Raw genomic sequence first — 51032 nt, 5'->3', positions numbered from 1 at the left:
AAAACTCTCCCTTGAATTCTAGATGGCCAATTTATCAGGACATTGGTCAAGGCCTGGTTAACTGGAGTTCACCACAAAGCAACAATTTCTTTTGGCAGAACTGGTGGTGGTGCTCCGTGAACTGAAGCTCCTGTCTCCCACACATTCTGAGCCAAGCATTCACATCTCTGATCTCTTTGACCGTACGCCAACCACATTGGCTTATGTAACAATCCAGAGATTGTTAGCTGTGATGTTCCCTGTTTTAATTACAGCTCAAACTCTCTCACCCGAGCTTTATTCCTATTTCTATTTATTTATTTATTGATCACTGCAAAAATAATGACACCTGGATTCGCTCCTTTCCTTGTAATTTATGAGAAGAAGTCATTAACCCTGGCACAGGAAGCAACCCAATATCAACGTTTATTTCAGCAGACACATGAACAGGCAGGGAATAGAGGGATACAGACCGTGTGCAGGCAGATGTGCAGTTTAATTTGTTACCATGTTTGGCACAATGTGGCCAGAACGGCCTGTTTCTGTGCTGTCCTGTTCTATGTACCAACACAGACTCTGGTAACCTTGATGGAACAAATCCATCCCTTGCCTGCAATGTACCCGGCCACCAATGAGTTCCTCTTCACCAGCCTGAACTGAGTGGCTTCCCATGTTGCAGCACTGCGATTGAATTGTCCCCTTCTGCAGTTCTTGTCTGTGCCCTAACAAGCAGAAACATGGAATCGCAACTAATCGAGCTGCTATCCCACGGCTCCAGAGACTGGGTTCGCTCATGACCTCCCATGCTGTCTGCGTGGAATTTTGACTGTTCTTCCTGTGTCCATATTCTGCACTCTGTTTCCTTTGTCCTTTGCACAATATGATGTACTCATATATGGGAAGATTTGACTGGATAGTTCACAATACAGTTTTTCACTGTAACATGGTGCACATGACACTAACAAGATCATGCAGATAACAATATGATGCAGCAGAAGTGCCAGCCTGAATGCATGGATGGATTAGAATTTCAACAGGGTGGTTGTAGATGTATCAGCAAAGAGTTTGCCCCTCGGACAGATACCAAACAGGGTGGAAAATTGGGATGTTGGTGGAGACTGATACAAATACCTCAGCATAAATGATTACATGATGCTGGGAAGAGCATCTCTGAGGAGATGGCAAAGTGAAGGAGATGGCTGTGAATATGCTAGGATGTATGAAGTAGATCAATCTCTGGGGCTGATCACATATATCCAAGGACACCGGCAATCTAGAAGATAAATTGCAATCTCTGGGGCTGATCACATATATCCAAGGACACTGGGAATCTCGAAGATAAATTGCAGGAGTCCTGGCTGGTGCTGGAAGATTGGAGAGTAGCTAATGTTGTGCCTCTATTCTAGAACGGCTATAAAGAAAATCCTACAGACTATAGATCAGTAAGCCTGTGGTAGGAAAGTTACTCGTTTCTGTAGGATAATATATATATATGCATTTAGATAGACAGGGATTGATTACGGATAGTCAGCATGGTTTTGTTCATGACTCACAAATTTGGTGGAGTTTTTTGAAGAAGTAACCAATAAGGTTGACAAGGGCAGGGCTATATTGACTATATGGACTTCACCAAGACATTTGATAAGGTTCCGCATGGTTGGCTGCTCTGGCAGGTTAGATCACATGGGATCCAGGGAGAGCTAGCTGACAGGATACAGAACGGTCTTCATAATAGGAAACAGAGGGAAGTGGTAAAAAGCTCTCAGCGTGACTGGTCTGTGACTAGTGGGATGATTCAGGAGTTGGTGTTGGGTCCATTGCTGTTTGTTATTTATATCAACAATTTGGATGGGTATATCCAAGGCATGAACAGTGAGTTTGCAAAGGACATGAAGTAGGTAGGACAGTGCAGAAGGATATCAAGAATTACAGGAGGATCTTGATCAGCTGGGCAAATGGGCCATTGGAGTTTAATGCAGATAAGTGTGAGTTGTTGATTTTGGGAAGTCAAATCAGGACAGGACCCTCACAGTGTATGGATGGTGTGTAGCACTGGATAGTGTTGTAGAGCAGAGGGATCAAAGAGTACAGGTACATTGTTCCTTGAGAGTAACGTCAAAGGTAGATAGGTTGGTGAAGAAGACTTTTGGCAAGCTTTAGACAAATCTCCAGGGCCTGATCAGATACATCCAAGGACATTGTGGGAAACTAGAAAGGAAATTGCGGGAGCCCTGATTGAAATTTATGAGTTGTCTTTAAATACAGGAGAGGTGCCAGAAGACTGGAGGGTGGCAAATGTTGTGCATCTATTGAAGAAGGGCTGCAGGGAAAATGCTGGGAACTATAGGCCAGTGAGTTTAACATCTGTAGTTAGAAAGTTTCTAGAGAGTATTCTGGGGGGATACATGCATTTAGATGGACAAGGGCTGATTAGGGATAGTCAGCATGGGAGGTCATATCTCACAAATTTGATTGAGTTTTTAAATGATGTGACCGAGAAGATTGATGAGGGCAGAATTGTAGATGTATAAATGGACTTCAGCAAAGCATTCAACAAGGTTTCACATGGTTACTCTGCTCTGGAAGGTTAGATCGCATGGGATTCAAGGAGACGTAGCTGAATGGATAGAAAATTGGCTTCATGGAAAGAAGCAGAGGATGGAAGATTGCTTCTTGGATTGGAGGCCTGTGACTAATGGTGTGCCTCAGGGTTCGGTGCTGGGCCCGTTACCGTTTGTCATCTATAACAATGATTTGGATGAGAACATACATGGCCCCATTAGCACATTTGCTGATGATACAAAAGTAGGTGGTTTTGCAGATAGTGAAGATGGTTGTGCAAAATTGCAGCAGGATCCGGAAGTGGCAGCGCTGCCCTTGCAGCTGCGGCTCGCCGGCAGTCTGTTTGTCTTTCTTCTTCTTTGTCTATTTGTTAGCGTTAGATGTACGTAATAGCCTATTTTTAGCTGTGTATATGTGGGTGGTGGGGGAAACCTTTTTAAAAATCTCTTCCTCAACAGAAATGCGACCCTCTTCCGTGTCGTATCTCCGTTCGCGCTACGGCCTAACACCGTGGAGTTGGCGGCCTCAGCTGGATCGACCTTGAAGGCTCCGGTTGCAGGGCCTGGACTTACCATCTCCGAGCTGGCCGACTTTCGGAGGCTGTGGTGGCGCTGTGCTTGTGGCTGCGACTGTACCTTTGGAGGTTTCGGCCGCGAGCTCTGTGGACCACAACATCGGAAGCTCGCAGGTCCTGGCTGGCGACAGTCTTTTGGGAGCTCCAGCCATAGCAGCTTCGACCGCCCCGAATCGCAAGGCTCGATCGACCTGTTCGCAGGACCTTCATCGCCCTGCGTGGCTCGGCCGCGGGACCTTCCATCGCCCGGTGGGGGCTTCAAAAATTGGGAGCCTCGATCGCCTCGAAGCAGCAGTTTGACTGCCTGACCGCAGGAGAAGAACAAAGGAGGAGATAAGACTGTTTTTGCCTTCCATCAGTGAGGGGTGCCTGGAGGAGTCACTGTGATGGTTGTCTATGTTAAACGTATCAAATTGTGTGTCTTGTGCTCTTTATTGTCATGACTGTACGGCAACGACATTTCATTCAAATTTCTTTTTGAAAGACAATAAATGCAATTTGTATTTATATCTTGTTCAATTGGGCTGAGGAATGGCTGATGGAATTTAATAAAGAGAAATGTGAGGTATTGCATTTTGGGAAGTATAACATGGGCAGGACCTACACGGTGAATGGTTAGTGGTCTGCGAGTGTTGTAGATCAGAGTGATCTAGGAGTGCAGGTGCATGGTTCCTTGAAGGTGGAGTCGCAGGTAGACAGGGTGGTCAAAAAAGCTTTTGGTACATTGGCCTTCATCAGTCAGAGTATTGAGTATAGAAATTAAGAGGTCAAGTTGTAGTTGTATAAGATGTTGGTGAGGCCGCATTTGTGTTTAGTTTTGGGCACCATGTTATAGGAAAGATGTTGTCAAGCTCTACGAGGATGTTGCCAGTACTAGAGGGTGTGAGCTATAGGGAGATATTGAGTCGGCTGGGACTCTATTCCTTGGAGCGCAGGAGGATGAGGGGTGATCGTATAGAGGTGTATAAAATCATGAGAGGAATAGATCGGATAGATACACAGAGTCTCTTGCCCAGAGTAGGTGAATCGAGGACCGAGGACATAGGTTAAAGGATAAGGGGAAAAGATTTAATAGAAATCTGAGAGGTAGCTTTTTCACACAGTGGTAGGTGTATGCAAGAAGTTGCCAGAGGAGGTAGTTGAGGCAGGTACTATTCTAATGTTTAAAAAACAGTTAGACAGGTACATGGATAGGACAGGTTTGGAGGGATATGGGCCAAACGCAGGCAGGAGGGAATAGTGTGGCTGGGACATGTTGGCCGGTGTGGGTAAGTTAGGCCGAAGGACCTGTTTCCACACTGTATCACTCTATGACTCTATCTTAGCCTTCAGGCTGGAAACTAAGTATAGTAGTTGAGACATCATGTTACAGTTGTACAAGATGTTGATACCATTGCACTTGGAATATTCAGTTCCGTTTTGGTCACCCTGCTATAGGAAGCATATCATTACGCTGGAAAGGATGCAGAGATTTAGGCAATCAGAGGATGTTGGCAATTTGAGTGTGTCAGCTATAGGGAAAGGCTGGCCAGGCTAAGTCTTCATTCCTTGCAGAGCTAGGATGTTATTTCTTGCATCTTGTAGAGGCATATAAAAATCTTGAGGGGAATAGAGAGGGTGAATGCACAGTCTTTTTCCCACAGAGGGCAGTATCAATAATTGGAGGGCCTATGTTTAAGGTGAGAGAAACCAGAGTAGCCAAGCAGGTGCTCAATTCACAAGATCAGCAAGAAATCAGAATCAGGTGTAATACCAGGCCTCGAATGAGAAATAGTTATTGGAAATGAAACACATCATTCTCAGGTTAGCAGGTTCTAACTGGTAATGGGCACTTGGGTACCAACTATTCCTAATCTCTCTCAATATTTTGGCTGACGGAAACCAAATGTTAGAAAATAACTGCAGATGTTGGTACAAATCGAAGGTATTTATTCACAAAATGCTGGAGTAACTCAGCAGGTCAGGCAGCATCTCAGGAGAGAAGGAATGGGTGACTTTTCGGGTCGAGACCCTTCTTCAGACTGAAGAAGGATCTCGACCCGAAACGTCACCCATTCCTTCTCTCCTGAGATGCTGCCTGACCTGCTGAGTTACTCCAGCATTTTGTGAAACCAAATGTTATATAAGTTTGCTGAGGATACTACACTAAGTGAGATTGTGAGTGTGGAGGAGCAGGGTGTGGAGGCTTCCAGTGGATCGGACAAGTGGAGGGGCTGGGTGTGAAATGGTGTAATGTAAGGTCATCAGGTTGGTGTACAATAGCAGGAACAGGCTCCTATGTTAAATGGTGCAAGATTGGGTCATGTTGATGTTCAAAGGCAAAGGGGTGAACTTGCACACAAATCGCTGACCATCAACAATGCAGGCAAACAGCGAGTTGCCTTTATGAGCAGAGGATTTGAATCCAGTAAGGAAATCAAAGTGCACTTGAAATGGCGAGGCTGTGTCTGTACTGTGCACGTTTGGTCTCCTTACTTGAGAAAGAAAACATTTATTACAAGTGGAGCCAAGTGAAGATTTTCTCGACAGATGCCAGGGATGAGTTTGGGGTGTGAGTAAAGACTGGGGCCATATTTTTCAGAGTTTAAAAAAAGGAGAAATTTTGTGGAAAATAAAATTCTTAAAGCGTTTGAAAGACTCGATTCAGGGACGGTGTTTCCGCTGAAGGAGTCTAGAAGGTGGGGGAGTGGTGTCGGGACAAGGGGTGAAGGTGAGAAGCCATTTCTTCAGTCAGAGGGCGGGTGAACCGTTAGAATTCTCCACCCACCCCGGTGGATTGGTAGGCTCAGCTGTCCCTTCATTCAGGACAGATGAATGGTTTCTGGGCAAGAAAGGAATCCAGAGATTGGGGATGGTGCTGAGGCTAAAGATGAGCTGTGACCTGTTAACTGACAGAGATTGAGGGCTTGAGCTGTCAACTCTTGCTTCTATAGTTACGTCTTCTGAATCTCTCCTTATCTAGTCGGAGGTCAAATGTTCCTGTTTAATAACACTCCTGCAACAACCATTGAGACATTTTTACTGCATTCAAAGGTCCATGTGTTGCAGCTGACTTTGTTATTGTGGAAGACAGAAGCTGAGTAAACAGTTAAACACAAAATGCTGGAGTAACTCAGCGGGCCAGTCAGCATACCTGGATAGAAGGAATGGCACACTGAGTAAACAGTTGTCTATTTTGGGAGACAAAATAGTTTGTGCCTGTCAGTATCCATTTTCTATCGATCTCCATTTCTTTGCCTCTTTTCTTAGTTTTCCCCTCCATCTGCTTTTTAACTTATTTATTTTCTATTTGTTTATCTCTCGGTATTTTCCCTCTCCTGTCCTCGCCCCCCCCACCCCAGTGCCTCTTTCTCTTTGCCTCTATTCCTCCTCCTGTTTATTTATTTCTGTTAGTCCGATCTCAGACTGCTGCAGTTACTCAGTGGGTCGAGCAGCATATGGCGAGTTAAGGAACTGCCATGTTTTGAGGGCAAAGGGACTGTTGAGGTTTTGGGGATCTTGCATGAAGTCCCTGATGCAGGGTCTTGGCCTGTTGCTCTAACCATCTCTTTGCCTCCCAAGGTGCTGCCCGACCCACTGAGTTCCTGCAGCTGTTTGTTTTTTTGTTCCAGATTCCAGCATCTGCAGTCTCTTGTATCTTCATGTCCCGATCTCAGTTGGTCTCTTTATGTCCCTTTGATTCCAATGTAGCTTTTACAATAGTAGAGCAATTAAGATGCTAACAAAGCCCATCATTGTCATTTCTTAAAGAAGCTATTTTATATGCAAAGCTGACATACAGTGATAGTTTTGTTCTGTGGTGAGTAGCAGGGATGGCTCCTGTAAGGAGAATGTTTGTTCTACTTTCTGATACTTGAGAGAAACAGACCAAAACAAGGAGGTGCTGGAGAGCTGAGGACAAGTGTTCAATGGTGGTTTGGTTGCCGCCAACAAATAAGTGCTTCTTAACAGGCTTTACCCTGTTCTTTCATTGTGAGCCATTGCCAGTTTAGCGGTTCGTCGATCGGCAGAAACTGCTCATCCTCGGATAGCTAACAGGTCTGGTTTTAGGGATTCCATCAGCCAATTTTGTCCATAAGTCAGAAAATCCACAAAAATCACTCAATTAGGGTAACCATATCCCCACAGCATTACAATGACTGGCAAAAAACACACGACACTGATAAGAAAGAACAGAGAGCGAGAGAGAGAGAGAGAGGAAACTAGTTCTGCTGTTTGTCGGAGTAGATATATTTATGTCCAGCCGACTTTTGAATTTACTTTTGAATTTATTAATATAATCAGAGCTCCTCTCTCTCTCTCTCTCTCTCTCTCTCTCTCTCTCTCTCTCTCTCTCTCTCTCTCTCTCTCTCTCTCTCTCTCTCTCTCTCTCTCTCTCTCTCTCTCTCTCTCTCTCTCTCTCTCTCTCTCTCTCTCTCTCTCTCTCTCTCTCTCTCTCTCTCTCTCTCTCCCTCTCCCCCTCTCCCCCTCTCCTCCTCTCCCCCTCTCCCCCTCTCCCCCTCCCCTTCTTCCCCTCTCCCCCCTTTCCCCCTCCCCTCTCTCCCCTCCCCCATCTCCCCTCCCCCATCTCCCCCTCCCTCACCCTGTGTCATCAGGAATTTTGATGTAGGTGAGGTGTCCCCTAATTGTTTTGTCATCAGAGGTGCAGAGGATGGGGATAGGAAGTCACTCAGCCTCCATGGGCAGCTTCTAATTAATTACATTTCAGCTCCATTTCTTCACCTGACAACCTTCCTCACAAAAATCCAGATCACTGGCTGGGGAGCCTGGGGGAACTGAAGAGGAATCTTTTTATCCAGAGAATGGTTGCAATCTGGATCGCACTGTATGATAAGCTCAGTGGGTGTACAGGAACTCACACAACATTTAACAAGGGCGGCACGATGCTGCCTGTACGCTGTTTGTACGTTTTCCCCTGGGCCAAATATGCTTTCTCTCCGGTAGCTCCAGTTTGCTCCCACAGTGCAAAGATGTACAGGTTTGTAGACTAATTGGCTTGGTAAAATTGAAAAAATTGTCCCTAGTGCGTGTAGGATAGTGTTAGTGTGCGGGGATCGCTGGTTGGTGCGATCTCGCTGGGGCGAAGGGCCTGTTTCCATGCTATATCTCTAAACTAAACTGAAAGTATTTGGATGAGCAGCTGAAACACAAGCACAAACTAAGGGCTGGTAAATATGATGTGTTGGTATTGCCTGAGGGCCTGTTGTGGATACTGTATGACTATGACTGATTTGACAAGACATCGTCAAGTCACATGGTCTGAAGAAGGGTTCCAACCTGAAATGTTGTCTATCCACTTCGTTCCACAGATGCTGCCTGACCCTCTGAGAGTCTCCAACACTTCGTTATTACTTAAGATGTTAGCATCTGCAATCTCTTCTGTCTGCAAGTCAAGTTGAGTTTATCAGCATATGCACAAGTGCAGTGAGGTACAGATACAAAGAAAATCTGCAGCCTCGTATCTTCCTGTGCATCGGAATTGCTACATCAAACCATGATGTAACCAGTCAAGATACTTCCTACACTGCATCTGTCGAAATTTGACTATTTGTTGACTTGCCGAATCTCTCTAAACTTCTTAGAAAGGCAGAGGTGTTGGTGCACCTTCTTCATGATTACATCAACATGCTGGCCCAGGACAGATCACGGATTTGACAACGCCCTATATGTGGCGACTCTTTGCATACCTTGTGTATGCAGTACAAAGAATCTCACTGTGATGTGTCACATGTGATAATAAAGTATCATTCATTCAAGTGTTCACGCACAGGAATTTGAAGCGGCTAATCTCCCCACTACTAACCCACCAGCAAACTGGTGTGTGGTTAGGGTTGCCAACTATCTCACTCCCAAATACGGGACAAGGTGACGTCACCGCCCCACCCCCCACATGACCTCACACAGCCAGCGGCCACATGCTCCTGCTCCACCAAGGGCAGCTGCCCGGGCCGGGAGGCGGGTTGCTACGCAACCTCCATTAGGCGAACACACTTGGCCGGCGGGCCGCTGTAGGCCGGGACAGTGTAAGCTAACGGAGTGTGTTGGAGGAGCAGGACCGAATGCTGGGCAACCTCCGTTAGGCGAACACACTCGGCCCCGCTCCCCAAACGCACTCCGTTAGCCTACACTGTCCAGTCCAACAACGGCCCGCGGGCCAAATACGGGACAAGGGCTATCCCGTACGGGACAAATCAATTTAGCCCAAAATACGGTATGTCCCGGCTAATAAGGGACAGTTGACAGTTGCATTTTTCGAAGTAGTTGCCTGGTTTTGTCGAGGGTGGGTGAGAGGTTCTTGTTGTGACACCACTCAACTAGGTGCTTCATCCCTCTCCTGTAGGTTGACTCGCCACCCGGGGGTCGGCAACAGCAGTGATGTCAGATGCAAATTTATAGATGGCAGTGGAGCAGTGCTTAGTCACATGAAGATCACGTTTTATGTAGAAAGTAGATCGACTACTTTTTTAGAGAGCACATTTCAAATTGGACCTATCTACTGTGTGGAATACTGATCCTAGAGCACGTTTACAGTGGTCAATCACCTATCACCCCACCTCATTGGGATGTTTGAGGAAACCACAGACAGAACATGCAAAATCCACACCGACTAAGCCCACAATTCAGGATTGAACTCGGGTCCCTCAATCTGAGTGGTGGTGCTAACTGCTGTGCCACTGCTCACCTAAATAGGACTCTTTATTTTGTCATGTCCCGGCCAGATCCCTTAAGTGGTATCACTCCTGGCTCTGCTATCAAGATTACCCCCTCCATTGTTCATGGCTCCCGACCAGAGAAAGCTGCTTCCCTGCTTCACATTTCTCATTTTAAATACCTTGGTCAGATCACCACCTCAAGCTCCCTTTGCTCTGGAGAACACAAGATAGTTCCTTGCAACTTGTTCTACTTTAATCCTCTAAGCCCCAATACCTTCTTGGATGACCTTGCTGATCCCCACTCCAGAGCAGCAGATGCAACCCGGCCATTACACAGTGAAGCATCCCCATACAGGTGAACACAATGGTGCAGCAGGTGCCACTGCTGCTTCAGAGCACCAAGGACCTACATTCAATCCTGGCCTTGAGAACATGCAAACTCCACAAAGGCAGGAGTCTGTGTGGAGATTTTACACATTCTCCACGTGGCCATGTTTCCTCTGGGTGCTCCGGTTTCCTCCCACATCCCAAAGACATGTGAGTTGGTAGAATAATTGGCCACTATACATTGCTCCTAGTGTGCAGAATCTTGGGCGGTTGATGAGAATGTGGGGGGAATAGGTTACAGGAAAATTGGCAGAGAAATGAGATTACTCAGAGAGCCGATATTGATTCAATTGGTCGAAAGGCCTCCTTCTACATTGTAAAGACATATAAAATATTTGTCTTCTTACTGATTGGTTTACATTTCTGCTGAGCTCTCAACTATTCTGCACCATGTCCCCTCCCACAAGCTCAGCATTCCAGCCTGACTCCATCATCTACCACGCATTCTCTGGCCACGCATTCTTTATCCAAACATTCTTCTCATTAATTCCATTCTTTTGCTTACTTTTTGGATTGAGACGCTCCTTTCTTCAGTGGAGCGGCAAGCAGTGTAGGAAAATAACTGCAGATGCTGGTACAAATCAAAGGTATCACAAAATGCTGGAGTAACTCAGCAGGTCAGGCAGCATCTAGGAGAGAGGGAATGGGTGACGTTTCGGGTCGAGACCCTTCTTCAGACATCTCGACCCGAAACGTCACCCATTCCCCCTCTCCTAGATGCTGCCTGACCTGCTGAGTTACTCCAGCATTTTGTGATACCTCCTTTCTTCACTGTCAGTCACCCCCAGCCGCAATTCTTGAAGGCACTTACCCCCTTTGTCGCAAGCCGTTTTGCATCTTGCCATGCACTTCCTCCTCCTCTCATCTCTGAACAGAGATTTCCATTTGGAAATCTCCAAGTGATTGGACACACTGGGGGACTCAGTCCATCGTTCCTGGTGATTAATAAGGTTACGCAATCAGTCCACAATATTTAACCATGGAATAGAAACCTGACACATGCACTCATTACATCGAAGAACAAAATTAAACCATGGAATTTAGCCATGGAATAGAAACCTGACACATGCACATCTCTCTACACTTTGCCTTTTTTGTTGAAAGAAGGGCTTGCATGTTTGAATTTTTAATCTTCTTTCAGCACCACTTATCTTTGGCTGTGACAACAATAAGTAGTGCTGTGTTGCTTATTAAAGACAACACTTCTCACAAGAGATGCATCAAACCTCAGTTTCAAAATCCAGATTGGCTATTGTGCCAAAATAATTTCATTGACAAAATCTTCTCTTCCTGCCATATCATCACCAACATCTTTTGCCTATTTTTGAAACCTCGTCACCCCTGCAGCATCACTGCCAGGGCCTCTCACAAATAGCAACACTTGGCACCATTCTCAGTGCAAATTCCACAGGGCTTGCCTTTATCGCTGGCATGGATCTTTAGCATTGAAATTTAGTGAAAGCATTATTTTAGGTCGCCGTTATATTGTGAGCAAATGTCCAAGCCCTGCTTAGAAAGTTCTGGTGGTGATTGGGAAGATCTCTAAGCAGTTGAACTTTGATGGCATTTCCTGGCTTCTGCCCACTGTTCCCAGGGTAGGGAGGTCAGGCACCCCACACCCCAGGCCCAAGCCCCTCCCCACCAACTCTATCAGCATCACATGTGTGAAGGGATGCTACAGGAGTGACGTTTGTGCTATGTATGTAGAATGTACCAACTTTATAATGCCATGAATGTGTATTAAATCATGAGAGGAATAGATCAGGTGGATGCACAGTTTCTTGCCCAGAGTAGGTGAATTGAGGACCAGAGGACATGGTTTTAAGGTGACAGGAAAAATATTTAATAGGAATCTGAGGGGTAACTTTTTCACACAAAGGGTGGTGGGTGTATGGAACAAGCTGCCAGAGGAGGTAGCTGAGGCTGGGACATTGTTTAAGAAACAGACAGGTACATGGATAGGACAGGTTTGGAGGGATTTGGACCAAACGCGAGCATGTGGGACTAGTGTAGCTGGGACATGTTGGCCGGTATGGGCAAGTTGGGCCGAAGGGCCTATTTCCACACTGTATCACTCTATGACTCTATGAATGTGTAGACTTGACAGCACCATGAATGTAAGGACAATACAATGAATGCAAAGACTGGACAACCCAGTGAATGTACAGGGTGAACAATGCCATGAATATACAGTCTGGGGAACACTGGAAATGTACAGACTGGATGTTATGAATATAGAGGCTGATGACTATATATGCATAGATTGGGTGACACCATGAACGTATAGACTTGGTGTTATCAATGTATAGGGTGGAAGACGTTAACAATGTATTGACGGCGTTATGAATGTCTAGGTTGGGTAACAGATAACTGAATGTTTCGACTCGATTCCATCATTGCATACAATGCACAAGACTGAACGCTTTCACTGGGCGGCACTATGAAATATGAATAGTCTGGTCAACATTGAATGTATAGACTGGGAGACAATGAAATTATAGGCTGGGGAACACTGCGAATGTATAGACTGGATGACACTCTGGATGTACAGAGTGAACAATAATTAATGTAGGGTCTCGACCGGAAACGTCACCCATTCCCTCTCTCCAGAGATGCTGCCTGCCCCGCTGAGTTACTTCAGCTTTTTGTGTCTATCTTCGGTATAAACCAGCATCTGCAGTTCCTTCCTACACAATGAATGTATGGTTTGAACTACGCCATGAATGTAAAGAATGTGTAGGAAGGAACTGCAGATGCTGGTTTAAACCGAAGATAGACACAAAATGCTGGAGTAACTCAGCGGGACAGGCATCATCTCTGGAGAGATGGGATGGGTTGCGTTTCGGGTCGAGACCCTTCTTCAGACACGTTTAGTGTGTTTAGTAGAAACCCATTTTGTGTTTTGTACTTTTGTGGTTTGGACATCTTTTTGATAAATAAAGTTTATTTTTGACATAGGAGGTGCTGGGTGGACCCGGGACGACCCCCTACCCCGGGGCCCCGCTGGGACTAGGGCTGGGACTGGGGCACTGGGGCTCTGGGACTGGGGCTCTGGTTCTGGGGCTCTGGGACTGGGGCACTGGGGCTCTGGGTCTGGGGACTGGGGCTCTTGGGCACTGGGGCTCTGGGGCTGGGGCTCTGGGTCTGGGGACTGGGGCTCTGGGGCTGGGGCACTGGGGGTCTGGGGCTCTGGGGCAGGGGCTCTGGGACTGGGGCTGGGGGGTCTGGGGCTGGGGCTCTGGGGCTGGGGGTCTGGGGCTCTGGGACTGGGGCTGGGGCTGGGGCTCTGGGGCACTGGGGCTGGGGCTCTGGGGCTGGGGCACTGGGGCAGGGGCTCTGGGGCTGGGGCTGGGGGTTGGGGCTCTGGGGCTGGGGCTCTGGGGCACTGGGACTGGGGGTCTGGGGCTGGGGCTCTGGGGCTGGGGCTCTGGGGCTGGGGCTCTGGGGCACTGGGGCTGGGGGTCTGGGGCTCTGGGACTGGGGCTCTGGGGCTGGGGCTCTGGGGCTGGGGCACTGGGGCTGGGGGTCTGGGGCTCTGGGACTGGGGCTCTGGGGCTGGGGCTCTGGGGCTGGGGCTCTGGGGCTCTGGGACTGGGGCTCTGGGGCTGGGACTCTGGGGCTGGGTCTGGGGGGCCGGGGACGCTCCGGCGCTGGGATCCGCCCTCAGGGGGCCGGGGTTGGGACTGGGGCCAGGGACGCTCCGGCGCTGGGATCCGCCCTCAGGGGCCGGGCTTCCTCTCCTTTGTCACTCGCCTCGCATTCCGCCCAGTCAGTTTCGCAGCGGCCCCGAGGCAAGAGCAGCGTGTGAGCGGACAGCAGTGCGGGTGAGAGCCGCGGGGCCGGGCCGGGAAGGGAAGGGAAGGGAAGGGAAGGGAAGGGAAGGGAAGGGAAGGGAAGGGAAGGTCCACCAAGTCCGCAGCCGGGGATCCCAACTTTCATCGGCCGACGAGAAAGTCCGAGCTTCCATTTGTTGCTGGGCGGTGGAGACCCTGTTGTGGGCTCGCAGAAACTAGGTGTAGGATCCTGCTGTGTACTGGCGGGAGTGGTGTGTGTGGGACCCTGCTGTGTACTGGCGGGAGTGGTGTGTGTGGGACCCTGCTGTGTACTGGCGGGAGTGGTGTGTGTGGGATCCTGCTGTGTACTGGCGGGAGTGGTGTGTGTGGGATCCTGCTGTGTACTGGCAGTTTTGGGGCTTGGCGATGGGATCGTGAGTGCACTGATGAAGCGAGTCAGTGTTTCGGTGTGTGGAGTTTTGCTCAGGAGAAACTGCCATTTGTAGTCCCTGAACAGCAGTTATGTTGTGTTGGGCTGTGGTTGTGTTGTGTTGTGCAGTGGTTGTGTTGGGCTGTGGTTGTGTTGTGCTGTGTGACCCCGACATTCTGGAAGTTCATTGGAGTCTCAGAGCCCCTAACTCCAAGCCGCAGGCTCTGTGAGGTGGTGCTGAGACCAAGGAGTGTGTTGGTCTTCCCCAGCAGGATTAAATACCTGCACACCTGGTCACAGGGCGCAGATGATGGTCAGTCGGTGGCCACTAATCCCACAACCTAACCATGCTGTTGGGATCACAGGCTCATTCTCACACAACCACAGTGCTGGGGGAGGCCATTTAACACGGACTAACCGGCTCCTCCCACTCCCCAGAGACTTGCTTTCTCTTTTGGTACTTGTCCAGCTCCTTGTTTTGTTAAGGATCTGATGGGACCTTGACCTGTTTTGTCTTCAATCCTTGTTTACAGTGTGTTTCAGCCCATAGAAACAGAGGATCACATTTGGGATGATAGGTGGTGTGTTTTGGAGGATGCAGTCTGGAGATGCTGGCCCAGAGGAGAGGCTGTGCGTGTCCACATCACTGTGGTGCTAACTGGTTTGTTTGTTCTGGGACTGCTTTATCCTCTGTGTAACCGCGGAAAGTAGTTTGGCTACTTGTAGTTTGGCGAGAAAGTAGTTTGGCGAGATGAGAAAACACCAGAGAGTGGTGAGTCTGTGGAATTCTCTGCCACAGAAGGTAGTTGAGGCCAGTTCATTGGCTATATTTAAGAGGGAGTTAGATGTGGCCCTTAAGGCTAAAGGGATCAGGGGTTATGGAGAGAAGGCAGGTACAGGTTACTGAGCTGGATGATCAGCCATGATCATATTGAATGGTGGTGCAGGCTCGAAGGGCTGAATGGCCTACTCCTGCACATATTTTCTATGTTTGTCCTGTTGTCCCTGCCTTTGTTTAGATGCCCCTCATCAGATGGTGTTATGTGGCACAGAGCAACCATCTCAGGTAGACAAATATTGATGCTAATGGGCAGGCTTGTCTGAGGGTTTAGTGCTGTTAAATATAAAGTATTTTCCCAGAAATAATTTGTGTTCCCTTCCGTACCCGCTCATTCACTTCCCCTACCACTCTGCTTATGTTGCACATGAAGGCTAGGGTGTTGCAGGTGTGGAGTTGGTGGTGCGTCTCCGCTGGTGTGTATCTGGGGCACTAGTGTTACCAAGGTCCAGGCCTCTCACAGGGTTCAGCTTTCAGTTTTTAGCAAAGAACTCCAATGTGTGATTTGGGGTGTTATGAAATGTTGAGTTTGATTAATCTCTGACCACTCCCTGTGTGATATGACCTCATGATTTATCAAAAAGTAATTGGGAACACTGTACTGATGTACAACAGTGCATTCCAAACATGATGCATATTTGTTTGCTGAGCTGGGACTAATACACAAGCTTGCATTTAGGAACAGGTAGAGTCCACTTGGTTCCTCAAGGATGCTCCAACTGCCAACTATTACTTTATTATTTTCACACGTATCAAGATACAGTGTCTTGCTTGCTGTCCAGGCAAATCATACCATAAATTAGTGCAATCAAACCATGCACAACAGGTATTGCAAAACGAGAAAGGAAACCGTGCGTAGAATATGGTGTTCCAGCTACAGAGAAAGTGCAGGCAATTTAAAAAAAGTGTAAGGGCAGCATCACGGTAGATTCGTAGGTTGGGAGTACATCTTTATTTTATGAAAGGTCCAGTCAAGAGTCTGATAAGTGGGGAAGAAGCTGTTCTTGAATCTGGTGGTATGTACTTACAGGCTTTTGTATCATTTGCCTGGTGGAAGAGGTGAAAAGAGAGAATGAGGGGTGTGATGGGTCCTTGATTATGTTGGCTGCTTTCCCAAAATAGAGTGATACACATGAAGTTGGGTGGGGGTGCATGGATGATTTGGACCGAAGGGACTGTTTCTGTGCTGTATGACTCTATAACTATTATTCAGAATAGAGAATATATACAAAAGGTCTTGGACAGAGCAGTTGCCAAATCCAGCTGTGATGCATCTTGATAAGATCCTTTCTATGGTGCATCAGCAGAAAATGGTAAGGGTCATTGGAGAAATGCAGAATTTCCTTAGCCTTCTGAAGTCTTAATCCAAGACTGACCTAATTGTAAACCTCAAATCTGAATTCCCAACCACCCTGGGCAACCCTTTACCCCTTTGCTTATCAAGAATCTACATGCATCCACCTTTAAAAAAAATCTAAGTCTTTATTTTCACCATCCTTGGAAGGGGAAAAAACCCCTCACCTCTGTCTTATTTGCAAACAGTGATTCCTAGTTTTCAGTTAGTCATTAGGTATACAGCAGAGAAACAGGCCGTTTGGCCATTTATATCCATATCAAACATCCAGTGCCTAGCTATACTAATCCAATTTACTGGCTTGATCTATAGCTACCGATGCCTTATTGATTCCAGTGCTCAGATGGATATTTGTTCCATGATGTGAGAGTACCATGCTCCACCACACTCACACAGTGCGTTCCAGGTTCCAACCACCCTCTCTGTTCAAGAATAATCTTTCCTCAGATCTGCCTTAAAGCCCTTACTCCTTAAACCTCTGCCCTCTGATTTTAGCTGTCTCTTTGCACGGAAAAATTCTCTGCATCAACCCCATCAAGACTCTTCAAGATCTTTCATGTTTCAATCAAGTCCCCTCTCTCTCTCTCTCTCTCTCTCTCTCTCTCTCTCTCTCTCTCTCTCTCTCTCTTTCTCTCTCAAACTCCCTCAAACTCCGGCAGATGCAAACCCAGCCTGTTCAACCTTCCCCTGACAGACAACGTGCCCATCCCAGGCTTGTGCTTTGATAAAGACACTGTTTACTCATTCCCTGTGGATTGATGTTGATAATTAACCTGCTGATGCCTTGTCTGACTCGGTGCCTTTAACCACCACACTGTGTCTGGGTGTCTGATACAACTGCTGAGCAAGTGATCACCTGTGTGTAGAGGTGAAACTGAAAATTCACATACTCATTCAGGAGTGGGGAGTCAGCTGGCAACTATTTCAGTTACATTTTTGTTGCCAGGTCCTCTTGCAGCCAAGTCCCGCTGAACATCAATGTAATTGGATAAAAATATGTGAAAGCAAGGCTGGTTTAGTATATCGCGGTAAATCTGCGCTCAGTGACTCCGCTGGCACATTTTCCAACCCCTCCCCTGCTCTCCCTCACAACAGACTGTTGACAACAAGCTTCCAAATGGAGACACAAGAAACTCAAGATGCTGTCAGCAGGTCAGGTGGTACATGTGGAGGGAATGGGCAAATGACATCTCAGGGCAAGAGCTTTCTTCAGACTAATTGTATTGGGGGGGGGGGAGAGGAAGCTGGAAAGGAGAGGTGGAGGCAGGACTAAGCCTGGCAAGTGATTTAGTTTTAGTTTAGTTTAGAGATACAGTGTGGAAATAGGCGCTTTGGCCCACAGAGTCCATGCTGGTCAGCGGTCCCCACACATTAACACTATCTTACACACACCAGGGACAATTTTACATTTTTACCAAGTCAATTTACCTACAAACCTGCACGTCTTTGGAGTGTGGGAGGAAACCGAAGAACTCAGAGAAAACCCACGCAGGTCACGGGGAGAACGTACAAACTCCGTACAGACAGCAACCATAGTCGGGATCGAACCCGGGTCTCCAGCGCTGTAAGGGAGCAACTCTACCGCTGCGCCACCCATCGGTAGATAAGTGGATACTGATGAGGGAGCATGATTGGCAGATGGATGGCGTAAGGACAAAGGCTAGAGGTGAGAAGGGGACAAAGGGGCGTCAGATTAGGAGAGGAGTGAAATGTAAAGCCTGGGGGAGGGATATTAGTGGAAGGGACATGAGGGAGGAGAAAGAGGGGGGCTAAAAGAGAAATCAGGGACTTGGGGACAGGAGATGAAAGGAGCAGGGTGACTAGGGAGCTGGGAATGGTGGGAGAAACCTGTGCATACTAATGGGTGGTGGGGGAGAGAGAGGACTACGTACTTGAAATTGGAGAATTCAGTATTCATACTGTGGGGTTTAAACTATGCAAGAGGTGCTGTTCTTTCAGTTTGCACCTGGCCTCACTCTGGTAATGGAGGAGGCCCCGGACAGAAAAGTCAGTCTGGAAGTGAGAAGAAAGGTTAATGCAGGAGATCCAGCAGGCCTTGGCTGTCAGAGAGTAACTGTTTCGCAAAATGGTCGCCTCATCTACTCTTGGTGTCGCCAAAGTATACATCGTCACATTGGGAGCAGCAAATGCAGTGGATGAGATTAGAGGAGGAGCACGTGAACCTCTGTTTCACCTGGAAGGGCCGGCCTCTGGGGTACTGGGGTTGAAACTGGGAGAAGAGATGTACATCTCTTGTGGTGCAGGGCAAAGTCGCTGGGGAGGGAGCGGGTTAGCTGGGATGGAGCAAACCCAGTGGTCCCAATGGAAAGCAAAAAGGAGTGAGATGGGAAGATGTGACTGGTGGTGAATTCCACTTTGAAGTTGTGGAGTTTTCTGAGAATGATGTGTTGGATGCGGAGACCGGTGGGTTGAAGGTGAGGATGAGGGAACTCTATCCTTGTTCCATCTAGGAGGGAGGAGGAGGGAACAAGAACTGAACTGCTGGAGACACTGGTGAGGGCTCCATCTACATCTAAGTGCAATGCTGGCACACAGGTACTCCAGGCACTGTCTCTTTGAATGCGAGCCACCTTCACCCTTAACAGTTGAACCACTGCGTGGGAAATCACACCCAGTCCAAGTATGGGGAATGGAGAAACCAGAACCCTGAGTTGTAGCAAGGACGGCTGTGAACAAGCACCCTCGCCCTTGTGACTTCACAGGCTTGTTACAGAACCCATTACAAGACCCAGTCCCTGACTGTAATAATGGCAGCTGACTCCCCGCGGGATATTCCGCCATCAAGGTATAGGAAGGATGTAATAGCTCGGGAGAGGAGAATCACTGGGATGCTGCCTGGGGTGGAGTAGTTTGATTATGAGGAGAGGGCAGGGGGTGGGGAAGACTGGAAATAAATATCCACTCTCTTTATTGTGGTCCCCCCCCCCCACTGCAGCACACACCCATTTCACCCCCAATCTCCCACCACCCCAGCCACCCTGCCCCTTTCCCCTCCTTTGTACACTCATCTCCTCCATTTCTCTTTTATCCCCCTCTCTTTCCCTTCCCCTGCCTCCTTCCAAGCATATTCTCTCCGGCTTTACATTTCACTCCTCCTCCTCTCTCCATATCTGACACCCTTTTGTCTCCCTTTCACTGGCCTTTTGTCACTTTCTCCATCCACCTACCAATCAGCCCCATTGCTTGCATGTCATGCTATTGTGCTGTCTGGCGAGAAACGGCAGCGCTGGTCCTAACCTGTATCTGCAAGCTGGCCATCACCTGCAACACAGCCAGTGACAATGGTGCAGGTCCATGCCTGTAACGAACACTGTCAGTGTCCCCATCACGGGCTCATGCCTGTAACACTGTCAGTGACACCATCACGGGTCCATGCCTCTCACACGCCATTATAGGTCCTTGCCAGTAACCACTGTTGATGACAGTGCAGTGGCCTCAGGCTATGATAGGACCGATCTTGTCCATAATAACATCAGTGACAGAATGATGGGCCTACCTGTAACAGCAGATTACCAGTAACACACCGGGATGGAGCCTGTGCCTGTCGTTCACTACCACAGCAAGAAGCTGCCTGGCCTGTCACAGTATGTGGAATGGTGTGTGGTAATGTAGGTGTGTCATGCGCAGGACTCTTTTACTTGCAATTAATCTCAGCCATCCTGTTATCCATTAATGTGAACCTAGTGAGGTGGGGCGGCGCAGTGGTGCAGGTGGTAGTGCTGCCACCTCACAGTTCCACTGACCCAGGTTCCATCCTGACCAAAGGTCTACAGAAATAAGGAGGGATAATGGAACTGATGGGACACAAAATGCAAGAGTAACTCAGCGAGACAGGCAACATCTCTGTAGAGAAGGAATGGGTAATGTTTTGGATCGAGGCCTTTCTTCAGACCCGAAACATCACCCATTCCTTCTCTCCAGAGATACTACCTGTCCCACTGAGTTACTCCAGCATTTTGTGTCTATTTTTGGTTTAAACCAGCATCTGCAGTTCCTTCCTACACAAAGGGACTGTCTCTCCTTGGGGCTGGTATGGATCTGATTGGCCAAATGGCCTCCCAGTGAGTGGTGGTGAGCATAAGGTATTAGATGACCGAGCTGTGGTTTCAGAGTGGGAGGAAGTGTGTATTGTGTTATATTCAGAGGTGTTAACGTGTCAGAGCCAGTTAACTGGAACGATATCTGCAAGGGGCAGGTTGTGTGCAGGGGACAGGGTGGACGGACTGGCTGGACGTAAAGAGTCAGTGGGCTGAGGAAACAAAAGAACCCGTGAATCCTGGTGGTGTGGATGTGGAGAGGAAGTTTCCCCTAGTGGGAGAATCGAGAACTAGTGGTCATTGTTTAAATAAAGAACTAGTGGTCACTGTTTAAATAAAAGTCACCCAGCAACATAGATATGGCGATATCTTTTCTGGAGAAACAAAAAAACAAAGTGGTGGAGGAACTCTGTTGAGCAACAGGAACTCTGGTGAGTTTCACCAGCACTTTGTTTTATGCTCAAGGTTCTTGCAGTCTCTTGTGTCTCCGATGTCTTTCTGGGTTGTGAGTCTTTTTAACTCTCTTCCACAAAGGATACTGGAAGCAGAGCCTTTAAATATCTTTGTATGCTTATGATAACAGGGAGTGAATGGGTGGTGGGGTTAGTGTGAATGGGTGGTGGGGTTAGTGTGAATGCAGTCACATGCTGATCAGACATGATCTTACTGAATAGCAGAGCAGGCTCAAGGAGCAGAATGGCCTCCTCCTGTTCCTGTCCGATCGGGAGGAGGAAAGGAATGGCCAGTGGAGGTGGGATCAGTGACATCTTCAACAGAGGGGATGCTGTGCTCCGTGATGGAAGCAGTGGAACAATAATGCCCGGCCTTCTCCAGTGACAAGCAGTCTCCAGTCACAGTGCGGCCCCGCAGTGGTGTGCTGTGTGTGGGACTGTAAGTGAGCGAGAGGTGAGTGTGAGTGTGCAAGGGTGTGTGTCTGTGAGTGCAAGGGTGTGTGTCTGAGTGTGCATGTCTGAGTGCAAGTGCGTGTGTGTGAGTGTGCAAGGGGCATGTGTCTGAGTGCAAGCGGTTGTGTGTCCGTGAGTATGCAAGGGGTGTGTGTCTGTGAGTGTGCAAGGGTGTGTCTGAGTGTGCAAGGGGTGTGTATCCGTGAGTATGCAAGGTGTGTATGTCTGGGAGTGTGCAAGGGTGTGTGGCTGAGTGCAAGGGTTTGTGTGTCTGTGACTGCAAGAGTTTGTGTGTCTGATTGCAAGAGTTTGTGTGTCTGATTGCAAGGGTGCCTGTGTCTGTGATTGTGCAAGAGTTTGTGTGTCTGATTGTGCAAGGGTGCGTCCCCGTGACTGTGCAAGGATGTGTGCGTCCGTGACTGCAAGGGTGTGTGTGTCCATGACTGTGCAAGGGTGTGTGCAGGAGGGTATATGGTTGTGTGTGTGGTAGACAGATTGTAGTGGTTAGGCTACAGGTAAGTGGTGGTGTAGGCATGCCCCCTCTTGCCGACACACACCCTTACCCTTTCTCAAAGTGGGTGCTGGTAAACTAATTCAGATGAAGTTGTGAAGTGTGCGCATTTACTCACCACAGTCAAAACCCCAACACCTCTGTCTGGTTCCATTAAAATGCTTTTCAAAAAGCCACAAATAATCGAAAGCAATTCACTGAAAATTTGAAATGCAACTATAAATGCTCATCGGGTCAGGTGGCATCTGTGGAGCGAGGAGTTGATGTCTTGGGTTGGAGAGCTTTCATCAAAGTGAGGAGAGGTCAGGGGGAAGAATCATGGGGACTGTTGGACTGTGGGGAAGGTGGTGATGGCTGGTGTTAATGACGAGGATTGACTGGGACCTGTAAATAGCAGCGAGATAAGACACCTGGAATGAGCGAGAGAGGACGAAACGACCAGTAGTCGTTCAATGTTTCAGCAGTTTGGCAAGCACTGCCCTTCCAAACTGGGGCAAGGGAAAATCAAAATAACTCCAGGTGCTGGAAATCTAAACCAAAAGCAGCAGGCATTGGAAACATCCATCAGGTCAGGCTGCATCTGTGGGAAGAGAAACAGAGTTCATGTTTCAGGTCAAAGACCCGTTGTCAGAACTGGGAAGGAGAGCAAGGAAGCTTGTTAGACTGCAGGAAGGGGCATGTCACTGGCAGGGTAACACGCGGGTATAAGTGTTCGACAAACTTTATCTCTGCTTCTCTTCCCACAGATGCTGCCTGACTTGCTGAGTGTTTTCTGTTTTTGTTTTGGGCATTGGGATAATCCAGAGAGGAATGAGGGCCCAGGGAGTTGGGAATGCCATGGGATTTGCACCGTGCAGGGAGCAGTGGTGGTCTCTCTCTGTGCTGAGGTGATGTCCGCTGTTGCGGTCATCTGTGCTGAGGCTGTGGTCTCTGCTGAAGCTGGCTATTGTCTCCTTCAGGCTGTGAAGGCTCCTTTGTGCTCCCCGGTGACTGGCACTGATGTGCACACACTGCCCCCAGCTGCACACAAGCCAAGCTCCCTTTGTGGAGGGAGCTCAGCACAGTAGCTGTTAGCCGGCTCTACAACCGTGCCAGGCATCACAAGCACAGCCGCTCAGAATTCTGTGCTCCCTGAGCTACGGGAGGGGGGTGCCTCACATCATCTGGTGCGAGGATGGACCGTCGGGGATTGGATAGTGATCGTGGCCGCTTGTGTCCGAGTGTGGGTGAGGAAGGGACATCGAGACCCTGTCTCACGCTGGGTCTTTTACAGCTGGGTCGATGAGTATAGGAGTCAGGAGGTCATGGTGCAGCTTTAGAGGACTTTGCTTAGGCCATATTGAAGTATTGTATGGAGTTCTGGCCACCCCATGAAGAACGTGGAGGCTTTGGAGAGGGTGCAGAAGATGTTTAGCAGAATGATGTCTGGAATTAGACGTAAGAAGAGGCTGGACAAACGTGGACTCTTCTCTCTGGAAATCAGAGACCTGTTGGAAGTTTATAAAATTATAAAAGGCACAGAAAGGGTAGACAGTCAGAACGTTATTCCCAGGATGGAAATGAGGACATAATTTAAAAATGAGAGGGGCTAAGTTTAAAGGAGGTTTAGGGGCAGGGCATTTTTGATGTAGAGAGAGGTGGATGAGTGGAATGCATTGCCAGGAGTGGCGATGGAAGGAGCATGATAACGGGGTTGAATAGGCCATGGATAAGCAGGGAATTGAGGGATATCGTTCACATGCAGGCAGAGTTGAACTTGGCATCAGTACCATTCAGCTCGTGTGGGCCGAAGGGCCTGTTCCGATGCTGCACTGTGTTTTATGTGAGCTGGACTAGTGAGCTCTGCCTCTCCAGTGCTGCCAAGTGAATATCCTGGGAAGCAGAAGCAGTCGGCCATTTCAATTAGCTCCTGGAGGCACAATGGGAAGTGTGACGGGTAAATGCTGGTGGGTGCATTGAGCCTGCCTTTCCACAGCGGACAGGCATTGGGACCCCATCCCCACGCTGTCCATCCGTTCAGACCCCAGCCTCTGTTCCGGTTGCTCAGTTGGTGGGTTCTGACATGGGGCTTGTCTGATGTGGGAATCCGCAGCAGGCCATTCAGCCCCTCTCGTGCGTGCTTTCCCATTCAGTCAGCCATGGCCTGATTGGAATCTCAGCTTCGCATTCCCACACCGCGGCAGCAACCTTTCACCCCTGTGCTTGTCAAGCATCTAAATATATTCAAGGACTGGCTCCTCCAGCACAGTAAAAACCTGCTTTGATCAGCTGCCAAAGAGTTACATCCTTCCTTAAATAAGGAGATTGTTACTGTACATTGTACTCCACTGTTTCACCAATGTTCAAATAACTGGAGCATATCCTCCCTCCTTTTGTCTTCATTTCTCACTGCAATGAACAGCACAATCCTGCCAGCTTTGCTAATTACTTACTGTATCTGCACACTAGTGCAAATTATACAAAAGGTGCACCTCAAACAATTCTTCATCGTTTAGATAATGAGCCTTTTTACCTCTGCTGCCAAAATAGCCAACCTTCATATTTCCCCACACTGTACTCCATTTGCCAACTCTTTATCCGCTCACTGTGTCCATTCAATTAACCTGATACGTGGCCTCAACCTGAACACTTCCTTTCCCCCCTCAACTCACCCTCTCAATCTGCCGAGTTGCTCCAGCAGTTTGTTCTTCATCCTATTCCCTGCTCCAACATGGGAAGAGATTACCAGAGGAAAAGATTCAAAGCCTCCTTCAAGAAATGCGACATTTCCCCTGACTCTCAGAAATCTCTGACCCATGCCCTGTGGACCTGGAGAAGGAGCATTTGGGATGGGAATGAAAAGTCGAGGCACAGAAAGATGCCCAGAACAAGGAGTGCACCTGCCCGCCCACACCCTCACGCACCTCCTGCCCCCGTCTGTGGCCGGCTCGTCCGGTGCCAAGTTGGGCTCGTCAGCAACCTGAGAGCCCTGCCCCCGTCTGTGGCCGGCTCGTCCGGTGCCAAGTTGGGCTCGTCAGCAACCTGAGAGCCGGATTGAAGTGATTCGCCCTCATTCCTGCCATAGGAGGTCAAATTGGAGCCAGCCATTGGCAGTGGAATCCGAGGACCCTGGGGAGAGGTGGCCACCATGGGGAGAGGTGGCCATCATGGGGAGAGGTGGCCACCATGGGGAGAGGTGGCCACCAAGGGGAGAGGTGGCCACCACGGGGAGAGGTGGCCACCACGGGGAGAGGTGGCCACCACGGGGAGAGGTGGCCACCACGGGGAGAGGTGGCCACCACGGGGAGAGGTGGCCACCACGGGGAGAGGTGGCCATCATGGGGAGAGGTGGCCACCATGGGGAGAGCCTTCGTGCTCTGTGTGTGGGAACACAGCCCCTTTAAGGCAGGAGAGTTGTGGATTGTGTTAGCTCTGTGGATACAGGTGGTGGCGAGGAATGTGGGTGGGTCTGGGCAACAGGCAGCAGTGCAGTTGCTAACAGAAGCCATGCAGAATGAACACAATGTCCAGGCTGCTCTCCCACTGTGCTGTGCAGAGAAAGAAGGGACCCATACTCATCCATTCACCCCTAACCACACTGTACAGACACGGGAGGGTCAGACACACCTCACCCTGTCTGTACAGAATGGGGAGGATCACACACACCTCGCCCTGTATTGTAAACAAGAGGAGAATCGTACCCACCTCACTCTGCACCGTACACAATAGAACAGGCACACGTGTTTCACCATGTATGGTAGACACAGGAAGGTCACATAATCGGTACCCTGTACCATAAACGATAGGAAAACCACACCCACTCTACATCGTACCCTTCTGATCTGTATGGTTCAGGGTGAGATGTGTGTGTGATACAACAGTTATGAACAGTGCAGGGTGAGACGTGTGTGTCTATCTGTGAGAGACTCTCCTGTGTATGCTACAGTACGAGGTGTGTGTGATCCAACTGTTCTGTTCGGTACAGGCTAATTGTGTGTGTGTGTGTGTGAGACTCTCCTGTGTTTATATCGTACAGGCTGAGCTGTGAGGGACCCCCCTGTGTGTGTTTAGTCCAGGAGGAGGTGTGTAGGTTTTAGTGGGCTGATGTTAACACTAAACCATATTCTAGTCGGGGAGGGTAAAGAATTGTTGGGGCTGGACTGTCATTGACAGTAAACTTGCTGTGTCTCTGTCCCTCCCACAGATCAACAGTGAGACAGGATGGGTGAGTACGTTGAGAAGCGGGACACCTGCGGGACTATCTGTCTGAAGTACCTACTCTTCATCTTCAACTTCTTCTTCTGGGTAAGGCTGCAGTCTGTTTGCCCGGGGGCTCTGGAGCTTGGAACCTGGGGCCCGACATTGTCCCTCAGGGTGGGGTCTGGGGTCTGCACTCCTTGAGCTGGGGGCTGTGAGTGCAGTCAGCAGTGTGTAGCAGGGCCCGTGTGGGGAGGGTGACTGATGGATGGTACAAAGGGCAGTGTACTGTGTTTCACAGGTCTGGGAGAATTCGATGGGTCTGTGACCAGGGGCTTTGTCCACATGGCCAAGAGAGTGTCTGATGGGACAGTACAGGAGGAGATCCACCCGGTCTGTTCCGGGCCACCAGATACATACACCTGAGAATAGACTCTTGTGGAAATCTAGGGAAAGATCGGGTGGGACGGTGGGGGGGACAGATTCGGTGGGACACTGGGGGAGTGGGGGGGGGGGGGAATTAGCCACAGTGAGGTGGCGGGGATAGGTCCAGTGGGACTGGGAGATCTCTTAGTAGCTCCAGTAGGAGGCATGGAGAAATCTGGTGGGAGGCATGGAGAGGTCTGGTGGGAGGGGGGGCGGGGGTCCAGTGGGAGGTGAGGTGGTCTAGTGGGGATGATCCTGTTGATGGTCAGGTCCAGTGTAACTGGTCAAATGGTGGGGTGAGCTGGTCAGATATGGGAGGTCCACTTGGTGGTGTGGTGGGGTGGTCCTGTTGGTCTAAAGGGATGAGCTAGTCACATGGTGTTGGTTCCGTTAGTCTGTTGGGGTGAGCTGGACTGGTGGGGTGGTCCTTTGGGGGGGATGAGTGGATCAGGTAGGGTTGTTCGATTTGGGGGTCCCAGTGGTGGTGTCAGTTCCTACCTTGCGAGGTGTTGTCGGGAGACCATGTGGTGTGCTTTGGCCACTGGTGGTGGGGGGTGGGCCACTGGTGGTGGGGGGATGGGCCACTAGTGGTGGGGGGGTGGGCCACTGGTGGTGGGGGGGATGGGCCACCGGTGGTGGGGGGGATGGGCCACTGGTGGTGGGGGGATGGGCCACTGGTGGTGGGGGGGTGGGCCACTGGTGGTGGGGGGGTGGGCCACTGGTGGTGGGGGGGTGGGCCACTGGTGGTGGGGGGGTGGGCCACTGGTGGTGGGGGGGTGGGCCACTGGTGGTGGGGGGTTGGGCCACTGGTGGTGGGGGGGTGGGCCACTGGTGGTGGGGGGGTGGGCCACTGGTGGTGGGGGGTGGGCCACTGGTGGTGGGGGGATGGGCCACTGGGGAGTTGAACCCTGGACTGTTCCAGGAATGAATGCTCCGCCATCTCTTGCAGCTGGCGGGGGTGGTGGTGATGGCTGTTGGCATCTGGACTCTGGCGGAGAAGAGTGACTACATCAGCCTGCTGTCCTCCAGCATCTACGCAGCCACGGCCTACATCCTGGTGGTGGCGGGGGCCGTCGTCATGCTGACCGGGATCCTGGGCTGCTGTGCCACCTTCAAGGAGAGGAAGAACCTGCTCCAGTGGGTAAGGAGCTCACTGTTCCCTGGTCTTTGGTCCTAGATTGTCCCAGCATGCCCGGATGTTGTTCCCAAGTGGTTGTCCACAGGGCGATCCCACAGGAGTGGGCTCTCAGCAAAGTAGGACCAGTCCCAGTGTGTTCCCTACACCTGTTGCACGTATTACACAGCGGGTCTGTAGTGTTTGCCTAGAAGCTAACACTGTGTCTTGTTACTTCTACTCTCCTGTAAGAGTACAAAGACATTGCACTGACAGCTTCCAGCACACAATACCAGGAACCGTACATGTCAGGAACTCAACCGTTATCAGGGTTAAACTGGTGGAAATGTGCAGGAAGGAACTGCAAATGCTGGTTTAAACCAAAAATAGACACCAAAAGCTGGAGTAACTCTGTAGGTCAGACCGCATCTCTGGAGAAAAGGTGACGTTTCGGATCGAGACCCCTCTGAAGACCCAAACCACCTCGACCCAAAACGTCACCTATTCCTTTTCTCCAGAGATGCTGTCTGACCCGCTGTTAAACTAGTGGATGCTGGAGCTTGTAGCCTTGGTGCATGTGTGTGTGTGCATGCCTGGGTGAAATAGCTGGTAAGTATTTCAGTCTGTTAAGCTGCTGATTGCACCTCAAGCTGGCAGGTCATGCCCATTCTGCACTCTGCTGTACATCATTACTATGGGCTACTGCAGTAATCTACTGTTACTGGACCCAATCACTGTACACTTGCTTCTCGAGGAGCCTACTGGTTTCTCACATTGTTCCGAGTTTCCCAGCTTGATAGTGAACGATCATGGATTTCCTGTCAGCCCCCTGGGTCCCTCCGTCACTCTGCAGCTCCGGAATGTGCATGACCCTGGGGAGCTGGTCCTCACCTCCTCCCTCCCCTCCGCTGGTGGTGTAGTCTGGTGTAACGATGGTCATCCCCATTGTCCTCACCTGTTCCCATGTCTCACTTCCCCCTGCTGAAGCTGTGGTTGAAGTGATCCTGTTCCCGAGTGCCCGGGAGTGGGTACGTGGTCTGGGAATGCTGGGATGCAGGGGCGTCTCTCCCTGGACAGTGGGCCGGCAGCCTCGGTTACCCTGGTGAGGTCAGACTGTGTGGGTGCTGCCACGGTTCTAATGTCTAAAATCAGAAGTGTGCTTCTATAGATAGCCCCAAGTCACGCTGCAGACTACATGCCATCTCCTTGTTAGGGAGTGAAGAAGCCCAATGTCTGTCCTGTCACTGACTGCCTTCCTGGGCCTTCACTCTCTGGCCCATTGATGACGTGGCCTTGGTCCTCATCTACCCTCTCCCACTGAATTCACGCTGGTGAAGCTCCAAAACTGTAATCCCTCCATGTGTTGGGAGCAGCATTTACTTACTTTCCACTTCAGAATTTCAGCTTTCAGTCAAAGTTCAGTCCTGACCACTGGTGGAGGTCGGTGTGGTGTTTCCCCCTGTGATCGTTAGCACCCAACAAAAGCTTTTCACTGTACCTCAGTACATGTGACCAAAAACTAAACTGAAACTGATCGTTTGGTAGTCTGGCCGCTGTGAAAGTCCCTTGGTGCAGTAGGTGGCAATAATAGTAGGGAATGCTGTGAGCTGGCATAAACTCCACGGGTCAAACGGCCTCTTGTATTGGAAGAAGATATGAGCAGGTGAAAGCTCATAAGAGGACAAGAAAACAAGGGTAACCCTATGCCACTCGGCCCGCCAGGTGTCCCCGCCATTCAGCGTGACCATGGCTGCTCTCTGTCATTTCTTCTTAACCTTCAATTCTTCAATCTTTCAAATATTTATTTATCTCCACCATAAAAAGATCCAATGATCAGGCCTCCACTACCCTGGGGCCAGAGAGTTCCAGAGAATCATCACCCTCTGAGATAACATGCCTACATACCTCAGTTTCAAATGAAAGGCCCCCTGGAGTTTTGGTCCCCTTGTTCAAGAATCTCTTGAACAAAGCTCTTGGCGGCAAGCGGTAAAGTTGCTGCCTTACAGCACCAGAGACCCGAGTTCAATCCTAACTACGGGTGCTGTCTGTATGGAGTTTCTATGTTCTCCCTGGGCCTGCGTGGGTTTTCTCCGGGATCCCCAATTTCCTCCCACACTCCAAAGACGTACAGGTTTGTAAACTAATTGGCTTGGTATAATTGTGAATTGTTCCTAGTGTGTGTAGAATAGTGTTAGTGTGTGGGGATTGCAGGTTGGTGCGGACTCGGTGGGCCGAAAGGTGTTTAATCTCTAAACCAAACTAAACTAAAAATCCCAACAAGCACCCTGTCAAGGCCACTCGAAACGTCACCCATTCCCTCTCTCCTAAGATGCTGCCTGACCCGCTGAGTTACTCCAGCATTTTGTGATACCTTCCACTTAGGATGTTGTATGTTTGAATAAAGGTCACCCCTCATTCTTCTGAACTCCACTGTTCACAGACCCAAACAGTCTAGCCTGTCATGCAAGGACAAGCCTCTCATCAGTCATTAGCCTGGTGAGTCTCCTTTGTAAGGTCTCCATTGCTATCTCATCCTTTTTTAGGTTAGGGGACCAAAACTGCACAGCATTCCAGGTGTGGCCTCGCTGACACCCTGTAGAATTGCAACACAACCTCCCTGTTCTCAAACCTCAACCTCGATGCAATAAAGGCTAAGATGCAGATAGACACAAAGTGCTGAGACAGAAAAATGGCACCAATGTTTCAGATCAGCCGTAATCTTCTTTACAGGAAGCCCAGGTTCAAGGGGCTTGCTCCTTTTGCTTGTCCTTTGTATGTTCTCGCATATGCTGAGCTTGCCCGAGCTCCCAGGGCTTCCAGTGGGGATGTACCTCGGCTGGGGTTGCAGGGTCCCAGGCATGGAGTTGGGGGTCTCTGAAGGGCAGGGTTCCCACAGGACAAATATCACCAAAATGTCATGGACCCCACACATACTCAGCCTCAAGAAATTGTAGAGAGGAATGGATGCAGGCCAGTCCATCACACAACCATATGTCTACAAGCTCCTCTATATCCTGTTGGGCAGAACATACAAAAGAGGGCAAGCATGCACCACCAGCCTCAGGAACAACTGCTTCCCCCCATGTATTGGATTACTGAATAGTTCACCCATTAGCTAGGATACAGTCCCAATCTTCCAACCTACGTCATTATGGGCCTTAAACTTTTTTATTGTATTTGCAATTTCTCTGCAACAGTAACGTTAAAATGCTGTGACCCTATAATCTGCACTCTGGTATTTTTCTCTTTGCACTCCCTGTTGTACTGTATATGGCTTTATTGCACTTGTGTATAGTATGATTTGATATGACTGGATACTATCCAGTGGAAAGTGCACAAACAAAGCTTTTCACTGTATCTCGGTACATGTGACAATAACAAACAAAAGAATACAACACATACGCACACAGACACAGCCACACATGCAGACCTGCACACACCCCTCACGTGTTCCTTGATTGCTGTGTATATGGAGATCAGGGTCACCCTAGGTTTTGGCTCATGGCACTCGGCACCATTGGAGACGACAGCCGGTCTCTGCAAACCCCCAGGCTACAGTATGACGATCAACTCAGCAAACCCAAAATCCAAAGCAGAGGAGGCTTCACCTGCTCTTCCAGCTGCCCACAGGGGCGGGTGGACAGCCATTTCTATTCCCTGTAGACTTCACCTAAAGTCCTTGGAGAGCTCCTGGCAACATCCTGACAGGAATGGCTGGCTGTAGGCCTGGTGTGTCCCTGTTTGTCACCAGGTCCCTCTGAGCCCTCCCCATCATTGCAGCAGCCACACCTAAAGCAGCAACCCTCGCTGCCCAGCAGAGGCAGAGCGCTGCTTGTCCCTCAGAGGGCTGGCTGTCGTGGTCGCAGCTGCTGGCAGCCGTGAGATCTCGCAAAAGATGAATGGTGCAGTGGGTGGTGAAGTGGACAAGGGGCAGCCGCAGCTCCCGCTGGGAACTGTACATCAGAAGGTCAGGACTTTTGAGGAACTTTCACACTGATGCGCAGCACCCTCCCATCCTGAAGTGGGGAAGGGGTTTCTAGGCAACTGTCTGAAGGCAACAGAGAGCTGTTCCCTGCTTCAGAAGCAGAGTCCCATTGAAGGAACTGGAGGCAGAGGGCAATCCACCAGCTCGTATCAATATATCAACTGGGAGCAGGAGAAGGGCTTTTGACCCGTCAAGTCTGCACCATAAGCATCTGATTGTGGTGGGGGGAGAAAGCTGGAAGAGAGGAGGGTCAGGACAAAGCCTGGAGAGTGATGGGTGGATACAGGTGGGAGGGTTGATAGGCAAATGATTGGACAAAGATGAAAAGACCAATTGTGTGAGATAAGAATAAAAGAGGTATGAATTGTGAAGCCAATGGGAGGAATATAGATGGAAGGGGAAGGGAATAAATGGGTGCAAGCCCAGTTGGGGCACAGGGAAGAGGTGAGAGGAAGGAATGGATATTTGTGGGTTAGTTACCTGAAATTGGAGAATTCAATATTCATACCATTAAGTTGCAAGCTACCCAAGGGGAATATGAACTGCGGTTACATAGAAACATAGAAAATAGGTGCAGGAGGAGGCCATTCGGCCCTTTGATTCACCATTTATTGTGATCGTGGTTGATCGACCTCAATCAATAACCCGTGCCTGCCTTCTCCCCATATCCCTTGATTCCACTAGCCCCTAGAGCTCTATCTAACTCTCTCTTAAATCCATCCAGTGATTTGGCTTCCACTGCCCTCTGTGGCAGAGAATTCCACAAATTCACAACTCTCTGGGTGAAAAAGTTCCTTCTCACCTCAGTTTTAAATGGTCTCCCCTTTATTCTAAAACTGTGGCCCCTGGTTCTGGGCACCCCCAACATTGGGAACATTTTTCCTGCATCTAACTTGTCCAGTCCTTTTATAATTTTATATGTTTCTATAAGATCCCCTCTCATCCTTCTAAACTCCAGTGAATACAAGCCTGATCTTTCAATCTTTCCTCATATGACAGTCCCGCCATCCCAGGGATCAATCTCATGAACCTACGCTGCACTGCCTCAATTACAAGGATGTCCTTCCTCAAATTAGGAGACCAAAACTGTACACAATACTCCAGATGTGGTCTTACCAGGGCCCTATACAACTGCAGAAGAACCTCTTTAGTCCTATACTGAAATCCTCTCGTTATGAACGCCAACATGCCATTAGCTTTCTACACTGCCTGCTGTACCTGCACGCCAACTTTCAGTGACTGGGGTACAAGGACACCCAGGTCTCGCTGCACCTCCCCCTTACCTACGGCATTAAATCATTCAAAGGCACGGCATTTCTTTCCACTGCTATGCCGATGACACTCAGCTTTACCTCCCCCTGAAACCCAACAACCAGTCAAATTTAAACAGCCTCTTACACTGCCTTGAGGACATAAAATGTTGGATCGCACAGAACTTCCTCCAATTAAATGAGAGCAAGTCTGAGGTCATCCTATTCGGCCCCCCCGACTCCATCAAATCGATAACAGGCAGTCTTGGAAGTCTATCCTGCCTAGTCAAATCACATGTCAAAAACCTCGGCATGATATTTGACTCTGCATTAAAATTTGATAAGCAAGTCAACGCTGTGGTAAAAGCCAGCTTCTTCCAACTTCGAACCATAGCTAAAATCAAACCTTTCCTCCAATTCGACGACACAGAAAAAATCATTCACGCTTTCATTTCCTCCCGCCTAGACTACTGCAACTCCCTATACACTGGGATCAGCCAATCTTCCCTGTCCCGTCTGCAACTGGTCCAAAACGCCGCAGCGAGACTCCTGACGGGTACCCGTAAAAGGGACCACATCACCCCGATTCTGACCTCTCTCCACTGGCTCCCTGTACGGTACAGAATCAACTTCAAGCTCCTCCTATTCACGTATAAAGCCCTAAATGGACATTCCCCCCCCCTACATCAAAAATCTTCTAACCCCCCTCTCTAACTCCAGGTCTCTCAGGTCGGCCGACTTGGGGCTACTCACTATCCCGCGGTCTAGGCTTAAGCTCAGGGGTGACCGCGCTTTTGCGGTTGCAGCTCCTAGACTGTGGAACAGCATCCCTCTCCCCATCAGAACTGCCCCCTCCATCGACTCCTTTAAGTCCAGGCTCAAAACCTATTTCTACTCCCTAGCGTTTGAGGCTCATTGAGGAGGCGCTGTGAACTGTTTGCGTGCTACTGTATGTTTCATTTTTTTTCCTTAGTACCTAATCAGATGTACAGCACTTTGGTCAACGTGGGTTGTTTTTAAATGTGCTATACAAATAAAATTGACTTGACTTGACTAACATAACACCATTGAGATAATAATCTGCCTTCTTAAATCACAATCACACAATCATAATAAAACTTTATCACAATCACAATAAAACTTTATTAGCCAAGTATGTTTTGCAACATACGAGGAACTTCATTTGCCATACAATCATAACAGTTTGTTTTTGCCGCCAAAGTGGATAACCTCACATTTATCGATATTATACTGCATCTGCCACGCATCTGCCCACTCACTCAACCTCTCCAGGTCACCCTGCAACCTCCTAACATCCTCTTCACAGTTTACACTGCCAGCCAGCTTTGTGCCATCCGCAAACTTGCTAGTCTTGCTTCTAATTCCCTCTTCCAAATCATTAATATATATGGTAAACAGTTGAGGCCCCAACACCGAACCTTGCGGCACTCCACTCGCCACTGCCTGCCATTCTGAAAAGGACCCGTTTACTCCTACTCTGCTTCCTGTCTGCCAACCAATTTTCTATCCATGTCAACACCCTACCCCCAATACCATGTGCTCTAATTTTACTCACCAATCTCCTGTGTGGGACCTTACCAAAGGCTTTCTGGAAGTCCAAATACACTACATCCACTGGCTCCCCTTCATCCATTTTACTTGTCACATCCTCAAAAAATTCCAGAAGATTAGCCAAGCATGATTTCCCTTTCATAAATCCATGCTGTCTTGGACTTATCCTTTTACTGCTATCCAAATGCACCGTTATTACCTCTTTAATAATTGACTCCAACATCTTTCCCACCACAGAAGTCAGGCTAACTGGTCTGTAATTCCCTGTTTTCTCTCTCGCTCCTTTCTTGAAAAGTGGGATAACATTAGCTATCCTCCAATCCACAGGAACTGATCCTGAATCTATTGAACATTGGAAAATGATCACCAATGCGTCCACTATTTCTAGAGCCACCTCCCTGAGGACCCTGGGATGCAGACCATCAGGCCCAGGGGATTTATCATCCTTCAGTCCCATTAGTCTACCCAATACTATTTCTCGCCTAATGCAAATTTATTTCAGTTCCTCTACCCCCCTAGATCTTCTGTCCTCCAGTACATCTGGGAGATTGTTTGTGTCTTCCTTTGTGAAGACAGATCCGAAGTACCTGTTCATGTCTACTGCCATTTCCTTGTTACCCATAATAATTTCACCCGTGTCTGCCTTCAAGGGACCCACATTTGACTTAGCTACTCTTTTTCTCTTAACATATCAAAAGAACTTTTACTGTCCTTCTTTATATTCTTGGCCAGCTTCCCCTCGTACTTCATCGTTTCAGCCCGTATTGCCCGTTTTGTTACCTTCTGTTGTCCTATGAAAGTTTCCCAATCCTCTGGCTTTCCACTACTCTTTGCTGTGTTATACATCTTTTCTTTTAGTTTTATCCCATCCCTAACTTCCCTTGTCAGCCACGGTTGCCTCCTACTCCCCTTAGAATCTTTCTTCCTCTTTGGAATGAAATGATCCTGCGTCTTCCGGATTATGCCCAGAAATTCCTGCCATTGCTGTTCCACCGTTAATCCTGCTAGGATCCCTTTCCAGTCTACCTTGGCCAGCTCCTCTCTCATGCCTTCATGGTCCCCTTTGTTCAACTGCAACACTGACACTTCCGATTTAACCTTCTCCTTCTCAAATTGCGGATTAAAACTAATCATATTATGATCACTACCTCCAAGCGGTTCCTTTACCTCGAGTTCTCTTATCAAATCTGGTTCATTGGACAACACTAAATCCAGAATTGCCTTTTTTCTGGTAGGCTCCATTACAAGCAGCTCTAAGAATCCATCTCGGAGGCACTCTACAAACTCTCTTTCTTGGGGTCCAGAACGAACCTGATTTTCCCAGTCTACCTGCATATTGAAATCCCCCATCACCACAGTGGCATTACCTTTGTTACATGCCAGCTTTAACTCCTGCTGCATCTTACACCCTACATCCGGGCTACTTTTGGGGGTCTGTAGACAACTCCAATTAGTGTCTTCTTACCTTTACAATTCCTCAACTCTATCCACAGTGGCTCTACCTCATCAGTCCCTATGTCGTCCCTCGCAAGGGACTGAATTTCGTCCCTCACCAGCAGAGCTACCCCACCACCTCTGCCCACCTGCCTGTCCTTTCTATTGGATATATAACCCTGAATATTAAGTTCCCAGGCCCGATCCTCCTGCAGCCACGTCTCTGTAATCCCCACAATGTCATATCTACCAACCTCTAACTGAGCCTCAAGCTCAACTACTTTACTTCTTATACTTTGCGCATTCATATACAATATTTTTAATTCCTTACTCATCTCATCGATCCCTATTACACTTGGCCATACTCTCCTATCCCTCTGTGAGCTTTCTCTCCCGTTAATTGTGGGGTCATTAACTATCCCTTTACTCTCTTTCCCTTTAACTCCATCCTTGACTATCCTATTTGACACCCCCCCCCCCCCACCCCTATTTAGTTTAAAACCACCCGTGTAGCAGTGGCAAACCTCTAGTCTGCGTGTGATCTCACTTTGACAATAGAGAAGGCTCTGGACAGAAAAGTCAGTGTGGGAATGGGAGTTAAAATGGTTAGCAACCAAGAAATCCAGTAGGCCTTGGCAAACCGAGGGCAAGTGTTCAGCAAAACAGTTTATGTTTTGTCTTGCTGATGTAAAAGAGGTCTCATTGGGAACACCGGATGGAGTAGATGAGGTTAGAGGAGGTGCATGTGAACCTCGCTTGAAAGGACGGCAGGAGCTCTGGATGGAAGTGAGGGAGGAGGTAAAGAGACAGGTGTTGATAATGATCTTGACAATAAACAAAAGAATAGGAAACATTCAGCAGCTTGGGAGGCAGCCCCTAGTTTACATAAACAGCTGTAAATTGTCCCCAGTGTATGGTAGAATCTGAAGGGAGTTGATGGGAATGCAAGGAGAATAACATGGTATCTGTGTAAACGGGTGGCTAATTGGCAGCATGCACTGGGAGGGCTGAAGGGCCAGTCTACATTCTGTATATCTCTACAACTGTCAGCAAAGAGCTCTGAATGCAAACTTGCTGGGAGAGCTCAGAGCAAGTGCTGGGGCATTTAAAAGGACCAGGGGTAAAGATAGGGCAGGAGAACAGGAAGGACATTTATTCACAAAATGCTGGAGTAACTCAGCAGGTCAGGCAGCATCTCGGGAGAGAAGGAATGGGTGACATTTCTCATTCTCTCCCGAGATGCTGCCTGACCTGCTGAGTTACTCCAGCATTTTGTGAATAAATACCTTCGATTTGTACCAGCGTCTGCAGTTATTTTCTTATAGAATAGGAAGGACATGCTGACGGGTTTGATGAGAAGGTGACAAAGGAGGATAACTCAGGCTACCTGTCAGCTGTGCCTATGCCTCGGGCCCTGGCGGCCATAGCCTTAGTGTATTCCACTCTAGCATGGCCTGCCCCTGCAGTAACTACCAGTGATTGTATCGGGGATTGAGGACAGGATGCTTGGAGCAGCAGATGTAATGCTAGGAATGTAAGCTCTACGTTACCTTCCACCCAGATAGCAGGCATATTGCCAGACAGACTGCACGCCAGACCCTGCCCCCTCAGTGCCTGGCTGACTGCATTGTACCTGTGCTAAGTCAGCAAGGGCAGCAGGAGTCAGCCAGCAGAGAGGGGTTGGAATGTGGGGCGGGCTGGGACCTGTTTCCTCAGTGAGGGCTGACTGCTGTGGCAGGACTGAATGATAGATACCTTCTGCTTCAGTGACCACAGGCTATATATTTTAGAGTAACCACAGGCCCAGACACCCCGGCAACCAATGGCCCTGACACCCCGGCAACCACAGGCCCAGACACCCTGGCAACCGTGGCCCAGATACCCCAGCAACCACAGGCCCAGACACCCCGGCAACTGTGTCCCAAACACCCTGGCAACGACTGACCCATACACCCCGGCAACCGTGGCCCAGATACCCTGGCAACCACAGGCCCAGACACCCTGGCAACGACTGACCCATACACCCTGGCAACCATGGCCCAGACACCCCGGCAACCACAGGCCCAGACACCCCGGCAACCACAGGCCCAGACACCCCGGCAACCACAGGCCCAGACACCCCGGCAACCGTGGCCCAGACACCCCGGCAACCACAGGCCCAGACACCCCGGCAACCGTGGCCCAGACACCCCGGCATCCCGTGGCCCTGATGCCCTGGCACCAAGCCCTGGGTAATAAGGAGTCACAGCACCCATGGCAACCATGGTCCCTGAATCTCCGTCTCCCAGGCCTCAGCAACCACCGGGACTCTGAATCCCAGGCCCTGATCTCCCTGGCAACTGTATGACCCAGCAACTGTCGACCCAACACCCCTGACAACGTGGGCCCCACACTCCCGGCAAGTCCCTGGTATCCCCCACCACCAGCCGCTGCATTGCCACCTCCCTGCTCAGGTGCTGCTTCATTCTGATTCTTGGCTGCATCAGGGTTGTGACACTGCAGTGTTACTCAGAATGCTCAGGAACTCAGCTGCATTTTGAGCCGATGAGATGGTAGCATTGTTGTTCGTACAGCTCCGTTGTTGATCTTGGAAACGGTGACACTGCTGTGATGGGAGCAGGAGCTGGCAGTGTGCCCACGCTCAGCACTGTGGTAATTCCCAGGTGGGCCAGGTCATTGTAGTCTAGTAATGTGGGTGTGAGCTGGCCTCAGGGCTGTGGGCCTGCGCACCTAACACAATGTGCCGTTTAATAATGAGAGTCCTAAAGGTATGTTAACAAGGCTGGGACAGTGGGGGCCTGACTTTGTGTTCAATTCCTGGGTTTAGTTTTAGTTTAGTTTAGAGATACAGTGCGGATACAGGCCCTTCGGCCCACCGAGACCGTGCCGACCAGCGATCCCTGCACACAAACACTATCCTACACACTGGGGACAATTAACATTTATAGTAAGCCGATTAACCCACAAACCTGTACGTCTTTGGAGCGTGGGAGGAAGCTGTAGATCTCGGAGAACACCCACGCGTTCACGAGGAGAACGTACAAACTCCGTATAGACAGCACCCGTAGTCGGGATCGAACCCGGGTTTCTGGCGCTGTAAGGCAGCAACTCTACCGCTGCGCCATCTTGCCACTTACCAGTTGTATGTTCGAGAATTTGAATCGCAGGGTTATGGTTGGGGCTTGGATTCTTGGGGCCAGGAATCCAGGATTCTATTCAGGGTCTGGGTCTGTACCCACACCCGAGGGCTTGAGTTTATGTTTAGGGCCTGAGGTTGTTCTCAGAGCCCAGGGATCAGGTTTGTGTTCAGGACCTGGACTTAGTCCAAGAATCCGGGCTGAGGTGTGCCATTGATGCCCAGGGCCTGTGTTTTTTCATGGTGTCTGGGGCCTGAGGGTAGGTTCCTGTGCACAAATTAATTGAGTGAACGGTTAAGTGAGTGCTGGCGGTGGCAGAGTGCCAGGCCTGTTGGATGGGAAGGGAGAGAGAGCTGCTGCTGTGGGAGCACAGGAGAGACCAAGGGACATTGTGTGGCAGAAGCAGGCCGAGTCTCTCACTGGGATAGTGCACACTCAACCCCCGAGTGGCATTCACTTTCCATGGCACACAGAGTCACCATCCAACAGGTGGAAGTGGGCACGATGTTGGTGCTCTCTGCCCACGCCATGTTTGGGGTGCTGTCTGTCCGTGTGATGTTTGGGGGCTCACACAGTCAGAGTGATGTTTAGGGGTGCACTGTGGGTGTGATGTTTGGGGGTGCACTGGGGGGGGTGTTGTTTGGGGGGGTGATGTGGGGGGGTGCTGTCTGTCAGTGTGATGTTTGGGTGTGTGTTGTTTCGGGGTGATGTGTGGGGGTGGTGTTTGGGGGAGTGATGTGTGGGGGTGTGGTGTTTGGGGGGGTGATGTTTAGGGGGGCTACCCTCAGGCCCCAGACACCATGATGTTTAGGGGTGTTGTCGGTAAGTGTGGTGTTTGGGGGTGTGATGTTTGGGGAGGGGATTTTTTGGGGGTGATATTTAGGCGTGCTGTCGGTCAGTGTGATGTTTAGGGGTGCTGTCTGTCACTGATGTTTGGGGGGTGATGTTTGGGGGGGTGATGTTTGGGGGGGTGATGTTTGGGGGGGTGATGTTTGGGGGGTGATGTTTGGGGGGTGATGTTTGGGGGGGTGATGTTTGGGGGGGTGATGTTTGGGGGGGTGATGTTTGGGGGGTGATGTTTGGGGGGGTGATGTTTAGGGGTGCTGTCTGTCACTGATGTTTGGGGGGTGATGTTTGGGGGGGTGATGTTTGGGGGGGTGATGTTTGGGGGGGTGATGTTTGGGGGGGTGATGTTTGGGGGGGTGATGTTTGGGGGGGTGATGTTTGGGGGGGTGATGTTTGGGGGGGTGATGTTTGGGGGGTGATGTTTAGGGGGGGTGATGTTTAGGGGGGGTGATGTTTAGGGGGGGTGATGTTTAGGGGTGCTGTCTGTCACTGATGTTTGGCGGGTGATGTTTGGGGGGTGATGTTTAGGGGGGGTGATGTTTGGGGGGGTGATGTTTAGGGGTGATGTTTGGGGGGGTGATGTTTAGGGGGGGTGATGTTTGGGGGGGTGATGTTTGGGGGGGTGATGTTTGGGGGGGTGATGTTTAGGGGGTGATGTTTGGGGGGGTGATGTTTAGGGGGGTGATGTTTGGGGGGGTGATGTTTAGGGGGGTGATGTTTGGGGGGGTGATGTTGAGGGGGGGTGATGTTTGGGGGGTGATGTTTGGGGGGGTGATGTTTAGGGGGGGTGATGTTTGGGGGGGTGATGTTTGGGGGGTGATGTTTGGGGGGGTGATGTTTGGGGGGGTGATGTTTAGGGGGGTGATGTTTGGGGGGGTGATGTTTGGGGGGGTGATGTTTGGGGGGGGTGATGTTTAGGGGGGGTGATGTTTGGGGGGTGATGTTTAGGGGGGGTGATGTTTGGGGGGTGATGTTTGGGGGGTGATGTTTGGGGGGTGATGTTTGGGGGGGTGATGTTTGGGGGGGTGATGTTTGGGGGGTGATGTTTGGGGGGGTGATGTTTGGGGGGTGATGTTTAGGGGGGGTGATGTTTGGGGGGTGATGTTTAGGGGGGGTGATGTTTGGGGGGGTGATGTTTGGGGGGGTGATGTTTGGGGGGGTGATGTTTAGGGGGGGTGATGTTTAGGGGGGGTGATGTTTAGGGGGGGTGATGTTTAGGGGGGGTGATGTTTAGGGGTGCTCTCTGTTGCTACAATGTGTGTGGTGGCTCCACATCTAACCTGGTTTCTCTCCCTTTGTTCCCAGTACTTTGCATTGCTGCTGTTCATCTTCCTCCTGGAGATCCTGGCTGGCATCTTGGCGTACATCTACTACCAGCAGGTACAGACCCCTGATGCCTCTTCCCTGACCACGGAGCTCTGTGCTGCTGAGATATTGCTCCTCTCACCTCCAGGCACCCACCATGTCAGACACAACAAATCAATCCATTAGATCCGTTTACTTGTTGTCCTTCCCCCCCCTTCGTTTTTTTTCCCTTCCGTTTAAAAAATGCCATTATTTACACATTTACAACATTATCCCCCTTGTCCTGCTCCCTCCTGCAGGCTAACCTGCCACTCAGTGCCTGCCGCAGGTAAAACTACTTTAGTTACGTGCCACTTTGTGAATGTAAATGGGTCTGGAGCCCGGGGCCAGATACGGGTAGCACAGAATATTGCATGACTTGCCGACTGGTGGGAAATATACACTGTTCTTACAATATCCCTGTATTGACCTCTGCCCTCACATCATCTCGGCTCACTCCCCCACCTCCACGCTCACTCCCTCTCTGCTCTCTGTCCTAGCTGAGCAAAGATCTGAAGACAAACCTGAGAGTGACGATGATCGAGAAGTACCGGGAGCCAGAACAGGAGAAGATCACCAAGGCCGTCGACAAACTGCAGCAGGAGGTGAGGTCTCACGGTCTGGGGCTCACCATGGCGGGCTGTGACAAAGGGAGGGGAAGGTGAGGGGCTTGGGTGTTGCACAGGCACCCATGGGTGGGGGGAGAGTTGGAAATAGAGAGAACACTAAAGCACAGTTCTGACTGTCTGCTCTCTCTCTGCCTCTCATAATTTTACATACTTCTATCAGATCTCCTCCAGCCTTCAGGGATAACAATCTAAGCATGTCCAAGATCACCGTATAGCTAAACACCCTCAAATCTAGGCAGTATTCTGGTAAACCTCTTCTGCACCCTCTCCGAAGCCACCAAATCCTTTCTGCAATTAAGTAACCAGAACTGAACACAATACTGTAAATGCAGCCGATGCAAAGTTGCAACATGACTTCCTAGCTCTTGAACTCAATACCCTAGATGAAGGTAAGCCTACCATACACCTTCTCACCTCTACACACTTGTGTTACTACTTTCAAGGAGCTATACTCTTGTACCCCAAGATTCCTCTGTATCAATGCTGTTAAGCATCTTGCTTATATTTTCCCCTTACATTTGACTTCCAAAGTGCAACACCTCGCATTCACTTGGATCAAACTCTATCTGCCATATCTTTTCCTATACCTGTAACTGATCGACATGCCTCTGTGTCCTTTGACTGTTCCCAGTTCCATTAATATTTGTGTCGTCTGCAAACCTGCCAACCAATGTCTAGATTTTTGTTCGTCATTTATAAATATATCCTAACCAGCAGTGGCCCCAGCTCTGACCCCTGTGGAATACCATTAGTGGCAGACCACCAGCCAGAATAGCACCCTTCCACCACCACCCTCTGTCGTATATGGGTAGGCCAGTCCTGAATCCAGGCTCCCAGGTCACCGTGGATCCCAAGTATCCTAATCTTCCGGATCAGCCTACTATGAAGGACCTTGTCAAATGCCTCACTAAATGCCATCTAGACAACATCCACAGCCCTACGCTCATCAATCATCTCTGTCATCTCCTTAAAAAAACGTAATTGTAAGACATGACCTTCCCCGTGGTAGGAGATGGAGTCTGCCATTGCAACCTTCGATCTTGTTCTGCCATTTCATTAGATCTTGGACTGTGGTCCACTTTCCTGCCTGCTCCCTGGGACCTTTGAATATGACCTCTGGATATCTCAGCATGAACACATTCATTGACTTTAGCTCCACAGAGAAAACCACGCTGACTCTGCTTGGTTGACTTACAGTTTTCTAAATTCCTGCTCGAACTACCCTAACTGTAAATGCCAGTGTTTTCCCGCTGGCTCTTGTCAGGCGAACGGGCTTTTAGTTTCCCGCTCTCTGTCTCTCTCGTTTCTCGAATGAGAAGATGACATTTGCCGTGTTGCGATCCACTGGGTCACCTCTGCCTCTGGTCCCACTACAAGATGGGCAGCTTTCAGTCCCATCAATGCCTTGCCCCTGGTGATTTTCATTGCTTTAAGTTTCTCCCTCCCTCTTGGCTCCTAATTTTCTATTCTTTATTGGGTTGCTTTTGGAATATTGTATTATGAGGACAAGTACAAAATACTTGGTGAAAGTCTTTCCAATTTCCTTATTTCCCATTATTAATTCCCCAAAGTCATCCTCAAAGGAAGGAACGTTTGCTTTTGTTACTCTCTTTACTCTTACTGTTGCTTTTGTTACTGTCTTTACTGTTACTGTCGCTTTTGTTACTCTCTTTACTGTTACTGTTGCTTTTGTTACTCTCTTTACTGTTACTGTTGCTTTTGTTACTCTCTTTACTGTTACTGTTGCTTTTGTTACTCTCTTTACTGTTACTGTTGCTTTACTCTATCTATTTTCCCCCTCTATTTATTTGGTCACCCTTTGGTTTCTAAAATTCTTGCAATCAGTCGCTAATCTGCACAAAACTATGCACCTCTTCCTTCATCTTGATACTATCTTTACTTTCATCACTTAACTACTTGCCAAGTGTTTATTTCTCAACAGACAATAATCTCTGTTGGAAATCACAACATATTCTCACAAATATCTGCCATTTATCTACTATCTTGTTAATCTATCTTCACAATCCTCTGCAGCAAAAGTTGCCTCCACACCTCTGGAATCGCCATTATTGAAACGCCACTCATTTCAGACCGGGGTTTCTTGCACTGAAACCAGAATGCAAGCTTCTATCATGTTGGTTCTCTCTTCCCATGAATTCTTTACTACAAAACCGCTATTTCCATCCTCATGACTACAGTGAAAATAGTCTGTTCCCAAGTTGGTTTCAGGAAAGGTTTCTGGAGCTGGAGGGTGGAGGAGAGGGACTGAAGGGTGGAGGGTCTGGTGGAGGGGTGGAAGGGGAGGTGGTTGAGGAAGGGGTAAAGAGGTTGGGGCAGATGAGCTGGAGTGTGACATGGGCTGGGTGAGGAGGGAGGGTGGAGCAGTTTGGGGGTGACCTGGAGAGGGAGCTGGGGGGGGGATTTGGGGAGTGAAGCTGGAGATTGAATGGGATGGGGAGGGGGAAGGCGATGGGGGAGGGAGGGTGGAGGGGGCTGCAGTTATGTTGGGAGCAAGGAGGAGGATGGCTGGGGGGGATGAGGAGGGTGAGTGGGTGCTGGTGTCAGGTCCGGTTGCTTCTGTGGGTAGATCTGACAACATCCACCCCCCTCACGCCTCGCCTGCCGGTCGCTCTGCCTGTAGTGGCAGCTCAGCTCCAGGGGGAGGGGCTGTGGGGACAGGGGACTACTCTGTGTCAAGGGCTGTCACCTTGTGCCTGAAGCCCCCACTCTCTGCCCTCAGTTCCACTGCTGTGGGAGCAACAACTCGCTGGACTGGAGCGACAGCAAGTGGGTGAAGAGTTCCATGTCAGGGGGGCGTGTTGTCCCAGACAGCTGCTGCAAGACCAAGGTCACCGGCTGTGGCAAGAGGGACCACCCGTCCAACATCTATAAAGTGGAGGTCAGTGTCAGAGCGAGGGCTGCTGGTGTGTTGTTCTGGAGCGGGGGGACTCGCTGCCCCACCCTCGTAACTGGGGGACTCACTGCCCCACCCTCGTAACAGGGGGGACTCACTGCCCCACCCTCGTAACTGGGGGACTCCCTGCCCCACCCTCGTAACAGGGGGGACTCACTGCCCCACCCTCGTAACTGGGGGACTCCCTGCCCCACCCTCGTAACAGGGGGGACTCACTGCCCCACCCTCGTAACAGGGGGGACTCACTGCCCCACCCTCGTAACTGGGAGACTCACTGCCCCACCCTCGTAACTGGGGGACTCACTGCCCCACCCTCGTAACTGGGGGACTCACTGCCCCACCCTCGTAACTGGGGGACTCACTGCCCCACCCTTGTAACGGGGGGACTCACTGCCCCACCCTCATAACTGGGGGACTCACTGCCCCACCCTTGTAACGGGGGGGCTCACTGCCCCACCCTTGTAACGGGGGGGCTCACTGCCCCACCCTTGTAACGGGGGGGACTCGCTGCCCCACCCTCGTAACTGAGGGACTCACTGCCCCACCCTCGTAACTGGGAGACTCACTGCCCCACCCTTGTAACGGGGGGGGGGGACTCGCTGCCCCACCCTCGTAACCCCTGCTCCCCACTGTCGTGTTGTTGGCTGATTAGTGCCCAGCTGCTGAATGACTGGCATCAGCTGTGGCCCGGTGTCGGGCTGTGGCCTGGCATCCGGCTGCAACCTTGTATCGGCTATGGCCTGGTGTCGGGCTGTGGCCTGGTGTCGGGCTGTGGGCTGGTGTCGGGCTGTGGCCCGGTGTCGGGCTGTGGCCTTGTATTGGCTGTGGCCTGGTGCCCGGCTGTGGTCTGGCATCCGGCTGCGGCCTGGTGTCGGGCTGTGGCCTGGTGTCGGGCTGTGGGCTGGTGTCGGGCTGTGGCCTGGTGTCGGCTGTGGCCTGGTGTCCGGCTGTGGCCTTGTGTCGGCTGTGGCCTTGTATCCGACTGTTGACAGAACAGCTTTCTTGCTTGGGTCGACACTCTCTGTCGATCCTGCCCGCTCCTCCCACATTATTTTGCCCTTATACTGCAGGAGAAACCTCTAGTAGTGAGGAGCTGCTTGCTGCCTGTTCAAGCTCCGTGTAAGTCCCCATCTCCGAGGTCTCGCATCCTTCCTGACCAGGATTATATGCCATTGCCTTGCGGAAGTTCTCAGATCCTCTCCTCCACCCTTTCAGATGGTGTGTCAAGGCTCACAACCGAGCTGTGCAATAAATTCCCCTCCTTCTGGTTATTGACGTCACTTTAAACTTATTTATCCTTGGAATATTACTGCTGAGATGACCCGTTGTCTTGTCAAATACATTTCATTGTACCGTTTACCCTGTGCCAACCTACATATGACAAAGAAAATTATTATTATTATTATTATTATTAAACTGTGTCCTCTATTCATTAACCCTCTGCCACTGCAAGTAGCTGCTTCTCCAAACTCCCTTCCATGATGTGGGCATCAGTGAGCTCTCTGCTTTCTGCTGTTGCTGTGGTGGGGAGGCCTAGTGGCTGCCGCATGCACTGGAGCCCAGTGTCACCGAGCTGTTGCATTTTACAGGGCGGCTGTATCACCAAGCTGGAAGGATTCATCATGAACCACCTGAAGATAATCGGGGCGGTGGGAATTGGCATCGCCTGTGTCCAGGTAGGAACGCTGCAGCCTGCAGGTGGCTGTGGGCCGGGGCTGAGTGAACACGGGGTCATTCTCCACACGGGAACCCACGTTATTCATCACTGGCCAGAGGCTCAGTCTCGGGTTCCGGTCATCCCCACTGCACCGGCCTGTAGCCCCCGGAGCTGAACATGAGCCCGGCCTCATCCACGAGAGGCTCGGGCACTCCCTGACGGTTCAGCCGGTAGGGCCTGCGCCAAACCCAGCCGGGGCAGGGTGGGGGGAGCTGGGCTGGAGGGTGGTAGTCTGCAGAGCCCCGGCTGTGTCATGGTTGGTGAGGTGTGGAGGGTATGGGTTGAGGAGAGGGGGGGTTTGTTGTTTGAGGGGGGCGTGGATGATGCAGTCTGAGGGTGCTGTGGTGAGGGGTGGAGGAGGAGGGTTGAGGAGCTGGGGTTTGAAGGTGGCTGTGCTTTCAGGGGTGGGTTGAGGAGCTGGGGTTTGGGGTGGGGGGGGGAGGGGGAGGTTTTTGAGTTGTGGGGGGTGGTGAGATTTGACAGGAGGGGTGCCAGTCTGTGCCAGCCAACTCATTGCCGCTCTCCCCCACAGATCTTCGGCATGATCTTCACCTGCTGCCTGTACCGCAACCTGAAGGAGGACACTCCCTATTAGCCCGTGCCTGAAGCCTGCTCCCAGCCCTCCCCCGAACATTCACCGTCCCTCCCTCCCCCCTCACCAGGTGTGGAGGCGCCTCGTTCAGCACCTACCCACCTGCCTCCTTCCCTCATACTCTGCCCCCTCACTCCACCTCACCCTTCCGCCCCCCACCCCCCCCCATCTCTCCCCACCGGCCTGCAGTGAGCAGTCATGGCTGTGATTGGGCCTGGGCCTTGTCCCACCAGCTGCTGCCCCCAGTGGGATCGGGATAATCCAGGATAATCCCAGCTCCATGGGCGATTCCCCGGGGCATGTCCTGGGAACAAAGCTACGGATCCCCTGGGCCTGCCCTTACCCGCCACAGCCTCCCACTGACCCCCAGAGCCTCGCGCGGTTCCACGCCACTCCCGGACCGGGGGCCTGGGAGAGAGGAGGCCATGACCCGGGGACTCCTCGCCCCGCGGTGCCTGTTCCCAGTGAGGACCTGCCGACACCGGCAGCCTGGAGATGCCTCCCGGCCCTGGCGGGTAGAGGGATGCCTGGCTCGGTGACGACTGTGGCCCTGTGCCCACCTGGGGGGTGGGGGGGAGTGCCCGCACAGACTGTGAGATGACGTTAACACTGAGTCGGGCTGTGGAGTGCGGTCTCTGCTGTTGCTGCCGGGGGTGTGGGAGGGTGCTGGGGGGCAGGGAAGGGGACGGGCAGTGTGAGGGCCCTGCTCCTGGCCCTCTAACCCTTCTGTAATAGCACTGCTGTCCACAGGGATCTCGGCATCTCTGGCCTTGTATTTTTATATTTACTGTAGAAAATAAAACAGGATCTAACACAACACTGTGTCTCACACCTTCAGTTGAAATGCACTGCACTGCACTCAGCTTAAACACAACACGGTATTGGCTGGGTACGGTGTGGAGATCCAGTTAGCATTGGAAGGATATGATTCCTCTGGGAAGAGCACCAGGGACACTCACCAGGATCGCTCTCCATTACAATTATGGGAAAATATCCCCCTGAGGTCCCCTCTAAATCTCCGAGCTCTCACCTTGTACCCAAGCCCTCTTGTCTTAGGCACCACGGGTAGGATAGGCTGCGCTTGTTTCAGTTGGAGCGGAGGAGGCTGATGGAGTGGATAGTAAGTGGGTGGGGTGGATAGTAAGACCCTCTCACATGCTGTCCAATGGGCCTGTTTCTGTGCTGTACAAGGTCATGACAGCAGTCAGTGCCCCTGGGCACGGGACCCAGTGGGCATCTGTCCCTGTGAGGGTGCCCACCATGTGCCCGATCGTCCGTGCATTGTGCTCGGGACACCGGCTGTGTGTGTCTCTCTGCCGCTGGCAGCACACGGGCCAGTCTCTCCCATAACAAGTCTGTTGTTAATCTCACCTGTTCACTTTGACCTTGTGAACTGGTTGAGACATGGCAACAGAGCATGTGGAGCGCTCAGCCCTGGCGATGGAAGACCTGTAGGGGTTCGCAGTGAGAGGGTGGGGGATGTGGTCATCGTACAGGCAGCAATGAGGCCTCCTGTGCTCCGTTCAGAGGCCGAGGACCGCCCTGCGTGCCAGAGGGGAGAAGCTGGCTGCCAGAGGGGAGAAGCTGGCTGCCAGAGGGGAGAAGCTGGCTGCCAGAGGGCATCACGACCCTTCCCCACAGACAGCAGTATCCTCTAACACAGGCATCCCTCCACAGGTTGCCATTGAGACAAGGTAGAGTTGGAGGTGAGTTTCAGACTGGGGCGGAAGCTGGGGAATGGTCCTGGGATAGAAGGGCTCACCCCTCACCTCTGGACTCAAGTTTGAATTCAGCAGATAGCCGGCCTTGTCTGTATTAGAACTACTTCTTCTTTCATGTCCATCATCCATGTTTCAAATCGCTGTCATCGTCCGTCCTGGAAAGGACGCAAGCTTCTGGCGACAATCAGTGGGAGCCATCAGTTGTACAATAGACGATGGTGGTAGCAGAATTAGCTCAGGACACTTCCAGTTCCCAGCCCTGTGACGAGGACGCTTCTGCTATGGGGCCATCAGAACTACTGATGAAAGATCATATCTGCAGGTGGAGAGAGTGAAACAGCCAACATTACAAGTTGATGATCTTTCATCAGAACTACTGATGGAAGATCATCAACTTGTGATGTTCGCTGTTTCACTCTCTCCACCTGCTGGGTATATGCAACATTTGCTTTTATTTCAGACTCGTGTTTTGTTCTCAGTTCCAACACTTTTGTTTCTGTATCTTTTCTTTTGTCTCTCGCTCAGATGTAATAGTAGTTACCAATGGCAACGTCATTAATAAGATCTATGGAAAGTCTAGACACACTTCCTGTGTAACATGGTTGTATCATGGGTGATTCACCCTAGCAGTAAACGCCCCATAAAACCGGCAGGTCTGAGCATAGCCAATATCCTGGACTTGGCTCTCAAAATGCTTTTTGGGAAATACAGTATTCCAGTATTATTCCCCCACATTCGCTAAATCACAGGTAGCATGCACACACATTTCAATAATGTTTATCCATGTGTTTATAATTAATTTGTTTCATTAAAGCTTGTCTCTTGTGGATCACTGCCTCAAATGCCTGACAAGAAAATGGGAGGAGTAGGCCTCTTGTTCCCTCAAGCCTGCCCCGTCGTCCAATGCAATCGTGGCTGATCTGCCCCCAGGTCTCCTCCTCGGTGCCAGTTCCCTGTACTCCTCGATCTTTCAAAACTTGACCAGCATTGTATATGCCCACAGTGACCGAGGCCCCGGGAGTAGAGGGAAGGCCCAGACTTGGTGGGACGTTGGGAATACTGATTTCATCCCTGTTGCTACTCTGTGCAATAGTTTGACCCAGTGTTTCTCAGTTATGTCCAATCCCCCGTAACCAGGCAACGCTTCGAATCCCAGTGAGAAAACTTGAAAATTTTCTTTCATAGGTTTTTAGTGTAAAATTGATCATTTTCTTTACACCATTTTTGTTGGAGATCTTTGTGTGACCGGCAAGCCCGTCTTATAGCTGAATATTTCTTTATTCCCAAAAATAAACTTTATTCGGCATAAAAATAGGTCCAAAACAAAAACTGTCCAAAACTCTTGAGACATTCTCTATACATTCATCAGTGACATAATAGTGTTCACACATATCTTTAAACAAAACACCCTTGCCACCCATGTGCCCCCCTGAGGTGATATTCCATCCCTTGCTTGAGGGGTGTCCCTACCAGACTCTGCCCCTCAATGCCCAGCAACGGAAGGACCCTAGACTGTGGTCTCCCTTCACAGAGTCTTGGCATTGTCTGCACCCACCGTCAGTGTGCCCCATCAGCACGTTCTCCTGCAGTGGAGTGGGCCAGTTGGCAACATTCCCTGATGGACATCTCACTCTGCACAGGCCAATCAATTTTGAGCAGGCCAAATGGCATCTTTCACCTGGTTGATGATCTTCCAGTAGCATTTGATGCGTCTCCAAATGTGTCCCCGACAATAGTCTGTAAATCAGAGTCCTCTGTTATGGAGCTGTTCGTGACAAGGACCCCTGCACCATTCCTTTTGTAAATGCACTCTGCAAAGAGGTGGGCAACCGTCTCCTCTCCGTAGCAGCCGTGCCAAGGGTAGCAGGTATTGGTAGTAAGGTTCTGACAGTGTGGGGAGGATTTGACTGGGAGAGGCCTTCTCACTGCCAGCTAAACGGAGTCTTGGTGCTTGTTGGTGAGTTCTAGCAATGATGCATTTCACCAGACAAGCTGGGCGGTCTGCTCTGGGAACCACGCCATGTGGAGATGTGCCTGCAGGATGACCACTGCTTGATGAACTTGTGGTCAAAGGTGTTGGTTTGGAAGGACTCTTCCGCAAAGGACAGGTGGTGCGCAATGTCCAGCTGACTGGCACACTGTGTGGCATCG

At 50.3% G+C, this 51032-nt stretch overlaps 1 protein-coding gene across 1 annotated transcript; it reads left to right on the top strand.

Annotated features, from left to right (window-relative positions):
• The first annotated feature begins 13853 nt into the window (after positions 1-13853).
• On the top strand, positions 13854-47977 carry LOC144602222 (CD151 antigen-like). Its single transcript, XM_078415049.1, has 8 exons — positions 13854-13979; positions 26208-26308; positions 27576-27767; positions 41270-41344; positions 41809-41913; positions 44678-44836; positions 46441-46527; positions 47101-47977. The coding sequence occupies exons 2-8, from the start codon at positions 26225-26227 to the stop codon at positions 47161-47163; spliced, it is 765 nt and encodes a 254-aa protein (XP_078271175.1). The 5' UTR covers positions 13854-13979; positions 26208-26224; the 3' UTR covers positions 47164-47977.
• The last annotated feature ends 3055 nt before the right edge of the window (positions 47978-51032 follow it).

Source organism: Rhinoraja longicauda, chromosome 18, assembly GCF_053455715.1.
Source record: "Rhinoraja longicauda isolate Sanriku21f chromosome 18, sRhiLon1.1, whole genome shotgun sequence".
NCBI classification, from domain to species: domain Eukaryota; kingdom Metazoa; phylum Chordata; class Chondrichthyes; order Rajiformes; family Arhynchobatidae; genus Rhinoraja; species Rhinoraja longicauda.
Note: the sequence above shows the minus strand (reverse complement) of the source record. Positions and strands in the feature narration are given on the sequence as shown.

Coding starts and splice junctions, on each gene's coding strand:
- LOC144602222 (XM_078415049.1), top strand. CDS start 26,225: ATGGGTGAGTACGTTGAGAAGCGGGACACCTGCGGGACTATCTGTCTG. Junction 27,768..41,269: donor GGAAGAACCTGCTCCAGTGG/GTAAGGAGCTCA, acceptor CTTTGTTCCCAG/TACTTTGCATTGCTGCTGTT. Junction 41,914..44,677: donor TCGACAAACTGCAGCAGGAG/GTGAGGTCTCAC, acceptor CTCTGCCCTCAG/TTCCACTGCTGTGGGAGCAA.